This window comes from Uloborus diversus, chromosome 4, assembly GCF_026930045.1.
Source record: "Uloborus diversus isolate 005 chromosome 4, Udiv.v.3.1, whole genome shotgun sequence".
In the NCBI taxonomy this organism is placed as follows: domain Eukaryota; kingdom Metazoa; phylum Arthropoda; class Arachnida; order Araneae; family Uloboridae; genus Uloborus; species Uloborus diversus.
In genome coordinates this window covers 154971884-155043972 of record NC_072734.1, presented here as the reverse complement: position 1 = coordinate 155043972, position 72089 = coordinate 154971884, and the positions used below count along the sequence as shown (strand labels likewise).

At 32.3% G+C, this 72089-nt stretch overlaps 2 protein-coding genes across 2 annotated transcripts in view; one reads left to right on the top strand and one right to left on the bottom strand.

Annotated features, from left to right (window-relative positions):
• Window positions 1-14873, bottom strand: part of LOC129221261 (sodium/hydrogen exchanger 9B1-like) — a 34022-nt gene extending 19149 nt beyond the window's left edge. Inside the window, exons 1-4 of the mRNA XM_054855717.1 lie at window positions 14758-14873; window positions 11399-11614; window positions 8968-9055; window positions 7463-7645 (exon numbers count right to left, since the gene is read on the bottom strand). Coding sequence (XP_054711692.1) covers window positions 7463-7645; window positions 8968-9055; window positions 11399-11614; window positions 14758-14824 — 554 coding nt within the window. The 5' untranslated portion in view covers window positions 14825-14873. The remainder of the gene's footprint in view (window positions 1-7462; window positions 7646-8967; window positions 9056-11398; window positions 11615-14757) is intronic.
• Window positions 14874-39618: 24745 nt separating this feature from the next.
• LOC129221184 (prefoldin subunit 1-like) lies at window positions 39619-57646 on the top strand. Its single transcript, XM_054855637.1, has 4 exons — window positions 39619-39675; window positions 42344-42510; window positions 44704-44788; window positions 57376-57646. The coding sequence occupies exons 1-4, from the start codon at window positions 39640-39642 to the stop codon at window positions 57460-57462; spliced, it is 375 nt and encodes a 124-aa protein (XP_054711612.1). The 5' UTR covers window positions 39619-39639; the 3' UTR covers window positions 57463-57646.
• Window positions 57647-72089: the final 14443 nt, after the last annotated feature.

The following is a 72089-nucleotide window of genomic DNA, read 5'->3' as shown; positions in this document are numbered from 1 at the left end:
GTAAATAGTTTTAAAAATTTCACTGCAATAACGTAACTAGATGAGGCGGGAGAGGAAGGGCATACTCATTGAACTGGTCCAACTGTTCCGCTGCATCTAACCCGCACTAAAACTTTTAATTAAAAATTCCTTACCGGATTAAATATACATATGTATTGTCACATAATAATTCACTTCTCCTGCAAGTGCGAACTTCTGCCGTCTAGCGGCAAGAATCAGAACGACTACTCGATTTTTCCCCGCCATCAAGCTGTAACTTTGGATTGCAGTTCGCCTAGCTCGTTTCTTTCCAGTGCTGCTGTTCTCAGCAATAATTAATTCCATAGTGATATGTTTATTACTCAGATATAATTTTCAATAACTGAATACTTGACTGGTTAATACTGTAGCAAATAATATCAAATAAAGATCAGTCATATAATTCTATTACGGTTTGAAATCGATAACTTCAATTATTGGTTCTAAGGCCCCTATATATACGAGCCAGCGCATCAGCTTAAGATCAGCCTTTTTGGATCGGAGCGCGAGTTTGATTGGTTGTCTTTTCTGGCGATTGTTCGCGTTTGGTGATTGTTCTATGCGAGCTATTATTAGCGGCAGGTGAATTGTTTACTAAATAAAGTATTATTTTCGGCAAATTTGGCGAAACCCGAAACTCTACTGTGGTAACCCAAGCAGTGCAACAATGAAAAATCCGATCCAAAATGGCTAAACTTAAGCTGATGCGTCGGCCTGTCTATATAGCGGCTCTAGTTGGTTCCATCTAGCATTAAAATTATCATACGGCTTGTATTCATTCCTTTACGTCCTTTTCAATAAACAAAACGCATTTAAAACTCGCAAGATTTTTTAGACTATATTTTTCTCCTTCATTTGGTCCATGTGACCTCAAAATACTAACATAGCTCGCAATCATTTCTTTCATATGCTTTTGGAAAAGTAAAATATTTAATGAATTGAGTGTTTATAATCTGGGTCCCATCTACGACCTGCTAAAATCTATTCAGTGGGCTATTCTGAATGAGTATGGCGAAGATATAATGTTGGTCATGTCAGGTGGTCTCCACATAGAAATGGCTGTTTCATCTTCAATGGGTACATGGCTTGAAGGAAGTGGATGAACTTAGTAGAAACTCATGTAACAACATCGGGAAGAGCAGAAGGAACACTGAAAGTTTCGCATGTGAAAGAAAGTCGATACGCTCACGATTTTGCAGTAACTACTCTTCAAGTTCTGTTAGAGAAAGCGTATCAAAATCGAAAAGATATAGGCGAAACATTTACAAACTGTGTTAAGCGAAGATGAGAAGAATTGCCTCAGTTTAAGTACTGGAAGACCACCATGGAGCTAGAATTTATACTTTACTTCTGGTGCGTGCTATTCGTCAAGGAAATTTCTCAGATTTTACTGTCACTCTTGAGAACATATGTCCATGGATGCATGCTCTTGATCATACAAATTATGCCCGATGGCCTTCAATATTTCTCTTCAAATTGAAGCAGTTACCAGAGATGCATCCAGCAACTTTTCAGGAGTTTCATAAGGGAAATATATCTGGCTCCAAAACTGAGGGGAAAATTTCCAGGATGGCACACGACCATTTCCATGAGCAAAACAACAAATTAATTTAAAAAACATCAACTAATCTATCACGTTTACGTCATGAAGCGTCATTAATACAATAGATGGTTGCTGGACCGGAAGTTGTGCGCATGATTGGGGAGCTTGAAGAAAATCAGAGCCTGAAGTCTGACGTCACTACTGAAAAACTAGATACTAGATACAAGATACTAGAAGCTTTTGTATTCTGTATGAAACTCATGTTTCCATCCTAGTTGAAACATTTGAAGAACACGGAAGTCCAGGAATCCTTTCGAAGAAGACGATTTAACTACAGTAAACAGCAACAAAATTATTTTCTTGGAAAAAGTGCCATTTCTGTGATTTCAGAGCAAGTCAATTCAATACATTTGTAGAAGATCGCTTAGCGTTAAGAAAATTATCCATACATGATGTTATTAAAAGAAACAATCTCCTTTTGATGAGCAAAAAAATATTTCTGTTCAGTCCAAAGGAAAGCAAAACATTGTTGATTTGAGGAGGGGAAGCACTCTTTTTGCTAAGCTATATGTTGCCTGCCAAGCAATTCAAATGAATGTAAAAGAATTTTTTCCCATGAAAACAGCTCGTGTACACCTTCTATATCCTACCTTGGCAAATTTAGGAAACCATGAAAAAAGTCCGACGTAGTTTCTTGTATCGTCCAATCAACTGGACTGGTTTTGACAGCTATTCCGGAACCAAATTGTTCATTAATGGGGCTGCACTGATTCACATGGTTATTCCTCAGTCTACTTGAACTGTCCAACAAAACTGCGATCAGATTGTGAAGTCGTACATATTAATGAAACTAAAAAGCGTTCATAGAGTAGATTTAGTTTTTGACCGGTATTCAAAAGGAAGTTTGGAAAGCGAGACGATACAATTGAGAGGATCTGGACCAAGAATAAGTATTAAATCCAATGTTTTGATACCAAAGTCATTTGGTAAATTTCTTGCGAAAGATGAAAATAAAGAGGAGCTTTACGAATTTTTGGCAAAAAATCTCATAAAGATGGATCTACCAGATGGGAAGCAGGTTGTATGCTCCTACAAAGACACTGTAATTACTTCAGGAAAGAAAAAATTTTGAAACCATGTCTCTTGTATCCCACGAAGAAGCCGATACGAGGCTATTCCTTTATGTGCAGTATGCAATAGAATACTCGGGTCATGCAAAGATCACCGTGAAAATTGTTGACAGTGATGATGTAGTGATTGCTATGTTCCGTGTTCCGAAACTGCAAGAGCTATGGGTGGAGTATGGAAGTGGAAAATATCTGCGATATCTTCCCATCTACGTTTTGCACTGTAAAGTTCCACGAGCTGTTCCAGATCTTCTGCCTTTTTCCCATGCCTTTACATGAGCACACGGTGTCTAGTTTTGCCAGCATTGGTATAGCTAGGTACTGTATGGAAAATGTGGATGGCAATTAGAGATGTTGACAAAGTTTTTTGTACTATATTAAAGTACCCGAGAGCATCAATGAAGACGATGAGCATTTCCTACTTATTCAGCGCTTCGTAGTCCTGACGTATTATTTATCAAGCTCAGTGGAAAACGTAAATGAGGCTAGGATTATTTTCTTCACCCAGCAAAACAGACCAGTTGATTGTATTCCGCCATCTAGCAACGTTCTTCTGCATCACCTTAAGAATGCAGTGTTTACTACGGACAAAATGGCTTCAGCAAAATTTTCAGCTCTTGGATCCATATCAGTGGGAATGGGTAAAAATCGGTAAAGAGTTTGAACCTCTTTGGTATGCACACCCCGAAATAACAATGGAGAATTTACAGGAACTTATATCATGCAAGTGTAAAGCGATGTCTACACGCTGTCGATGCGTCAGATCAGGTCTGACGCATCGACGGTTCTTTGTAGTTGTGAGCGCCAGTGCAATACGTAAAACGTTCTTTAAAAAAACTTAGTACTGTTTTTGTTATAACAGGTACTTTTTCTTTGCATTAAAACATGAAATTTTCGTCAATTTCTCTTATATGTTTAAAATGTAAACATTTTAACAAAATTGTTTTGTTATACGATAGCATTAATAATTAAGTTCTCGATCCATTTGGGGTGGTGACTTTGAATATTTCTGCATTTTAACCTTTCTTTCATTCAATATAAAAGCAAAATACTGAGAAAAAGTGTTAAAACATGAAGTACAAATTTAAATTTAATGAAACTGGAAAGGTTCTTTTATAATGCAGGTATAACAGTAAAATTTTACTCCAATATCGCAGAATACACGAAAGTCATTGTTTTCTTATCAATTTTCACGTTGATATTGTAATAATTATTAAACTATTTGTCTTCTTTACTAATAATAAAGCTCTAAGGTTGTCGGGATATCTTTCCGGATGTCTCTCTGTGACGAGCATAGCACCTAAACCGTTCGGCCTATTTTCACGAAACTTGGCACACAATTAATTTGTAGCATGGGAGTGTGCACCTCGAAGCGAGAAAATTCGATTTTGACCTTTTTCTATTTCAATTTTAAGAACATTTTACCGAACAAATTATCATAACGTGAACGAGTAAATTACAAAATTATCATGCCGTGGAACCGTAACATAAAAAAATTGTCGAGAAGGCCAGAGTCCACACAGGGCTGTCGTGCACCTGAGGAAGGAAGGAATGAACCGTAAAATGGCCGTGCAAATTAACATAGCAAATTCGGGAAAAATTCATCATCCATTGTTTATAAATATACAGGCGAATCAAATGACCTTTTAATTTTTCTACTACGAGCAAAGCCGTGCGGGTACCGCTAGTAGAAAATAAAACTAAGCACTGTTGAAGAGCGTTTTTAAACGACTTTTAGACAATGTATTTGAATTTTACAAAATTAGGACCTATTATGTAGTTCTAAGCAGTTAAACCAACGTACTAACCGATACATGGCGGCCATTTTGATGACGTCACCACAGGGGGGGTCTTTACCTCCAATCAATTGCCTCCCGGCGTTTTTTTGCTCTCTTATATGAACATAAGTACTGTACAAAATTTCATACTGGTATCCGGAAATGAAATGTTTTTGCACAAACTCCATCGACTATAAGTGAAATTATAGCACTGTCTAAAGTAAAATTTTGAAAACTCATCTCTTTGATTTTGTACAGAGCTAAGCCAAGAACCTCGGCTTGAATTAAAGTAGCATCTTACTAGAGTAGCAGCTCACACTGCTCACTTTGTGAAAAAAAAATTTAAATTATAGGGGAAGTTGCTGTACCACGGACAAAATTTACTTTCAAATTTTTCTCGTCTATGGGAATAGATATTCGATCGGAAAATTTTTCTGGCAGAATCTACAACTTATCATCTTATTTAGCAATTTTTATCAGGTGAAAATCTCAAAGCTTTCAACTTCAAAAAAATTTTCTTAAAAACCATCTTTTTTGTCCGTGGGTGCAACACTGCGTTCACCACGCGGACAGGTGTCTTTGTACCCATGGACATACAAAAAAATAATATATAAATAGGTCTGAGGAACTCAATTATACTGAATACATTTTCATAAGCTATTTTATATTGTAATACTTCAAACATCCATTGAAAATAACATTAAATAAAATATCCAATAAAAATTAAAATTTGAAAATTAATCAAAGGATTTTTTTCCCCTTTTTTTTCATTTTCCTTAATTTTTAGCATCAGTGAACTCTTTAAAAAAGTTATTATATACTCTTAAGAGAGTTAATGATGTTATGAATAGAGAGAGAGTTAATATGTTTTTTTTTATATTACTCGATTCATGATATTATGGGTCTCTTAAGTACCTACTTAAAAAATTAAAATTATTTGCAAATTGAAACTTTTAACCAAAATTAATCCTTTACAAAAAAAAAAAAAAAAAAAACTCAGTTTAGATTAAGCCAACAAAAATCTAGAAAAGTCGACTTCAAATGAAAACAAGTGGGATTGACGGTCTGTAGATCCTACAACAGGTGGAGGCTTCTTCAACACTATATCTTAGACCCTACTTCAAACTCATCATCATTGTTGAAAGCAAATTTTGGACGTTGATGATAAGGCACCATTTTGCGGTACTTCACATTGTAAGAAGACTCAAGTGTGACCCAAGGAGACTAAAAATTGCCGTCCGTGGGTACATATGGTTATGTGTCCTTGGGTACAAAGGTTTGGTTTTGCAAGCCAGTCACATCAACATGACCACAATTTTACAACATTAAAAATCAGAAACAGAACTTTCAAAATATAGGGAATCATGATACCTACAACAAAAATGAATAATACAATCTACGGCGGACAAAAAAAAAAAAAGAAAAGAAATTGCTCATGTTTTTTTTTACTTAGATCCTACTAAAACCGAAAAAAATGTGATAGAATCTTAAATGTTCGTTTGATGGCGTTGAAACTTCCTGGAGTACTGGAGAGGGTTGTGACATACACGTTGAACCCCGAATAGGATCTCTCTCGACGATACCCGGAATTTCCCGACCAACGTCCGTAGGTACAACCGTCCGTGGGTACAGCAGCTTCCCCTAATAATAAATGAAAATACTTAAAATTCAAATGTGTAATCGCATTGTAATTTTCATAGTTACTCTATGATGAACCAATTCCATTTGCTTTTACACTTATAAAATCCACGCATAATCGTTTTCCATTCATTACTGTTAGAAACCTAATTTTTGGGCAATTGGCCACAGGTAGAGGGATATTTTGTACCTACGACTCTTAAACTTTTCTGTTTGACAAAATTTATTACTTTCATAACTATTCTAATCTGGATGGAATGTTGATTTACATAACATTGCATGGATACCAGCTTCGTACCAATTAAAAAAATCACTGACTCTGTTCTAAAGAAAGGGGAAAAGGCAGCCTTATTCAGTCTCCCCTATGCTGAATACATATTTAAAGATCCAAAATTAAAATTTAAGAAAATCTATATGATCTCATCCAAGAGTTCCACATTCGAAAATCCCTTTCGTAAACATATCTGGTTTTACAAGAAATACACCGCCAGTTCAGTCATTCCAGCCGAGGACTGCAGTTTTGTGCTTATTAGCACTCATCAGCCCGGCTTAGAAAGTGACTGAGCTGGAGTTGGAAAACCTCTTAAGGAAGCCAAGAGTGCTAAACAAACTAGTAGCTAATATAGAGTTAGCACTGACCAGACGAGTGACTGAAGCAATGATTCGGTTGTCCAGATTGAAGACAAGGCATGATATATTCAGTAAGTTATCGTCCTATAGCCAGGGCTAAGGCAGAAATACAAGAAATACACCGCCAGCTCAGTCATTCAGTCATAATAACTGAGCTGGCGGTGTATTTCTTGTATTTTTGCCTTAGCCCTTGCTATGGAGCGGTAACTTACTGAAAATAACTGGTTTTAGTATTGCAAAATATAGAATGTCTAACACCTTTGAAAAATTCTACAAATATTTTTTATAAGTTGGAAATTGTCCAACTGAAAAATCCCTTTACCCTACCGGAAAATCCCTTCCCAAAATTTCTCGTTAGTGTTTAGCCATAGGTTTTAGTTACTATTGTGGTACACAGTAAACTGTCGATGATGGATTTTCGACAATATGAAACTTTATCATCGTCAGAAAGCTTAAAAACTTCAAGCTATTTTAAGTAATTTTTAATATTTTCTATAAAATACAATGTTACTTAAAACGGAAGTAAATGATTGTACCTACTTAATTATTATAACTTGAAAATAAGCATAACTAAAAATGTTCCTTGATGCGTTCTTTTCATCCCTCCTAGCCGAACATTCAGTGGTTCAGTGGTTTTTGCGCATTTCAAACCATTTGAAATGAGGTCTATGACCTGATACCATCATCTGCTGAAAGAATTTATGCAATCATAGGAACTAAATGTTTACCCCAACATACAGGACCATAACCAGGGAAGTCCGAGCAAATAATGAGCAAACACTGAAGAGCCCAGTGTTTCCAGCAAACATGGGATGAATGAAAGCTTTATCACAGCCATCTTCAATCGCTTTAGCTTTTCAGGATCTAGTCCTAGTCCAGCTTTCAACAGAATTATGACAAGGGATGTATCTCTAGAAAGAAAAAAGCACATTCAAAGGATGAAATGAGAGTAAGTAACCACCTTCCTTTCAGAAAACCCTTTTTGTATGAAAATAATTTATTCGTATATTCAGTAACCGCATAGATGCACATCTCTCAAAATCTGTACACAAATTTTGTAGTATTACACAGTTTTTCGAATGAGGTTGTTTCCTTCAATCAAAAGTACTACTTTTAGTCACTAAAGTTAATAGAACGAGCAAAAAAAAAAAAAAAAAAAAAAAAACCACGGACCCAGAAAATACTTTTATTTATACTTTTAATATTTATTATTACGACAACGTTTAATTTTTAATTGCTTTTTTAAATGTCCAATTTTTCAAACGAAGCGTGGTCTTTATGATGTCACAAGTGATGCACTTTGGCGCGTAATCCACTGGCGATGAATGCTTGCGCTTGCTGTCTACCGCGTTTCCACGTTATGATGATTCAGAAGCGAATTAAATATTGCGCTCTACGCTTGCTATGAACCGTACCGTTGCAACTGCATGTGAGTAAAAACGCAAATTAAATATTGCGCTCTGCGCTTAAGGCATCAGTGAAATGCAGTTCATTTGTGATGCCATGCGCAGAAGCGTAAAAATAAATTTGAGTCTGCGCACCGAATTAAATATTTTTTAAATAAAATAATAGTTTAAAAAACTAAAAAAAACACGCTTTCGTAGCAAAATGAGCTAAAAAGTGTGAATTAATCTTTGAATGATAGTAGTTGACTAATCACTTAATTTTAATGTAATACAGGTTTTTGTAGATACTTTTAAATAATTTTTGCGAGCATTTTTAAATGTATTTTTTTAAAATTTTCCTTTTTCACATTGTTGAATTTATGCCAAAATATTGATTAAAATTAGAGGAAACTAACAATTAAAAGAGTTAATTAATTAATTTGATTATAGAATATTGCATTGTCATCGGGTCTGAGGTCGCGTGCCAAACCTCATTAGAATCCGATCGCAGGAAGTGGACGAAATTTGAGCTGCAAGATTCCGTTACAAGATACATACATACATACAGGTGAAGCTAATAAAAGCGTGTTAAAAATAGTAAACTTTGTCAAATTATTTTTTAAATGGTCAAATCCTATGTTTTTAAGCATGCTCTTTCAGAAAAAAAATACTTTTAAAATTTCGGAAATGACCCCATTATGCACGTGCAAAAATCAATTCATCTTATATAAACTACCAGAATTCTAGTGATAATATATACTATATCGTTACTGAAAACTTATCAATTTCTGCGTATATGCGCGACAGATTTATAAAAACAGGGTTTACAAAAGAAAAATTTCACTAACCGAAATGTTGACGCCCACATGATTGAAATGTTTTCATGAAAAGTCATAAATGGTAGATTTCTGAAAAGAATTCCTGATACTAACATACCTGAAAAAATTGAAACATATATTAACAGTTGATGATCTTAGACAAAATCAAATGAATTCGCAAAACCTTGTTACTCTTAACTTTTCCAGCTTTAAATATATATATATATATATATATATATATATATATATATATATATATATATATATATATATTTCCTATTGACAAATGACCATTAAGCATTATATTTAGATGAAATATGTGACAAAGAATCACCTGGTGACCGTAACTCAATTTTGATAAAAAGTGCAGGCACGACTTTTTAGCTCTGTTCTTAGCACGGCAGCATAAATAATGTCACACTTTTTTCGACATTTTCAACCTTTTCCCTTTTTGTCAAAATACATAATTTGTGGGCGAACCTTCTTTAAAAAATAATGAAAAGGCGTTAAGACCCTACATCCAGATTCACTTTCTCTTAGGATAAGAGTGAAAAAAAAAATACTAGCCGAAATAATTGATTGGGGGGGGGGGCGCGCATTAAAGGTGATGATGGGGAGGTAGCTTTGAGAAATTGAACCCTCTTGTTCTTTCTCTCAATTTCTCACGGAGTTGTGTATTGGTTCCCGCGTAATTTGTAGCCACAGTGTGTCGTCCCATTTCTTCATATGGCACCACTACCTATAGATTGTCATGACCACTTGAAAATATTGACGTTCAGTTTTATACCAAATAATTGCACCTAGTATCTCGCAATGGAATTTAATTTTGTCGAGAGTGCTCAAGCGCAGCAAACACTCAAGGACTCAAAGGATCATTATTCATGCGGCAAGAACACTGATGATTTTATGCGTCTTAAAAATTCTCGTACTGGAGCCGTGTTTGAACCTGTGGTCGTGTATATAAAAGGTCAATTCTTTACCACTACAGCACTTTGCCGTCTCTTCTTTAATTGGCATAATGTACTAAAAACGCACTAGATAATTGGAATTATTTTTTCACATCAAGATATTAAACTTGAAGCATTTAAATCCCGAATGAGTCAAGAATATTTTTTGTGTGTTTCTGAGGGCTAAATGTTTGCTTAACAAAAAAGAAAGACATGAACAAAGATGTAAAGATTTTAGAACATAACTTAAAAATTTGACGAAATTTAGGAAATTTTAAAGCTTTTTGAACTTAAAATCCCTTTTCAAAAATGTAAGAATATGTAATAAATTTTCACAATTTCAAACGCTCTCAATCTTTGGTCTTAAATAATTAATGCGAATGTTTCTTTGTTTGTGTAAACCTTATATATATGAAAAAATTGCATCATGAGATAAAACCAGAAGTTTTTAAAAATAAGAGATGCGACAAAATTTACAAATATATAAACACTTGAATGAGATAATACCGCTACTGTTACATGGATATTCAATATAAAATTCCCTTTTCGTAAAAATATGCAACGTTTTAAGTCATGAGACATTTTTGTTTTATGAAATAGGACTTTTGGGCGATTTCACGATAACAGAAGTATTATTTTTGCACAACCCCCCCCCCCCCTTCAAATACATCAAATATCGTCGCCTCAGAGCAACAATAAGATATTCAACTAAATATATAACACTACGTTGCCCTGAGGCGACGATATGTTAGAATCTTGTTTTCATTGAATGAATTTTAAGTAGAAAATTCACTCAACACCTATATTATGCAGTTAAATTTTAAAACTTTCCTGAAACAATATCGAAAAACTTTTTTTTTTTTTTTGAGCAATAACGATTGCTTATTGTTCTCACTCGAGGGTTTTGAATTCCTATCATTTTATTTTCCCGACAGCACCCTCTGCCAGCACCACCGTCGCGTCGACCGGCCTCACGATGCTGCTCCTCTTGCGAAAACCGTCTCCGGGTTGCGTCCATATCCTACACACACGCATACACATACACGCCTATACACACATACACACACTCATGCCTGCGCACAGACACAAACACACACTCCTACACACACACATACACATACACACACTCATGCATGCACACAGACACAAACACATATGCCTGCATACACACACACACGAACGCCTACACACGCGCGCGCGCGTACACACACAGCACTGCATACACAACACGCACACACATGCATACATACATAGACACACGCACCCACACACATGCACCTACACAAACACACGCACATACGTTTATACAAACACACACGCGCATTCATACACACACACGCTCGTGATTGCGAAAAACATAATTAGAATTCAAGATGCCAAAAATTCAAATTAATATATATATATATATATTTGAATTCGTAACGGACGTATCTCACGTGCTTTACACTTGAAAACAGATTTGGGTGTATATTTATTCAACCAAACTTGTCAGGAAAAAGAAGCGTTTTGATCACCTAATAATGGGGGTAGTTTGAAATAGCCAACTAGCACGCCTCCAGCATAGGCAGAAATGGCTAATGAAAATAATGCAAATATTTCACTTCCAGGTAGAGAATTTTCTCCAATGATACCATACAAAGCTCCAGCGAAGAAAAGCAAAACAACAGTATGTGTCGCAGCAAGAAGAATACTCTGCTTTGAAGGCAGCAATCTCGTGCACACCTTTTTACCTGAAACATTAAACCATTGTACACTTTGTAGAACAATAAAAATGTATAGACAGGAAACATTAATGAGAATCAGAAGCAGGGGTTATCAATTTTATTTTTTAATTTTAACCTTCTACTGCCCGTCGTAACTCTGGTGTCACATCAAGTTTCTTCGCTATATTTCCCTACAGGAGCGTTATTCCTTTGTTGACCAGCGTGACTAAAGTAGTGACATATTGCTGACTTACATTTAGGTTGTTGGTACTGACACAAGTTGTCACAGAGTCACACGCCTAATTTAAAAATATGAAAACTTTGAAAACAAAAATCCACCTGATTTGTGTTAATTACGTTATTCTTTAGGATTCTGTACATACATTTTTTTTTGAAGAAAATAATAGTTTGAGCAGTAGAGCATTAAAAACAAAATTAACAACCTCCATTAAAAATAGCGCGTAGCTGCATTGTTGTAATATAGCTTTTTAACTAAGGAATGTAATTGTTTCTTAATTAATAAGCTAAATTAAAACAATGCAGCTACGTGCATTCTACATGCCCATTACACGGATTTAAAGTAAATGTGGATACAATTTAATTTTGCATTTTATGATGTTCATGCAGATCTGTTATATAAAATCATCTTACAAGCATGAATTGGGAATAATATACTTGTATATTTCAGTAGAGGGTTCAAAATAAAATTAACTCAGTTAAAAGTAGCGCGTAGCTGCATTGTTTCAATTTAGCTTTTTAACTGCGAAATTTAATTTTTTTTTCATTAATAAGCAAAGTTAAAGCAATGCAGCTACGTGCATCCTACGTACACATGACGCGGATTTAAAATAAATATGGATATAATTTAATTTTGCATCTCATAATTTACGTACAGATCTGTTATAAAAACTCATTTTACAACCATGAATTGGGAATACATTTTTATGTTTCAGTTCGGGTAACTGCATTGTTTTAACTTTGCTTTTTAACTCAGAAATTAAATGGTTTTCTTAATTAAAAAGCAAAATTTGACAATGCAGCACGTATTGCGCGAATTTAAGATGAAATAAATGTGGATAAACTGTAATTTTGCATTTCGTAATATTCATGAAGACCTGTAATAAAAAATCAGGCAAAAATTTGGAATATATTAGTATATTTCAGTAGAGGATAGCACAAAACGAAAGCAATGCAGCTACGTGCGTTTTACGTGCACATTACGCGAATTTAAAATGAAATAAATGTGGATGAAATTTAATTTTGCATTGCATAACGTGCGTGTAGATCTGTAATAAAAATAATTTTACAGGGAGGAATTGGGAATTTATTTGCGTATTTCAGAAAATCCTTTGCTTATATAACGTTTTTTCAAGGTGCACGAAATAATAATGAAAGGTAAAACTACATTTTCATATCTAGGCAACTCACGCGTAACGTTTACATGTTTATGTAACGAAGTGTACTATCTGACCTACCTGTTTACACAAAAAAATGCACGTAGTTCGCAGTAAGAGAGGGCTTGGTTATCCTCCCTTTAAAAATATTATTTTTTGTTATTCAGAAAAGTATTATGAAGATTATATTCGACGTTTAATACCAAAACCAGCTCAATCTATGAATTTGAAAAGTTTCTATTATATTATGCAGATGTTTTACTATATTATGCGATTATTTTATGCAGATCATTTTTGGCAATCAGAACCAAAACCAGCTCAATCCATGAATTTTCAAAAGTTTCTATTTTACGAGCATTATGCAGATGTTTTATTATATTACGCTATTATATTATTCATGTAATATTAGGCGATCAATACCAAAAACAGCTCAATCTATAAATTTTCAAAGGTTTCTATTTTATAATGCAGACATTTTATATATGCGATTATATTATGCAGATTATATTAGGCGATCAGTATCAAAACCAACTCACTCTATGAGTTTTCAAAAGTTTTTTATTTCATAATTTAATACTTCTAGGTGGATAGTTACTTGGAAGGCATTCAGCTGATTTTGGTCGAAAACTGTTATCAGAAATCGATTTCCTTTGTTCATTTTGTGAATATGTTGGGGTCTTCTGTAAAATATTGAAAAAAAAAAAAAGGAGCTGGTTTTGGTATTTTACGCCTCATAGATATCATGTTTATTTCTCGGTATTATTTTTATACTTAAATTGACTTGCTAACGTTATTCAGAGAACTAAAAGTTATAAGCACTCTTTTCCTGTAGCAGCACTTTGCGCTTTAAATTGAATTTTAAAAAGAAATTGATGTATGACATGTAAATAAAATGGATTCTTCAGGGGTCTAAAGACCTTTAACCTTTCTTTAAATTTTCGATTTTCCAGAAAAAATATATGTTACACATGATTTAGTTCTGAACAATTAGATAAATTATTCATTACCACACACAAAATACTTTTCTAGTTATCGTTAAAAAAAAATGTAAACACGCCTCGATGAATTCTATCAACAGCAGCATTTTAAAAGTCCTTTTCTCCAAAATATGCTTTTCGTTTCGCGCATATCGCAAAGGTTTTTTTTATATATATTTTCACAAAAATTTGTCTGGCCTAGCGTTATGACCTGAACTTCATTTTTAGTTCCTTTTTTTTAATCCCAAAATTTTGGTAAAATTTGACATTTATTTTGAAAACTTCAAAAAGAAATTCATGTGAAATGTTGTTTTAAATTTAAATTGAGGTTCAGATCTTGGGACAAGCGTGTAGCAATACTTTAGAAATAATACTACTTTACTGTAAGAGATGCTGTTACATGCCCTTTCTCGAACTTGATAAAAAAGGTAAATTTTGTTATAATATTTTCAACAAAAAAAAAAAAAACTGTGATGCTTAAATACATGTTACATCACGTACTTTTCCCAGATTTTCAGCTTTCATTTAAAACTAAAATTTTAATCATAGCTCGAGTGGAAATTTCGTTACAAGCTTTTAAATAATGGGTATTTGTCGTGTCGCGTTGACATTTTAAAAGTTATGAGACACATTAAAGCTACAATTTATACTAGTTCAGAAAATTGAATGCGATTCGTAATGATAAATGAAATACGTGATTACCTTTGCTCTAAACCGTGTACAGCGCTTAAAATTACTCGTATTTCCTCAAAATAAATATTACAAAATAAAATTTGAAAGAACTTATAGAGCAGCTTACCTCTGTTAAAAATAATAGAATCATCTTTTACTGTAGTAACCACTGATATTTCTGCGTATGGAACCATTTTTTAAAATAATTCATGAAAGTATGAAAGGGTAAAATATCCTTCCGAGAAAAGATGGTGCCATTAACACTTTACAGTTCAACAATACACAACTTCAAATAAAAATCAGAGAATAGTTCAATAAATAAAACTTTTGCTAAATTAATTATTTACATCGAGGAAGACAACAAACGTGAATCCAAACTAAAAAGAGCGATACAACTAACAGATTGCAATAAGGCGCTGAAGACTCCAAATGCGGGTGAGTAATTTTTATCGAAGAAATCTAGATTAGAAACTTAATCTCCTTCCATTCATGGAGCTCTCCTAGTTATGCTTGCCTTTTGAGCCATTCCACCGAAAAAAAGAAAATTTTGTTCCGCGGGTGACATTTTAATAAAAATAATAATTGAAAAGAGTGAACAAAATCTTGTCGCTTCCATTAAAAAATTAAATCCTGCAAAAATTTCCACTTTTTTTTTTCTTTTTTTGAAAGTACAAATTTACTGCCAAATAAATAAATAAATAAAACTTCATTACAAGTTGCAGTATAAAATACATTTTTTCTTTCTTACGTGCTATAATTTTCAAAACAAATTTTTAATTTGTTTATTTTTTAAAAGTTAAGTTATAACACACACTTTTTCATTTTAGTCATTTCTCTTACCTGCACGCACTTCGTAGTCCACGCCGCAGGGTAAAGTCGCCATGTTTCGTCCCCCCTAAGCTTTTTGGCCTCTGATTAGCATATGCTACGTTTAATTTCATATGATAAGTTTGTTTTATTGTACATTTATTATTACTGTTATTTATGGTTATTGTATTACTAGAAAATAGCCCGTCATGGTATGACGGGTGAAAATTGTTTCTACATTTAAACGAAGCCATTTCTTGTTTGGTGATATTTTGTTAGTTGAAATTTTAATCTTAACTCGAGTGGATTAACCCTAAACTCCCAGTAGATAGAGTTATGCTGTTGACCACTTTTTCGTTTCTTCATTCCCCTAAAATGGCAAATCCACCAGTAAAACAGTTAAGTTACCGAATCCAGTTCAGCCTTGTCAAAATAAAGCATTTCTCTGCATGTCAAACATTTCCGAAAAATATTGTAAAATTATGATGACGTGGCGCGAGTTTCATTGTTGGTGACGTCAGCGTTACTCGATCGCTCGATCATTGACTATTATATATATGAGGCTTTATTGTTATGATTAATATGTTACGTTTAATTAATCCAAAAAAAAAAAAAAAATCCTACAACACCACCAACTAAGCATGTACATGGTATTTAAGCTTAAATACAAGATACGTAATTTGCTGTCCGTTAAAAAAGTTTTGAAAAAATGCACTTTTACCAGAATTAAAAAAAATGTTGTCCTATTTTCGTTTGTTCTATTTATTTCAATACACATGCTAAAAGAGGTAATAATAGGTAAAAAAAAATCTGGTAATAGTAATAAATACGGATTAAAAATTGTATTAATGAAAAACATTACATATTTTGCATTTTTTTGCAAAATACTTAATTAACAAATGAAAGAATGATTTTTCAAGCCTCTAAACAATCGTCACAGCTCATTTTCTGCCACGAGAGGCATTGAGTGCAACGTTCCTACATTTCTCTATGTTTGTCGTCATAAAAATGTTTTTGTCACATTGGATGCTCTGAATCTACGTTTTTATTCCAATTTTGGTAGGGGACGAAGATAGCAACATCATATTCGCTAATATGGCGACTTCCTACTTGTCATGAAGTAAACCTAGACATAGCAAAAAGCTCTCAAATAATTCAGTTCACAGTTTACCCTAGAAGAATATACCAAATACAGCTAAATAAGCACATCTTTAAAAATCCAAAAGAGCATTTATATATAGTATTACGTTAAATCAAGTTTTAAAAATCAGAAAAAGTGCTGTCGAGAGGCAGAGCAATGGACTAGACTCATGAAATTTCCACAAATGAATAGTATTCTTGACTGCAACCAGAAAAAAATATCATCAGTGGCGACAACTAGTGTCAGATCAGAGAAACTTAGGGGGACGTAATTGCGCACGGGGACGAAACATTGCTGCTTTATCCTATTTGCGCAGAAACGGCCCAAAAAGTTTAAAAACTCAAGTTTAGTCTGCTATGTAAATTATTTTTCCTTCTTTCGAAATATTTTTTAAAGGTTTTTTGCTTAGAAATTCACTGTAAAAAAGCCCCTTTGGTGGTTTATTTTACAAGGAGTGTACTATGAAATTGAAGGAACAAATAATACCGCTATCACAATATGCAGGATTCAAGTGTTAAGACCTTATCTGACACTTCGAAAACATGAAGAGGTGTAAACAGCAAGATTTTTGAAACTAAGTCTTATCAGCATACCTAGTACTCCAGCGGTTTATGACAAAAGAAAAAAAGAAATTGGTTAAGTTGTTGGGAAAATATTACGAGAAGGAGAGAAATGTCTCTGATCAAACTCCATTTGATTAAATTTTGTTTTTTAATTTGACTGAAAAAGTTGTCTGAGTTTTGAAAATTTAGATTTAGAAACCTAAATTTTTCTTACAAAGATGTCGTTATGCAATAAGTTTAGTGAGAAGCATTAATTGCTAGTAATAAAGAAAAAGTTTGTTTGATCCTCCCCGGAACATTTTTAGATTGTTGAACCTTAAAAATGTCATTTTGCATATTTTCTGGTGCGTATAATTTACACAAACCAGTAATATGTGACCCAACGTTTTCAAGGTAAAATAATCTATAAATATATATCCTGATGATAATATAGATCGGATGACTGCATATTGGCATTAACTTTTCAGCATAAGAAAAAAAGAACAACACTTGTGTGAAATTAAAAATTTAAAGATAAATTATGAAAATTAAACGCAAGTAACAAACCTGTAGAGGTTGAATCGTAAATGCTAGGGATTTTTTTTTTTTTTTTAAATCTCTTTCTTTCTTCTATTTTATTTTCCCTCACTCTATTTTTCTTCCAACAAAATTTTCTTTTCTTTTCTTCTTTTTTTCACGACATCTCTGTGGTGACCTTATTTGGATTGATGTCCTTCGTAAAAGATTAATCACAGAAAACCAAAAAGTGAACTGAAGACGCAGTTTTTTTAACCCGTTAAAAGCCTTTTTTGGGCGATTCAAAGAAAAAAAAAGATTTTTTTTTTTTGTTTAAAAGCCAATGGACAGAAAAGATACGTTTTGTTCAAAAAAAAAATATTCCTATAATATTCCAATTCAGTAGCCGAAACAAATAACTATTCCTCGGTGGGCGAATCACAGAGCTACTTTTTGTTTCCCATGATCCTTTGCCACCACCCGTGTCAATATAGTAATTTTTGCAGTTGCAGTTGTGAGAACAAAGAGTGTATGTAAGATTAACTTGTTTTGTGTTTCAGTTTAGTACTTACAGTAGTCGGTAAATATAAAAGGTTGTTATGCAGACTCCTGATCTACATCGTCTTCAGGTAATCTTTTTTATCGTGATAAATGCAAATTATATTTACACATACAGGCTACATTACAGTTTTGAAAACGAAAGTGCATATGAGTGCACGCTGTAAAAGCATTTATTTTCGCTATGCTTTAAATTTCGCGATTTTTATTTTTCGCTACGCGGTCCGTTGTTATCACGAAAATTTAATCCTTGCGAAATATATGTTTTTAAAATTTTTTGGAATTTTTTTTTGAGTGATTGCGTATATCCTCGTAAAGGGCGCTCATATGCAAAATTTCAAGGGGGGGGGGGGGGGGGGGGTCAGATATTTTTCCCATGGAAACCGATTTCAGTGCAGATTAGAGAAATTTCATTTTCAATGACTTAATCATTAATGGCTGGAGAAGAAATGTTTTTACTTTTTTGCAAAGAAAAAACTACTAAAAGCAAGGAAGTTTTAATTTCTAAGGGAAGGGGGGGGGGGGCTTTAGCCCCCACTTGCCCATTAACTACAATTCAGTTTTTTCCATATGACATGAGGTAAACTCAACAAATTAATTTTGTGTGTGTGTGTGTGTGCTTTTTTTTTTTTTTTTTTTGCCAATTTTAGAAGGAGGATTTTAAAATAAATTGTAGATTTTCATCATTTAAAAGAATGTTGAAATTCCCTTATTTTCAGTCTTATTTACTCTTTTATTCACTCATTTATTTTTCTCACATATTAATTAACTAGAAAATCGCCCGAGAAGGTATGACGGTGAAAATTGTTTCTACATTTGAACGAAGCAGGGCAATTCCATGGTGTCGGACGTAAAAAATGAAGAAAAATTTCTCAGTTTTAATTCCATTTACCAAATATAAACTGTTCTAAAATGATCAAATTTATTTACAAGATACTCACTACATCCCACTGAATAAAAAATCATGTTAGTCTTTCAAAATAGATCCCTAAAGTATGAATTAAAAAACTTTAAAGAGTTGGTGTCGGACGTAAACACACAAATAGTAAAATTGATGGTTCACTTAAATTAAATGATTAAAAGTCTGTGAATTGGCTTACATTTTAATTTTAAAAACAGCATAATTCTAAAGTGCACTTATGATTGTAGCATATATTACCGTTTTCAAATGATATTATAAGGAATAAAATTATTTTAAAAAATATTTTTAACTTGGTGTGGGACGTAAATTGTTCATATTGGACGTAAACTATTGCTCTTAAATGTAAATACATAACAATGATTACAGTTATAAATATGTAAATTATAGGTTACATATACTGAAACAAAATTTACCAAGTAAATTCAAAAGTAGGGTTGATTGGGGGAAGTGGGACACTGGGGTAAGTGGGTCACTCCCCAAAAACTGAAATATCCATATGATTTCTCTACTTTTTTACATTGATCATGTCATGGTTCATCATAGTGATTAGTTTTGCATACATTTTGTTTAAGTGGAATTTTTTTCTAGGTCAAAGAACTTAGTCCAAAGAAAAAGAAAGAAAAATCTGAACAATATTTTTTGGCGAGTTTAAGCAGCATTTTTCAAAGCAGTGCTTCCCTGTTAGCATTTATTTTTTTATGATCATTAAACATTCATGTACAGTTTAACCTAAAGTGCATACTGAAGTCAGAATTTTTGAGTAAAATATTATTAAAAACTGTTTTAGAGGAGGGGCCCCACTTACCCCGTAAAATTTTGCTATAAGACGTCCTCACACTATGGGTTAAGTAGTCCCCCCCCCCTCTAACAGTGAGGATTTGAAAATCAAAAGCAACTTTGATGAAATATTTGTATTACTGAAATACAAGACAACTATGATGACTTAGTAGGAATTGATAGTTCAGCTACAAAAGCTGGTGATTAGTTATTTGTGAAACTTACCTCAAAGAAAACCATCAAGATTTATATGGGTTGAATGTTGATAATGGTTCTCCCTTAGCCAACTTTACATAGACGCAGTCATTTAGTGTTTCTAATTTCTTTTTACACTTATAGTTTTGGCAAATTTGTCAAAATTGTTCTTAATCAACTGTATTACGTTCATTCAACACACCTTTTCTCAAAAGGGGTCCTACTTACCCCTATTAACCCTAAATGTATATACAATAAATTCACTAAGTTGTTTTTTATGCATGTTTCACTTTAACTTTGAAATTAAAGGCAAAAAAAGGAGAAGCACAGTTGAAAACATATGCTATTTAAAGGAATGTAACAGTGTCGGACGTAAATGGTGTCGGCCTACTAAATGGTGTCCGACACCTAGATTTTAGTAAAAAATATTCACTTGTTACAAAATGAAAATAGGTTACATCAAAGAGATTGAAATTCTCACTTTGTACCCAAAAATACATGTATGTAGCTTTAAAATTATTGGCTCAGCATAATTAACTGCCCATTTTGGTGTCGGATGTAAAACACTTAATGTACCCCAGAGGAATTCTTTTACAAATCAAAATGAATTATATTTTGACGCATTTTTGCAACATCACCAGCCACACTCTGTATCTTTAAATGGTTATTCATCTCAATTCATAATATTAGCATGAATGTTTTGGAAAAAACAGAATTTCTTCGAGAGTCTCAATTATGGTTTGAAAATACTCAAGATGTTGACCTTGGTTTAACCTGCTGTAACTTATTTATAACTGAAGTGATCAAATTTTAGACAGGCATTTCAAAATATACAACGCTTTACCTTTAAAATGACACCTAATTTGTTTACATATTATAATTTTGAAAATTTGATCATCTGGTTGACCTTATCATGGAATTGCCCAGCAGCTGCCTGTTTGGTGACATTTTGATAGTTGAAATTTTAACCCTCACTCTAGTGATTAACCTTAAACTCCAGTGGATTAACCTTAAACTCCAGTAGATAGCTTTACTTGTTAACCACTTTTTCGTTTCTTCATTCTCCTAAAATTAGTCTTACCAGTAAAACAGTTAAGTTCCCGAATCCAGTTAAGCCTTGGCAAAATAAAACATTTCCCTGCATGTCAAGCATTACAAAAATTTATTATCAAATTATCATGCTTTGGCGCGAGTTTCATTGTTGATGACGTCAGAGCGTTACTCGATCAGTGAATTCGCTACGATAATCGTATGTACATGAGGATTAAAGAACCAATTAAATCATTTTTGTTTCAAAATCTATTCATTTTTCTTTTTATGAATACTCATTCCATTTTGCCCCAAGAAAAAAAAATTCCACTTTTTTTTTTTTTTTGAAGGTATAGAACTGTTTCGCTTTACCGGTATTGCTTCTACAGTGGCTCCCAAAAGTGTTCGTACACCTTGAAGTTTTGTAGTAAAACCAAAATAACGCAAAACTGAATTCGAATACGAAGTCTAATTTTTTTTTCACACCATTCCTATGCCGTTCCGAATAAAAACCAGTAGTTTTTTTCAAAATATTGCCAGATTTTATTTTCGAAATTTGTCAAAAAGCGAAGAGACAGAGAAAACATACGCCACAAAAGTCATCGTACACTGAAATCTTTTCGAATAAATTCATAATTAAAATTACCATATGTGGTTTTTTATTATTTTTGCATTGTAATGACACTGTAAAGTCATTTGCCTTTATTTTTTTGTTTATTTATTCCCCAATATTCTGCTAATTATTTTTAAATGTCAAGTATGCGTAGAAAACAACAAACACGATTCGAAATTTGATTTTTTCCCCTCACAGTAGCCGTAAATTGGTTTGAAATGTCTCTAAATTAGTTAAGTTATACCATTCTATAGTGAAGTACTTGATAAAAGGATTTAAAGACAAGAATCGGATCAAAAATTAGGTAAGAAAAGATCAACTGGCAAAGTTAACAAAGCGTGATCGGAGGTTTACAGTTTAAAAAAATATGAAAAATACATATTTCAGAACTGAAAAAGTTTCTGCAGAATTCAATGAAACATTTTGCGTTTAATTTTCACCTAAAATTGTTCGCCAAGTTCTCTGATGAGCTGGATTAAATGGGACCTCTTCCCGCAGAAATTTTCTTGTTCGTGCGGAAAACAGTAAGCTTACGCTTTCCGTCATAAAATCAATAATAAATAAGCTCAAAACGTTTTGGAACAACGTCTTACTTATAAATGAAAATAAATTTAACAATTTGGGTTAAATTGTGTTAAATTGTTGTATAGTTGTAAATGGAAGAAAAAAATGAGGAATTTAATCTTAAGAACTTAATTGGATCAACTAATCAGGACGGTGAAGGTGTTTTAAATGGAAGAAAAAAATGAGGAATTTAATCTTAAGAACTTAATTGGATCAACTAATCAGGACGGTGAAGGTGTTTTTGTGTGAGGGTGTATATCAGCATCAGAACTTGGAAATTTGGAATTTTTTGATGAAATAATGAATTATGCTGTTCATTTAAATATTTTAAAAAATAATTTTAAACTATCAGCCCAAAATTTGGCAATTGGGAACAACTTTGTTTTTTTTTTTTTTTTTTTTTTTTATCAAGATAACGACAAAAAGCACACGTTTGCGTTTGACGCCTCAAAAATTGTCCTTAAGCTTAAAAATAATATCTCCTCAATCGCCAGATTTAAATTTAATGGAACATATTTTTAGATATCTGGTGGCTAGATTACGAAAATACATCATTGAAACGAAAAGCGAACTAGAAACAGTAAGGTTCGAAGTGCGGCTGAACGCTTACTCAGAAATCGCACAAAAAAAGAAAGAAAAAACAATGAAATCTATTCCCAGACGTTTAAAAGCTGTAGTTGCTACTGCATGATATTCTACTAAATAATAACTTAGTAAAAATTTAGGTTATTTACTAATTTTTTGACATTTTTTTCAAAGTGTACGAAGACTTTTGTGAAATAAAATTTCCGGCACTTTTTGGTTTTTGATTTTAAAAAAATTAATTTTTAATGTTTTATTAAAAATTTTCATGTGGTTTTGTTAAAAATAGATCATAGATCTTATAATAAAATACATATTCCGAAATATTAATTCTAACCAATGGATAAGGGTCTATTTCATTGAAAGTCGTAGGTGTACGAACACTTTTGGGAGCCACTGTATATAGCTGCCCAATGGCCGTACTTCTCATAAAACTTTTGGACTGAAAGTGCCCCTAACACCTGACTCGGTATTGAGTATTAAACTTAAAACACTTTAAATACCAGAAAATTAGCAGAAATTGAAGTTTTTCTTATGGATGAAGCTCCTATGCTTTCAAAATATGGATTACAGAACATCGCTTTGTACCTTTTGTGATCCATTGAAAATTAGAACCATTTTTGGTGGTAAAGTGGTGGTGCTTGGAGGCGAATTTCGCCATGTCTGCCACAGACGAGAAATAAATTTACGACCAAAAATTACAAATAATGTTTCAGTGCAAGTTTTATTATACAATACATATTCTTTCTTCATGCATTGTAATTTTCAAAAGATTTTTTCTTTGAAAATTTGTTCATTTAAAAAGATACGTTATCTTTTTAAATGTAAATTTATACATCTTTTTCAATTTGTTCATTTAAAAAGATACGTTATCTTAACTATTTCACTTTGCCCGACTATCCCCTACTTATGCGTTTACTAGGTTTAATGAGATTCGCTGAATTAATGGATGTTTTTGCAATTGCAAAAACTGCGTTTTAAATATTTGTTTTTTTTTTTTTTTTGACATTGTTTGACAAATTTTAGCGGAATTTCAACAAAAAGAAGAACGTCATCATTTTTCAGGGATACTTGATGAAGTTAAGGTTGACTGTTAAACAATACCTCTACTCTATTGTAAATTTTTAATGTTTCCTACTAAAGCAATGACTACAAATGTTAAGGCATTGCTTTAAGCTTAAAGAAGTGTGATAAAAAAAAACTCTTAGACCCTTCCAACAGTGGCGCACCCACGGAGAAGGCTAAGGGGCTAAGCCATACGCAGAGGCTTAACCCTCCCCCCATAAGGCCTAAAAATGCAGAATTTTATATCTATTTTTCAATAATTTTCTCCCGGACCCATAAACTTGCGTACATGTTACACCCCACTTGAAGGAGGTCCCTGTATCGCAATCCATACTCCCCCCTCATCTGCTGTGTCAATCGAAAAAAAAGAAAAAAATATTCAATTCAGAGAACAATATGATAAAAACAAACGCACCTTTATTAGATTAAAAGAGAATGAAATTTCGTTCTGATAAGGAGTAAGTCAAGAAAAGCTTCAAACACATGCAATTTATATACATAAAAATGTAACTTTAGTATTTAGTTACCGAACAAGCTCCTCCCCCCCTCCCGGAAAAAGGAAAAATGCAGTTTGTGAGCAAATGATGTTTAAACATTTTCGGGTATAGAACCCCCGGCCCCCCTCCCCCAGGGAGGTCCCTTTCCAGTACCTAGCCGACCAACCCTAGAGTCCCTATATGAAAACGTAGTTTTCAGAGTTGCGACAACAGCTACGCTCGGAAAACGCAACCGGTTACAGGGGGAAGATAGGGTTGCCGCCGAGCTGCAAGATTGGCTCCTTGTTCGCTTTCGAGTTTCGTTACAAAAAATAGTCACACGCGGGAGCGGGAAGAGTGGCTGAAATGGGTTCTGAAGGATGTAAAAGCACGCGGATTCGAAAATGCATGCAGTCAATAAATGAAACGCTCGATTTTGATTCAAACATTAAAAAAAGACAAAATGGCCCTGTGTTAGCAAAATTAAGAGCAGATTTTTTTTCTTAAACCTTATTCTCTTAATACGATCAATTTTAAATTAATCAAAAGATTCCGAGACAACGAAAATTATATTATAATTTTAATTGATTCAAAATTAATGAAAGAACAAAAACTGATTAAGAAAATTAAAATAAATAAATAAGCAACAAATAACGAACATAAAAAATTGCTTGTTTTTGCTACATTAAATTAAGCTTTATAAAGATTTTTGAACATAGAAATATTTCTTGTATTTATATCAAAAGCATTACTTATTCTTTTTCTATAAAAGGAAAAATATACACTTTTTTGATTTAAATGGAACAAAGTTTAGCATTAGCTTAAAAATTCCGAAAGGAAATATATGCCTAGGATGCCCACCTACGAGGGGGGGGGTGCTGTTAGGGGTGTGGCACCTATGTATATGCAAAGGAAAGTTTGAAAGAGTAATAAAAGAAATATGTAGAAGCTTAAAACAAGGTATCCTATCCAGGCCAGGATCTATACATTTTAGGCCTCCCTGCAACAAAATCTGTATAGCCCCTCCCCAGAGGCCATCAGTGTATATTTGTAACGTTAAAATAAGTCTTAGTGCTAGGTTTTTTCAATTTATTTCTTTAATTTCATAGGCCGTTGGACCCCTTAAGACGTGGGGCAACCCACACTGCGGGGATCCTATCTCGCCCCAACCCACTCCAAAAAAAAAAAAAAAAAAAGAGATTAAGAACCTCTGAATATTTTAATGGTTTAGTGGGCACACCTAGTTAATAGATTAATTTGTATAAAGTTTAAAACTGAAATTATATTAATCAGAGGTCATTTTTATTTGAAACTAGATGCAGATAGAAATATTCAGAAATAAATTGGGAAGTTAAGGAGGGGGGGGGGTGTATTTTGACATATTTTTTCAACATTCTTATATGCATAAGAAACAGATGTCTCCATTATTTTATATTTATTTCTTGAAAGTACACTATCTATTATTTAAAATTTTCACCAACATTTTTATACCAAAACAATACTAGAATGAAAGGTAGTTAGATAGTAGACATTTTTTTAATGAAACAAAATTAAAACAATTCAGAGCACCGAAAAAGGACTTGTACTTATTTTGAATTTTTATGACAAAGCAAAAACTAAAAATTGAAAACAATTTAGCATGAGGAAAACTCATTTATTTCATGCAAGTTTTCAGATCAATAGCATGATCTTATTGTTGTAATTTTGTTGTTGTTGTAAACAACATAGATCTCTGTTGTTCAATTTACTTTTTGGTGTTATTGTATCTATAAACTTTATTTAAAACACAAAATTTTCAGCATTTTCATTCGAAAACGAAAACATTAGTTTAATTAAAAACTTCAGTCACTAATGGGCTAATCTTCAAAAAGTGCAACTTTGCTGTCACATGCCTTTTACAGTTAAAACAAAGGAATAATTTATTATTTTTTAATTTCAGCAAAAATATATCCATTTAAATCAGAAGACAGTTTTTTTTTTTGTAATAGTTTTTCTTTTTTTTTTTTTTTTTTCTTTTTGGTTCGCAGCATGTGAATTCTCACCTCCATGTGTAAGAAAATGAAAATAAATAAATGAACGACAGATAATGCACATTAGAAATTGCTTGTTTTTGTTTCGGAAAGGCAAACGTTGTAAAGAGTTTTAAATCTAAAAATATTTCCTGTAACCATCTAAAAAGCAATATCACTAATTAAAATGGTTTGCTATTAAAAAAAATGCTAACTAAAATTGCATGTTTAAGTTTACGCTGTACAATTTTGATTTAAATGTGATTAAGTTAAACATTAAATTAAAAATTTGAAAGAAAAATATGCAAAGGACAATTTGAAAGTTCAATACTAGAAATAGGTAGATGGTCAAAACGAGGTAACAGCTCCCCCCCTCCCCCCCCAAAAAAAGAAAGAATACCAAGAACCTCTACATATTTTAGTGGTTCAGTAGGCACTCTTGGTTAAAATATTAATTTGAATAAAGTTGAAAATTATTACTTTAATTTGATGTAGATAGAAATATTCAGAAATAAATTGAGGAGTTGAGGGGGTGTAATTTGAAACATGACTTATTTTCAACTCATATGAATAAGAAACAAATGTATCTATTGTTATTTATTTATTTCTCTGCATCACATCATGCATCTATTACTTACATTTTGAACAATATTTTCAAATCAAAACAATATTATAAAGAAAAGAAAGTAGACAGTTTCTTAGTGAAACAAAGAAAAAAATCATTCCCAGCACCAGTAGAGGACTTGTACTTATTTTCAATGTTTGTGGAAAAGCAATGTTTACATTTAATTTTGACAGAGATTTTAAATACAACTTAGCATGAAGAAAACTCATTCATTCCATACTAACAGTTCAGGTCATTACCACATAAAGATTACAACCAAAGTCTAATGCTCAATTTATTTTTTGATGTGGTTACATCTGTAAACTTTATTACAAATATAGAATTTCTAACATTTTTACACACACACACACACAAAAAAAAAAAAAAAAGAGAAAACAACGACAATTTTCTCAATGGAGGCAATTAAAATCAAATTCAGGGTACCAAAACAGAATTTATAGTTTTTATAGATTTTGGGGCAAACTATTATTGTCAATAACTGCTTAAGTAACAAAATAAGCAAAGATTAATCTTTGTGTTTTCTGAAATGCAACGTAACTTTCAAATATTCACATGTTCAAAATGTGGTTATTATTATCAAATTTTTTAAAATTCTTTACTCCAAAGTATCATTTCCTAAAACTAATAACTATGGACAAAACACTAGTTTAATCAAAAATTTCAGTCACTTATAAGCATAAAGAAAATAAATTTTGTTATAGGCTTTACTCCCATTTACTCAATTAGGGAGTTTCGATTAGACAGGGCAAAATATACTGATGCTTGTAATTTATTTTCTTTTGTACTATTTGTGAAGTGAATGTTTGTGTGTGTGGGGGGGGGGGGACCCTTGATTGAAATAAACTGAATTTTTGTTCAGATTTTTTCATAGATTGCAATTTCATTCATTACCCTGTATCATGGATGGATGAACATGACCTATATTCCAGCATCCTGAAAAATGCTTCCAGAATTTAGTCAGAAACAGAGAAGGTGCATTGACAGTCGGAAGTAGACTAAGATAACAGTTGCTCCTATCCCTTCCAAAATTGGAGTTATTTGCAGTTATTCAAATCCTGTCCTGTAGTTTAAGTGGGGAGAAAAATCTCTTCTTGAGAGGGGGGGGGGGATTTCTGGATAACTACACTAAGAGAATAAGCATCAATGAACTGTTCATTTAATGCTGAAATAAACGAACCTAAATATATCTTTCATAATTTTATGTACACCTAAATTTTTTAGCTTTGCATTCAATACCGAAAAATTTATTAAAAATCTAAATTGAAAACAATATTTTTACATGACAAACAAGCATAAACCTTAAAGCATTTGTTTTACAAAACAAAATTCAAAACTCTAAATTTAGAGAATCAAAACAGAATTCCAGCTATTTCTCAATTTCTGTTGCAAAATTATTGTTTGTTTTACCTCTTTACATTTCAATATTAATATACAAATGAATAATAAATATGATAATAAGCGTGACAAATCAGAAATACAGCACTGTTTGTATGAAGAAGATCAAAATTTCATTTAATTACACTATTTAGCATTTAAACACAGAATTTTTTTTGGTTTTGTATGTCATTGTTGAAAGTCCAAAGACCATTTCGGCAACAAATTTCCTGAAGTCATCAGCATAATAAGAAGCATAACAAACATGAATGGCATATTATGTATGGAAGTTTATTATTTTTTTAAAGAACTTCATTAGTTTTGATAAAGCTGTCAAGCTAAGAAAACTTGGAAAATGTTTTCTGGACATCCTTGTAAACTAAATATTGGAGATCATTCTATTATACAATTCTTTAAGCGAACAGTACAATACTATCATGAGTTTTCTAGAACATCTGCATCAGGGAAATACTTCAGCAAGTAGTTGAGCTTTCTTCAAGTTGCAGAATATCTGGAAAAAACTTAAAAAACATTAAGCGCAAATAAATTTAAAAGCAGAAGTAAAACTCTTCAAATGTGCTAAATCATCAATACGGCTGAACACAATTGGCAGGAATGTTTTTTTTAAACTAGTTCATAAAATTATAAATGAAAAATAAATAAACACACTTTAATTGAAATAGAGCTGTATTTCAACTACTTTGCATTAAGTGTGTTGTAAAATTTAATTTCAAATAACAGGGTGTGTTTTAAAAACACTTGAAAAAGTAAAACACATATTACAGGGGAATATTTTACCTAATTCATCAATCTCTTTTGACTAGCATAGATTGTTTTTCATTAAATTATGTACATAAAATTATGTACATGTTTGTTACTGTGCATCATCTTTGCTCTTAAGAAGAGAAATCATCAGTTTATGATGACTAAAATAACTAATGAACGTTCGTGATTCTAAATTTTTTAGGAACCGCGAGAAAACTTGCTTGTTTTTTCTGCACCTCTCTTAGGAATATCTACAACAAAATTGTAGGGGGAGGTGGGGCACGTTGGACAGTGGGGCATGTTGTACAGGTTCCAATTATTTGAATAATATTAATATTTTTTATTTTATTTTTTGACCAACAAATAGCTCCTATGGTCCTGCAAATCCTATAATGAAATCACATGGCACCAGTTATATTGAACAAATTTTATTCCAGAAAGTTACTTCAGCAGTCCTGAGTACTTTTCAGAAAACTAGGAATTAATTTTTTAAATGGTTTAAGTCAAGATTGTGGAAAAAAAAATTGAACTCCTGTCTTAAACTTTTACATGAATGCCACTACCTCATCAAAGTGCTTACTTGTGATTGTGATTGAAAAAATGTGAGTGCATACTAAAGAAATTAATTATAAACTGTTTTTGTTTGTTTTTAATATATAAATTTAAGTGAAGTAAAAATATAGAGAATGCAATATACTGATGCTTGAATTTAAATTCTTTAAAATAAAGTCACATTTTTTAGTAAATTCATTTATCTATACCTGATATTTCAGCTGGCCACATGAATCAGTTTTGAAAGCCGTATGCACCACTGTTTTAGAGCATTTGAATTCCCCTTTATTTCAATGTTCTATTTCCTGACAAAAGTATTGATTTTCTAAAGACTTCAACAAATTAAGATAAGCTCTGATAAATTGAACATTTATTTATTTATATATTTATTTTTATGAGTGGCAGAAATGAACTCGGATGCAATTGAACTACTTTTTGAGTGGGTGAGGCAAAATCATGAACATGTAATAAATGAATATAAATAAGGAAAGAAAAATTACTTTTAAAGTTGATGCATTATAATATAATAATATTATAAGAAAATAAATAACTCTGATTTAAGGAAGCAGTTACTAAACACTTTATTTTGCATTGGTTGAAAACATCGGATAAATTTTAAAATTTCCTATATACAGTCGACTCCCGCTACAAAGCGATCCGACTTACGCGAAATGGCTATAACGCGATTTTTTCAACAGTAAAGAATTTTTGAGCCAGCGCGAATTCCTCGCCCGCAACATGAAAATTTTCGGAAAGGAATCGCGATGTGTAAGTTGTTTTTGTGAACGGACCTTCATCCCTTCAGAATCACTGAGAGCAGAAGTACCCACACTGTACTAGTCTTTTATCGCTTATATAAATAACTACTTCTCATTTTCCATTATTTTTTTTTTCATTCTAAATGCGAAAGTTAACGAAATATAACAACACCTAGGAGTGCTGCTTTATCTAAAGTTGGTGAAGATAGAAAGAAAAATAGAACGTGTCTGACAATTAAAGAAAAGGTAAAGCTTCTTGAAAAGCTGAAGCTGAACCAAAAAATGCTTCGAAGGGTAGCACAACAATTAGGTATGACGGTATGAGTGAATCTTCCATTCGTACAATTAAAAGTCAAGAAAAGGAAATCCATAAAAGTTCACCGAGTAATAGTATCCAAGCAAAATGCAAAAATTATGAAAATGAAAGCTGTTTTTTATTGTAAATTAAAGAAACCAGGAAGAGGGGTAATGACATAGATGGAAACTTTATAAAAGAACCAATGAAGCAACTGTATTTAAAAATATATTAGAATAACTGCAGTATAAATCATCATTTTCACTTTTTCAAGCTACAAATATCATTACTGAATCAACTGTACAGTACAACTATAGGGCATTTGTTCTCCTTACTACATGCCGTACGTACAGTACTGGTTTATTTTATGTTTTTCTTTCCCATTGATCATTGTTTTTGTGCATCATAGCAGCATTTTATGTTGAATAAAATGGCTTTTTTTTAAATACAAATAAAAATTCAGTTCTTTATGTAAGAAACAGTAAGGTATGGTTAGGAAAAGGTTTTTAACTGTTTAAGGTTGTGTTTACACGTGTCTAAAATGATTGGTTATGTTTATAAAAGTTTTTACACATACCTTTTTCCACAATGCGAAATTTCGACTTACGCGAGGGGTCTTGAAATGCATCACTCGCGTAAGTCGGGACTCGACTGTATATCAAAATATCGGATATTTTCGAACCCTGATCTTTACAGATAATCTCAAAACCCCACGATGACAGCCTTTAGTTTAAAATGCAATTCCACACTAGTTAAAATTTAACTCCACATTAATCGAGATCGGATTATTTAAAAATCATTTTCCCACCAAATATCGAAATTTTGATGTGAGGTGAGAGCTTCATGTACTTTATTTTTCTGCTGATCTAGAAGGGTAGAATTCTTCTAAAGTTTGATTCCAAGAAACAGGTTGTGTCATAATGACACACGATAGACGTGAAACATTTTAACTATTCATCAAACACTTTTGATCAAACAGATTGTGTTTCTTATTCATATTTTTACATAAAATTATATACATGTGTCCACTGATAATGATCATCTTCTTCCTTCTTAAGAACAGAAATGATCTGTTTACGATAACTAAAGTAAGTAATTACAAATGTACATATTGATCTCCACGCTGCCTGAACGCAGTACATGCAACCATACAGAATGAGAAAGGAAGCGAGAAGAGTGTAATGTCTCACTTTTCTCTGATACCTGAAGGCAAGCAAGAAACTGCTTTCCTTCTAACCGACATTGCTTATCCCCACCACTTTTCGTCACACAAAAAGGTTGGATCATAACTTCAAAGCCCTCGCATAAAAAGTTTCACTGAAAAAAATCTTTGATTCAGCATTTTATCATAAAAGTATTGATATTTCAACCCGCAAAACTTTAAATGTACCTAATTTCTGACAAACAAGAGTTGTGGCTGGGAGGACTTTTACAATCTCAAAAACCCATGATAACGGTCCTGATCTCAAAGGTAATTCAACACTTGTGAAAACTTAATTATGTATCAATCATGGCCATAATTATTAAAAATCATTTTCTCAATAAAAAGAGAAATTTTTACTAACCTGAAGTGGGGTGATAGCATGCACTTTATTCTTCAGGTGATAAAGAAAGAGTAGCATATAACTAGGAAATAACTAGGCAACCTAAAAATTAGTAAACCCTAATTAGAGCATAATAAAAAGTACCAACACACTACTTGAAATGAACTTAGAAGATCTCAGTTTTCTGTTTATGATGGAACACACAGCGACTGACATGCTTGTTGAATAAAAAAAGAGTAAATTACCAAAAAAAAAAAAAAAATTACCTACAGTTCATTAAATTTTTAATAAAATAGTACATTTTAAATTGGCTCGCTCAACCTAAAAAATTTATAAAAACTGTGCCGTGTGTCAAGCAAGTGTTGTACTTCATATCCACCTCAAACGCTTTGGCAAATTCATGTGGTTACATTAATTTCATAATCGAATTGACATTTCTTTTACAAATTTCAACTACAGTAGACCATTATAACACACACATTGGGACCAAAGCTTTTGCATTATACAGGTTTTGGCATTATATGGGTCGTTTCACAAATTTTGGAACTAATATTCAGAATATATCTATATTAGCACTTCAGAATGGGTTTTATCTGCAATGAGTAGTAAAGCACTAATTATAGAATTAGTTATTCACAAATAAATATGTTTCACAATCAAAAGAAAGTGAATTATCTTGCATTTCTTGTAGCTTCCTGGCTTGCATAACAGCTGCATTTTCAAGAGCCATCTGGTATTTTCTTTTTACTGTGAATAATAGCTTACATTTAAATGCTTTGAATTATGATGGGAAGATGAAAAACTGTTTCAAAATTTAATTTGCCTAACAATTTTTATGTGTACAAAGCAAAACAGAGGGATTTTTTAAACTTTAAAACCTATTGTTTACTTCTGAAAAGTTGTGCGGTGGTTCATAGAGAATTGCGTTATATAGGTCGGTGAAATAAATATTTGGCAGAAAATCATAACAAATCGTTTTTCCTTAAATCTAAATGGTATTAAAAAATACTGCCAGCCAGCATTGAAAGTTCTATAATTTATAAGCATTTTATTTCCTCAGCATCTCCTTTCAAAAAACAAAAATTTGACACTGTAAATACTTACGTTGCATAAAGAGAAGATTTGACTTGGAGTTTAATAGCTTGAAGGAACATTAAAAACGATACATAAGTCAATTATTGTCGAAGAAATGATCAGGAAAAATAAAAATCTTAACATTACAACATAAGTTAAAATGGGTTTTAATATCAAGTCACATTCATTTAAAATAAATTTTTCTGCAACATACAGCAGTTATAATACAAATCACAAGTTAAGTTGATCTCCTCGCATCACAAGTGTATGTTTTGTTTACTTTCACTCGTCGCCAAGCACGAAATTGATCGCGCCAAACCGAATACAGAGATCTATCGTTAAAAAAATTTAATTTACACAATTTAAACTTTTGCCTTATCTTAAAGTGTTGTTTTTCAATAACGTTGTGATTGGAATAATTGATTTAACAGGAAAACTAACTATAAAAGACCCAAATAGTGTATCAGAATGGAATTTTAGCACACCGGAACACATGTTCTTGATATAATTACGCGATAGTTAAAGAAATAGGAATGGACTCACTCAAGTAAAGCTACACACGTATAATTTGAACATTGTAGAACAGTAATATGAGCATTAAAATCTTGGACTCACCTTTAATTTTCCAGATTCTGGGTTTTTCCACAGCACTGTCATACGCTCCATGTTAATCCTACGGGAGAAGAAGAAACACTGCCTCAGGCGGTCTTCGACCAATAGGAAAATGATGCCGCGTTGTCGCAACTCTGAAAACTACGTTTTCATATAGGGACTCTAACCAACCCAGAAGGAGCCAGTATCCGGGCCTACCACTGAAAGACTGAAATTAAATAAATTCTTTTTGAACAAAACTATTACTTTTTATCTGAGTGATTTAAAGAAAATGTTATTTTGGTTCATGGTGTGTTCATTCTAATTTCTGTTTAAGAGAAAGTTAAAAATAGTAGTAGTAGTAGCCAGTGGCGTACCAAGACAGATGGGGGCCTGGGGCGCTACTCGAAATGGGGGCCTACCTGGTATTAAAACTGAAGTTTCTCAAACTATGTGTACGTACCATATATTACAATAATTATTTTAAGTGGTACATTTTTACATATTTCAGTAGTGTTGGTTTGATTTCGGACACTGTTGTAAATACCACGGCAAAACACATGGTTTTAAGTAAAATTAAGTAAATACTATATCTATACATATAATAAAATAAGATGTTTGTGTGTGTGTGTGTGTGTGTGTGTGTGTTTGTGGCGCGCATCCCGGGAAAACGGTAAGGCCTAGAAAGATGAAATTTGGTATACAGGTGTAGTTTTTGCTGAAGTTGTGCACCTCGGGCTTCGATTTTTGATATTTTAATTAGAAAAAAAGTTATTTAATGTTTTATGTGATTTTTAGCACTTTTTAGTACTTTTAACCTCACAGACCCCGAACCATTCGCGCCAGACAAATATTTTTTGCACTATAGTGTCCGAAATTTAATTTTAAATATGATGAACAAAAAAATTTTGAAGATAGAGCAATTTTTGTATTTTTTATGAATTTTTGAAAAAAACTTTATTTTGCTTTCTTTTCTGGGTTTAATTTTTTTCTAAACGCATCCCGTGAAAAATATAATAACCGCTTTTCTACAATTTTACTATGTAGTAGCCAGAACATTTCGCCCTCTACAGAAAAATTTTTTTTTCAAAAATATTCAAAAGTTTTTTTTTACAATTTTTTAAAGGCGAACGAAGATAGGCGCTATCGCTTCCAAAGATCTTGTCCGCTGACCGCTGCGAATATGACGTCACGCAACCACTGATCTAACTGGAAGTGCGTAACTTGCTTTTTTCTTTTCTTCCTTTCGAAGGATTCATTCGCTTTTTTTTTTCTTTCCAGGTATTTCATTTGTTTCCCCCCCCCCCCCCCCGATGTTTTGCTAAACATTCGATTTCGGTCAATCAGACGGACCACATCGGATCGTTTTGGTCCCAGTCACTTTTTTTTTTGAATTTTTATAAAAACAATGATTTTTATATCTTGGCAAACTCCGGGTACCACAAAGACATCAATTTTTTGTGCATTTTAATAAATAAGTAAGCGCGCTTTTTTTGCATGATTTTCTTTTTGTTAGGGAATAAGATTGGAGGTTAAATCAAAATAAATAGAGATAGATGAGAAAATTTAGAGATGGATCGAATAGGTAGATAGATATACATTGAGTGTACAAAAAATGTTTTTTTTTTTAAATTTTGTTCTCGAATTAATACTTTTTTTCTTTGAAAAAAGATTGTTAATTACTATCAGAGGTAAATTTCCATGGATCTAGAGAAAGATAAATCTACAGGTCGATGTACAGTGAGAGATAGACAGACCCCGTTATTTAAAGAACAACACGGGGGTTGGGGGGGGGGGGGCACGCTGCGATTTGAAAACATTGTTAATTACTGTCAGAGGTAGATACGCATAGATCGTATAGATAGATAGATAGACAAATGCAGAGGTCGATATAGTAGATGGAGAGCAAGAAAGAGACATGCCCGTTATTTAAGGAACTTCAACGGGGTGTCAATGCCCCCCCCCCCCCCCCACACACACACCATGACTTTGAAAAAACAATGCTTTCAAGTAAAAGTGGAAGTGTTTTTTGTTATTTTTCGACAAAATTTGCATGAAGTGCAAGCAGTTTGTGTCTCCCCTCCCCCTCCTTTAAAAATATTCCAAACGACGGAACTGGAGATAGATCTAGAAAATATTTTATTTAAATTAATAATGATATAGATATAGATCGATTGATAACGCCACGAAACTTATTTAAGCAACCGCCGAAGGCGGCAACATTGGCGTAAAAAGGCAGATGATAATATTGATATATAGAGAAAAACATTGATTAATACCGTCGCTACCCAGTAAGCAAAATATCTTGCCTCAGTATTGCATAAAGGTTGACATGCAAGAAAAATCATCTTGCATTAATGCTGCCTCAATGTTGTTATGTTACTCCCTTTATGCTGTCAGCAGGCTGCCACAATATTGGCTGACAAGGTGTATGCAACATAATATCAGGAAAATATCAAGGTAGGCTGCTTTTGTAATATTGCATACGTATTGATATGACAGGATAATATCAAGATGTTGTCATGACAGCATAAAATCAAGGTCTAGGCAAGATGATCTTGCTTTTGTAATCTTGCATACGTATTGATATGACAGGATAATATCAAGATGTTGTCATGACAGCATGAAATCAAGGTCTAGGCAAGATGATCTTGCTTTTGTAATATTGCATACGTATTGATATGACAGGAAAATGTCAGGATACATTGACATGACAGTATGAAATCAGCACGTTTGCAAGGTGTTTTATCTATTTATTTCTTTGTATTATTTTCACTTGAAACTCGAGAATTAAATTTCATTCTGTAATTATTTCTGTTATTCTTCAAGATAGTTTTCTAGCCTAAGAATATTTCCTTAAAGCTGACATCTGATCGGAAATTCATATAAAGGTATTAATAGTACTCGCAATTTAATTTAAAAAATGAAAGTTTCTTCGTTTTGCGTAATACTCGACTTATTTTTTAAATTCATGCTTCTAATTGTATTATAAAGACATAAAATGCCTAGTTAGGAATAATTGCGGAAGTTTTTATAGCATATTTAAGAGTAAAGATAGCAAAATAATAAATAAATAAATACAATAAAGTACATTTTCAAATGGATGTCAGCATTGAAAATATCCCATGGACAAAACATATGAATTTATCTTAAAGAATAACATAAATAACCATTGAATAAAATTAATCTTACGTGAGATTGAAGTGATAATACGAAATTCTGGGCTTCATGTCCTTTGTTTCAAAGTCTAGGGACGAAAAAAGTTATTTTCGGCCATTTCTAACATTGATTGCGCATCGTTTGCGATATGACTTGTTTAGTACTATATTAATAAACAAATGCAGTTATGAGTCATTCATAAGTTTTTCCTAAAACAATATTATTCCCCACTAATAACTAAGCAACCAACTTAACGAAGCCTAAAAGAATGCAACGCCACGTGCAACTCTTCTGAACCGACTGAATCAAAGGTCGAAGCAAGAAGATGTGCCAGCAATGCAAGGGACGCTGGGTAGAAAGAACTGTGCGCATGCGCAAGTATCAACGAAGGTCCACCTGTTCTATTGTGTACTAATTACCTTGACGGCGACAGCATGAAATCAATACATCTTGACGGCGTCAATATGTATGCAATGTTGTTATTGTAAGGTAATATCAATATTGATATTTTAAGCTGAATGCAATGTTGCATACGTGTTGTTATTGTAATATTGCTTTTTAATCTTTATGCAAGCTTTATGCAGTATGAAACACGTCAATATTGACGCCGTCAGTATAATATCAAGATCTGTCAAGATTGATGCAAGAAATTTTGCTATTAGGGTAAATTGTCTATGCAGCCGCCGAAGGCGGCAACCCTGGCGTAAAAAGGCGGACCAGCTGGTCGCCGAAGGCGGCTATTTCTAATAAAATTGTACTTTGTCAGAAAATATCAAAAACAGAAAAAAGTCCTAAAATTATATTGTATCTTAAAAATTTATTGCATCTGAACATCCAAGTACAGTGAACAGAAACGTTTAGGCATTCCAGATTTAATTAATTTTTGGATAAAAATTTTCTTTTACAGAAAAAAAACCCTTTACTATTCCTTTGAGTAAGACACACCAGACAAAAAAACTCTGGTGTGACCCTATACTTGCCTGGTGCGTTTGATTGAAGTGGAGAAAACGCTCCGCGCGGCTTTACTGGTAGAATTAAAAATATTTAATGTTCGACAGAAATTAAGACAAAAAAATTTTGCGTATGCGTGGGTTTAACTAACTAATCCGATTTCTAAAGCGAAGAGTGTAATTTCCCCCGATTAGTAGTGTATGAATTAAGACTAGACCATCGTAGTCTTAATACACAAAACAAAACATAAAACAGATATTTTAGCTGTATACTGTAATGATCAAAAATTATAAACGTGCATCTGTTATGCATTAGTTTTTTTTTATGAATTGTTTGAAAAAAAAATGCATAAAACTTTGCTGAAAGCACTTAATAAAATAAAAGCAAATGATTTTTATAGGTTTAGTTAATTTAAAAATAAATTTGGGGCCCCCATTAAATTCGTGGCCCAAGCGCTCATGTACCTTTGTACACTAGGACGAGTCACTGAAAAAAAGTCATATTTAACAAAATTTATGATATATACTCGCATATATAGGTAACTGATTAATATTTCTAATCATGATGTATATGACAGATCTACTGGAAAAAATAAGATACAATTTCAGGGCATATGTCAAAGCGGGGCCTGTGGGACATAATTTGCCCTCTCTTTGTTTAGGCAAGAGTCACTGAGAAAATATTCATTCTACATAAAAAGTCAACTTTTTATTTATCTAAACCATGACATAAGGCACGTCTGGCGAAAAAGAAAACGAATTAAAATTTTGGGGCCTATGTCAAAGCGGGGCCTGGGTATCATAAACCCTCCATTGATCCCGAAGACGTATTGATTGTATCCCTGAACAAATATTTGGTCTTTAAAAAAATTATGATTTATTAAGCCAACTTGTTTAAGCATTCAAACCAAGATATGCGACAATATTGGTGAAAACCAAAAATTGAAATTTGGGGGCCTATGTCAAAGCGGGGCCTGGGGCGGACCGCCCCCTCCGCCCCCCCTTCGGTACGCCACTGGTAGTAGCAGAATTGACCATCAGGAGGGGGAGGGGGGGGATTTAAGAAGTTCCCTGCATGTGAGGCAACGAAAAGTTCGGCGCTATTTGCAGCTATAGCAGCAAACCGATAAGAAGGCTAATATTTTTGGACATTTGAACAGATTTACTCCCAAAACTGGAAAATCCGCTGACGAAAAGAATTTCAAGTTGCAATTGTCGCTGATTTTTAATTTTGGGAACAAAAGTGTTCATGTTTAAATATGTGAGAACTTTTTGTCCCCAATAACTAAAACTATTTTTGTGGACGGAAATAAAGCATGAAAAAATCTAAATTAGATTACTTTTCTCAAAATTAGACCTACAATGCATCCTAGACACGTTGGATGGATATAATTTTTATCACGAAGTTTTAAGGAGCTTTCCCAATGAACATGAAGTCATGCTAAAGCCTCACGTTTAAAAATAGTGAAATTTCAATGTCTGTTTTTAGGGTTGGCAACATTAACACCATTCTCCTTTTAAACAACATGGCCGGCAAAGGTGTTGATTTAGAATTGAAAAAAGTAAATATTGTCTGATACGTCCATTTGTGTATAAAATTGTACATCATAGACTGAATCATTTTAAGTATCATTTATGTTTTAATTTAATCACTGGTGTCATTTGTTCATGGTATAACTAGTGATTTTTTTTTTTTTTGCTATCATTCGTTTGTTGTGAAATTAATTTCGCCTTATGTTTGTCACCATTATTTCATTATTATCCTGGCAGTTCTCATTGTGACTAGAAAATTTAAGTCGTTCTAATCATTTTTCTGTTGTGCTTTTGTAGTACATGTTTATAGATTGCTGACAAGTGGTTAAATGTTTTACATGTGTTGCCTTAGAAATTTTAATTTTATTTTCGTAGAGCTTTCATTTGAATGACGTGTGGAGAAAATTTGGAACTACTTTGATATACCCCCCCAAATCGGAAATGTGGCGACTTTTTTTTGTTTTTGTTGACACAAAACTTTGTTGCCACTAAAATTGTTGCCACAAAACTTTAAAAAAAACTCAAAAAATGGTACAAAATACAAGAAAATCCTTAATTTGGCAACAGCAAAAACCTAAAAGCTGAAAAAACCTAAATTGGCAACACCAAAATAAGAAACAGCAACCCTAAAAAGTCGGTAGGAAATGCCAGATTTGGCGCGTAATTTTTGGGGGTGTATATCAAAGTTATACCGAAAATTTTAAGTGAAAGTATTATTTCTTAAAAAAAAAAAAAATGCTATTGCCTGTAAAGTTAATTGTTCTTGAAAACATAAATGTTACTGTGATGTTCAAGAAATGTGCAATCGTAATGGGGATAGTAGGCGCAGGTGCGCCATTTCTAGTTAGTTTTAGATCGCGTGAATTTTTTCCCCATTGTGTTCGTTGAAGTTTTTACTAAGTCCAAAGACCAAAAGTGTTTTGTTAACAATTAGATTCCATGGCCTACCATGTTATCACTGGAGGCATTGCCTTATGAGCGGAGAGGTTGTTGACACTAATTCTCAACAAATTTGCTAATACAGTGAAACCTGTGTAAGTTGACCACTTGTGTTGCACTTAAGCAAGGACATATCCAGAAATTTTTCAAGGAGGGTGCGGTTGATATTTTAAAATTACCTCTTACTATGTACTTTATTTACGCATGCTTGGGAGGGGGAGGGGATCTGCTGAATCATTTTGATCTAAATTGTAAAACAACTAGAATATATAAAGATTTATCGAAGGAAGTTTTCAAATCTATTCTTTCTCTTTTCCCATAAAAGAGGTATTCTAAAATTGCAATATAGAACTTGAATTTCGTAATAACTTTGGCGTATTATTCTCGAAACCTCCTTTCCCTTATAACATCAAGGATCGTCAGTAAATTGCGTTTTTTGAAACTTCAGTTTCGCAAAATTGCTGGACCAAATTCGCTAAAATTATTACTTCCCCCAACTCTACCAGAGATGTCTGCTATGGCATATTTAAGATTTGCATTTTGCAAAATGCCTGGGGGAAAGCTTCTAGACTCTTCCTCTTAACACGACCAAAGATTGCCTGAAATTTCAGTTCTAAAAACTCACAGGATTTAAAGTCGAACCAAATTCCTTTAATTAACTTCATAAAATATATCCTACACCTGCATTTTAGGAATTCAGTTCAGAAAAATTGCCAATGTAGGGGCCCTGAAGGGAGGGGCAATCACCCCTGCCTTGTTGTTTGTATCTTTGCACTTAAACGGTGAACTTAATAGAGGTTGATTTTTTAACATGGGAATAATTTTTGGTACTTGAGGTACCTGGAACAAGCAGTCAACCTCAAAGGTTTCGCTGTATGAGTTCTTTTGGAACTTGAAAATTTAATACTGTCGGAACGCGATTTAACGAACCCCTATTAAACAAATTTCGCAATTTAGCGAATTTTTCTTTTTTCCCTACTACAATGAAGGCCAAAACCCCTATTTACCGATAATAAACCCCGAAATAACGAATTATTTTAATAGCCAAAAATTTTTTTTTCGGAATTTGAGTTAGGAAATATTGGATTGTTTTCCAAATATTACATCCATATTGTCCGAAGCAGAATTCTTTTTTCTTGGAATCAAAAAATTTTAACGGGTGAGGACGAATGAATAATGCTTTCTGATGCAGAAAGCGATAATGAAACTCCCATTAAAACTTACTTTTCAAATGCTAACATATTCTAGAAACTGTTAAAACATGTATCATACAGCAGGCTGCAAAAGGCACAGTATTTTCTTCTCTCCATAAAGCCGAAAAAAACTATTTTGAGTCAAGTATCAAGGAAATTGTCAAATGTCTGTTACTCTAGTTTAAAATTTCAAATTAACTAGAGTGTAATGAGTCATGGAATGCTGAATAAAAAGTGTACACTTTCTAATTATGGATATTTTTGCACAGTTGCTTATTAGGAGTTTTAGGCAAGAAAAAAATCACATCCCGATATTACGAATAACCCCCATTTAACGTATAAAAGTTTCAGTCCCGGTGAAATCGTTAAATTGGGGTCCGACTGTACATATTTTGTGGCTATAAGTTTTGCATGTAAATTACTTCCTTCTCCATATTTATTACAGCTGCAGAAAAATATTTTCTGAATTATTTTTATTCTGATTTATTTCTGAATTCTGATTATTTTTCTAATATTAAGCAATCATAATTTTGGAATATTATTATTTGTTGATTTTTATTTTTAGGCTTTTCAAGAACTTCAAGCAAAAGTGCTAGATACTACTCAGAAGCTGAAATTAGCTGACATACAAATTGATGTCTTTACAAAAGCCATCCAACATGCTCAACTTACCCAAAAAGAACTGAAGTCATTTCCAGATGATGCTAGGATGTATAATGGTATTGGCAGAATGTAAGTTAATTTAAAATAAACTGTCATATTCTTAATTTGATACAGTCTACTCCAAAAAATTAAATTGATTATATATTATTTTGTTGGCATTTTTACATGGCCATTCCACGGAAAACGGTAATTTTGTCCCGCACGTGATGCTTCATATATTTCAAAAAAAAAAAAAAATAATAATAATTTAAAAGGATGATTAACAAAATTTTGTTGTTTAAGAAATCACAAACGCATGTGACTTCTTAAGCTAAAATTTTCTTCAAAAATTATTTCTTTTTTACGAAATATGAGCACTGTCACGTGCGGGACAAAATGACCATTTTCAATGGAATGGGCATATAAATATTTTTTTTTTTCAATGGTTTAAATAATTATTTCTTAACTAATGAGACATGTTTCCTTTACGTTGGAACCATAGCTTTCAAAATCTACAATTTGTTTCATCATTGCTGTATTAATAGAGCAAAAATATTAGCTTTTTCATAAGCAAGTTACCAGAGGTTGACTTTGGATGTCCCGCACGTGACATATGTAAATAAATCTTATTTTAAATTACAAAATTGTTTAATGAAAATATAATTGTGTCAGGAGTATCTTTGTATCAAATGTGAAGATTTTTAAAAAATGTTTACCCCTGTTTCATTAAAATATTAAGAGATATGACGAAATGTTAATAAAATTTAAGCGTATTTTTGTCCCGCACATGACGGCTGAATGGCCCACATATAAAAATTAATGTCCTGAGATAATATACATACATATATATATATACATATATCAATGCACAGCCAATACCGCTGATACTTCAGACTTGAAATTTGGCAGGCATGTCTGTATGATTACGAAGTATCAACTAAGAAATTATTTTTCGAAATATCATTTAGTTTGGTAGAAATTAATTAAAACCTCTTCATTTCTGTGAAATTAAAACCTGAAATTGAGTTTTAAATCCCTTATTTTCGAAGGCTTTCCTCCATTCAAATCATTATTCAATACTTCATCTCAACTTTTAGTCGATGGCGAATTTTCAATTTGATATTGTTTTTGTTTCTCACATGATTCATCAAAGCTTTTCTCAAGTCAAATAATAATGTTTCTGGCTTTCGCTTGAACTTTTTCAAAACTAGAAACGAAATTTTTAAGAACATCATCACAGATAAAATACATAAGGCATTAAAGTTTTATTTCACATTGCAAAAGTAAATGATAAAAAACAATGTCCTGAGATAACATATATATACTAGCATTCCTGTACTCGGCATTGCTCTGGTAAAGAAAATCAAATGGATCGTTAATGACAGTTACGGATTGGTTAAGGACAACAACATAATATATAAGGAGTCCAGGGGCCCCGGGACCCTCCCAAAATTAGAAAAAAAAAGGTAACTAGTAATTATGTTACAGGGCTGAAGTTTAGCACTGGAAACAGGACAAGGGGTCATTGTTTTAAGCTATTTAAATCGCAGGCTAAAATGGATATTAGAAAAAATTATTATTTTTGCTGGGTAGTGGAACCTTGGAACAGCTTACCCGAAGAGGTGGTAATGAGCAAGGGAGTAGATAGTTTTAAGAGGGTCATTGATCTTCACTGGGGATCGTTAATTGACTAGGACCAGTCTAGCTGGGCCCAGAGCCTGTTGCTGGTCGTCACTTTTGTATCTGTAATTTACTGAAAGTGCAAGGAACTCATATTGTTCATATCAAATTTTCTTTTTCCTTGCTGCACTTAATCGATTGTTCAATTAGGGATCTTGATGCTTCAACGTTTTCTTTTTTTTCAATGTTGTTAACACAATTATTGTCATGACATTATCACATTGTTTGAAGTTACCTACCTTTGCAAATAAAATCTCATCAAAAAGTTTTGCTAACTTGCTGCCTTTAATTAGGTATTGTAGCAAAAAGTAACAGTATCCAGAATTTTGCACAAAGATTATTTGTTAAGTCGATCAGATTGCTATGGAAACTTTAGGAATTTCGATCTCTATTTGAGTTTAAATAATTGTGAAAATTGTTTATATAAATAGGATAAGTTTTTAATTTGTCATATATTTTTATATATGTAATTTTCTAGTAACCATTATCCTATGACCTTATTTTTCTACTTATTAAAATAAAGTAAATTGTACCCTTTCCTGTGTTGTATTATCTTTTATATTCATTTTCTATGTAATGAAATATATCTTTTTTACTCTTCAGGTTTTTATTAACGAGCCCTGAAGATATAAATAGTATGCTTTCAAAGAAAATAAGTACATCTCAAGATAAAATTAAAGAATTAGAGGTAAATTATATTTTTATTGCTTAATGTGGATGTATTGTGTTTGTTTCGACCCAGGCGTGCCCTGAACTTAAATTTTTGGGGAAGAGGAATTCTTGCCATATATATATATATATATATATATATATATAAAGTTTCCCGAATAATAAAATATGAGCATACACACATACCTAAATCTAATAATTTCATGCTGTAAATAAGCCTTCACTTTTTCTGGTTTGTGCAAGAAAAATTTCTGAAGTATCTATCCTGCCTGACAGACCAACATTTCTTATAAACTGAATATTGCATTATTTGGTAGCCCATTGAAACCTCAAGTTGGCGAGGGTAAAGAACTAACAATTCATGAAAAGATAGACGTTGTAAATATGTTGCAAAACAGTTCAGTTTTAAATTTACATATTTATTTTTCCCCATTTTACTTACTCACGGTTGTTAAGAATAACTTAATACAAATTTGAATTTTTGGCAATTCCTATTAACAGGGTTCAACTATTTTACAGGGTGGCGACAGATCAGGGAAAAAGTCAGAACTATATTAATCCGGGAAATATCGGGGAATTTCGAAAAAATAACAAAAATTCAGGGAAAATGGATTAAGTGAAGAAAACAATTTTTTTTTGCTTTGCAAAATTTCTACCCCCTAATTTCCTATGCATCTTTCGCCCTTTTTCTGTTGAGAAAAAAGTAAAATTAATGAGGTGCAATTATACACTGCCGCATATTTGTTCATTTTTTTTTCTCAGCATCTAATTATTGAATCTTTACTTATTAAACACAGGATAAACTTTCTATGATTGCTTCTGTGTCTGTAAGTTGTTTATTTTGCGTAGCTCGAATTTACCTTTCACGAACTCCATGCTACATAAAATAAACAACCCTACAGGCAAAGAGGAAACCATCATTAATGCCTTAGCTCCCTTGTGATCACTCATTGTCTTGAAGTAATTAGCATACTGTAATCATGATTTCAAGAAAAATTCTTTGTTTTTAATTTAATTGCTAAAATTGAATATTGAATGAAAATCAACTTGGATTTTTTCCATCATATTAGTTGTTGTCGCTTCAAATTATCCGAAGGTTTTTTTTTGACTTTAAAATTCTTTTATTTTAAAACCAAGTTATACATGGGGCATTCCAAGGTATTTGTGACATAGGGGTGTCCGTAACAAAACTTGTCAAAAGTTAAATTTTTTTACATATATTGAAAAGGCACATCCCAAAGGATATGAATATCATATTTTTTTCGTAATTTACTACATATTATGTATGTAATTGCACTGGAAACATCAAAAATTCAATTTTCACTGTTACGGACTCTACATTGAATTTTTGTTCAAATCTTACATAAAAACTGATTTTAAGCCCAAACTGGTGTTTGAGACAGATAAAGTGAAGGCTCATCTGTAATATAGTTAATAATTTTAATCAAAAAGTATGTTCTATAAAAAATTGCGGGTTGTGAAAACGATGACTGTAGAGTCCGTAACAATAATTGGAAGAAAAGTTTAGTTATTTTTGTTATTTATGTATTTTATTTCACTAAATTGAATATTTTCTAATCTCACCTATAGTGTTACAACATTCTAAAATAAATTTCATGATTGTTGCAATTGGTTAATTTTTATTAATTTTCAAAATTTGTTACGGACTCTACATTTGGCATCAGTTTCAACACAGCTATTATTCCTTAATCAAATTACTTGAACTGCTACACAGGGAGGAAAAATAAACTACAACTTCAACCCTGAAAGGAAACTACAACTTATACTGCAAAAAATTACTTTAACTTTGACTTTTAGAATAATTTTGACTCCACATGTGTTCTGAGAACATTGGTTACCCATCACCTTGTTTGAATTCAACTGGAAAAATCAACTTCTTTCAACTCTATTAATAGGTAAGCAAGTTAATTTTACATCAAATTGAAATGCAAAAGTTTTAAAGTTACTAACAAAAACTAACTATGCATAAAAATATTAGTATCTTGTAATCTAATACATAAATAAAAAACCATAAGACTTTTGCTGTATATTAGCATTTTAGTTGATGATTTTTTTTTTCTTTTGAACTATGGCTTATATAAGAACAATTTTCATTTTAAATCATTAGATTTATTTTAAATACAACTTTATTTTTAAAACTCTGTTCTTTTTTAAAAAATCAATGAGCTTGTATATAAACATAAACTGCATTTTCAGTTTTTGTTTCTTCTTTCTTTTCTTTTTATTTAATTATATATTAGAACTTAAGTGTTTAACTTTTATTTTAAATTTTAAAGTAAATAAGCAATTTTTACGAAGATTATTTATATAATCTATCATTGTACGTTATTTTTAAATTTCTTTCTTTCATCGAAAGTATAAGATATTAAATATTTAACATTTATTTCCAGTGAACATCAGCCTGTGATGCCTAGTGACTCTAGAGATCGTGTAAGAGCACACAGAGAATGGCTTTATGATGATGAAGATGCACATGAAGAGATGAAAAAGAAAGACACAGAAAGAAAGCGCTTGAAGCGTTTGGAAATAAAAAGAAACAAGCAACAAGTTATTAAATAGCAAAGGAAAAATGCTTCTTATCAGAAAGCTTGGAGAGCAAAGAAAAAAAGACAAGTTCCCTTAGTTCCATCTCCATGTAAATACGCTTCTCCTCAAACTTTAGGAAAAGCCGTTTGTAGAGCCATGAAAACTATGCCCAAGTCTCCCAACAAAGCTGCAGCTGTTATGGATTGCATTTTAAAGAAAATGTCACCAACAAAGAGAGTTCCTTTGCTGCTGAAGCACTTGAAACCTAAAAGCGTACAAAATTTAGAAAGAAAAAAGAGGTATGATGCTTTTTCTGATAAGGAATTAGAAGTTGTAACAAATTTTTACGAAAGAAATGACATAAGTCGTTTACTTCCTGGCAAAAAAGACTACAAGTCTATAAAAAATGCTAATGGGAAAAGGCTTCGTGTTCAAAAAAGGGTTTTACTCTACAGCCTCAAAGAAGTGCATGCTCTGTATAAAACTGATGAAAAAGAAAACAACATTGGTTTGGCCACATTTTCATCTTTGCGCCCTCAACACGTAATGCTATCTGGTGAACGTGACCAAGAAGTGTGCATATGTGAATATCATGAAAATCTGCACTTGTGTATTCAAGGATTGAAAAAATGTCTAAATACATTACCAGACAGTATTACAGAGTTGTTACTCAAAACTGTGTGATTTTGAGAATGAAAATTGTATTGATAGATTATGCAAACTTTGTGGTGTCAATGCCTTGGATGATTATCTAGATTCTGTTGATGAAGACACACCTGTCAGCTACTAACAATGGATCACCCGAGATGGGCAGGTGAGGAAGGAAATAATTGAAACTGATCTAGCCGAAGGAAAACAAGTTCTAAAAGAACAACTGAGCTCTTTCGCAAGACATGCTTACAATGTGAAATGGCAACATGAAAACTTAAGATATTTAAAAGCAAACTTAACCAAAGGCGAAATAATCCTTCAAGAAGACTTTGCTGAAAACTACAGCTTGAAGCAGCGGAACGAAATTATGAAAGCTCACTGGTCACCCGAGCAAGTGACAGTGTTCACTGCAATAGCATATCATAAGAGTGGAGAAGAACTAAACCACATCTCATATGCAATTGTCTCTGACAGCATTACTCATAGCAAAAGAGAAGTTTTTGCTTTTAATAAAGTAATTTTAAAAGATGTTAAAGAAAAACTTAAAAAACCAATTGTGCATGTACACTATTGGTCAGATGGCTGTGGAAGTCAATTCAAGAACAAATACAACCTAGGAAGCAATTTGATTCACCACAAAGAAGATCATGACTGTACAGCCTCTTGGAACTTTTTCGCTACAGCTCATGGCAAAGGGCCAGTGGACGGTATAGGTGCAGAAGTTAAAAGAAGTGTGTGGTTCTGTACCATGCAAAAAAAAAAAGATGTGCCTTCAAATGCTTTCGATTTCTACAAAATTGCAAAACGAGAGGCTAAACTAATAAATATTCTATATGTAACTGAAAAAGAAGTGTCAACTATCGTTAAAGAGTTTCAGCTAGAAGTTAGATGGCATGAAACAAAAGCAATACCTGGAACACGAAGAATGCACAGTTTTTCTGTTCTTAATGGAAAAGTTAAAGAAGAAGTTAATTCTATTTACATTGAAAACAGAGGCATCAGAAAAGGAGAAGAAAGAGCAGTGGCATCTACGAGCACAGCTCAAAGCAGTTCCAAGCCTGACTTAGATGTAGGAACATGGATAGCTGTTCTTTATAGCGATGACTGGTGGCCTGGACAGATCCTCAAATTGACTCAAAAAGAAAAATTGCTTGTAAAATTTGAACTGAAACCTGTGTCCAGAAACAAGTTCAAGACAATGCAAAAAGCAGAGTACGAAGAAATCGACGTTGGCAGCTACTTGATGGTTCTACCAGGAGATCCTCCTCCAATTGACTCTTCTGCACGTTTTTTCGCAGATAATGAAAAAACAGCTGAAACAATTGAGTCTGTAATTAAAAATGTTGAGCAATAAGGTAGCATTATAGTTTCTGTTGTCAACAATTTTAACCATACTGAAACGGGACAAACATGTAGAGTCCGTAACATGCTCATAAATTGACCATTGTTAAGTAAATAATTCATTAAAAAATATTTTATGCTTTTTAAATTATTATTTTGAAGTGTAAATGCAAAATAGATAAACTGAAGCATACTAAAAAAGCTTCATTAGGTAAGAATGGTTGCTACATTCACAGAAAATCGGAACTTAGTTAGCGCAAAAATTTCCATGTCTTTTGTGCGTAGAGTCCGTAACTGGCAATATATATTTCTATATTTTTACAAATTCAAAACAAATTTTAACTTTTTTTATTGTTATGACATAATTAGACATAGGACTATATATTTACAAAAAAATTAACATGAATATTTGCAATGATGAAGAGTAGGAGGTTAAGTTATGCCTATGAAGTGTAGAGTCCGTAACAGCTAAATACCTTGGAATGCCCCACATACATATACTAGAGAACCTGACACACGTTGTTCTGTTTAAACTTAGTAAATTGAAAAGTTAAAAAATGTCAATAAACTATTAAGTGTTTGAGCAGTTTTGTTGAAAAAAATAAGTAAAAAGAAAATGTTTTAAGCTGCTTAATGTCTAAATGCTTATATTATTTACAACTTGATTTACCTAATGGCCACTGAGCAGTTGTTTTATTAACTATTTTTTCTCCCGTACTTGATGGTTTGTTCCTTCAGCCATACTCAAAGGATTAAAAGTGTCCTCAGATATTAAGTGTAAAAAACTAACTACCCATCTAGAACAAACGAGAAATCCCGCTACAACATCCCCCATGTGAAAAAGAATAAAACAATTGAAAGGATATTGTTTAAAAAAATGATAAAGATAAAAACAATTCTCTGAATTAGTGAAAATAACTCATCCCCCGCCCCTCCTAATGTAAAATAAACATTCTTCAACTAAAATGACTAAAAACTCTTAAAAACTAAAATCAAAAGCAATTCTTTGCAATTTGAAATATATCACCAAATAAACAAAAGTACAATAAATTACATTAATAGTAGCTTCAAAATGTAAACAAATGATCATGCAACTCTATCGTTTATAGCCAATGTCGCCAGGCCACTACGTTACTGTAATCCAGCCAATCAGTGAGTGAAGCCAACTCCAACCGATTAGCAGTCCGATCTTTTGAACGAAAACTTTTAAAACTTCAAATAATGCATAATTTGTTTTTTTCTACCAAAGATTAAGACCTTCCACTGCACTTATCTTTTGTGTACAGAACTACCCTGTTGAAATTTATCTGGACAAAAATAAAATTTGTTTCATCTTTAAATTCCATCATCTTTTCCTTTAATAATGTACTGATTAGTTAGACAATCCTTAAAGTATTCTTGACATTGGTGCTAAAACTCATATGGATTTCAGCGGAGAAACAAATATCATTAGGTACAGTACTTTCTGATCATTTGGTTTAGAAAACCTAAAGCACTGATTCGATCACATGGTTCAACTACGACGACAGAACACACTTTTTGTGTGAACCTTCCAGTGCTTTACTTTAAAATATATCTCTTGACCTAAAATTGTTGCTTTTAAGAAATGAAGGCTTCAATCTCTCCCTTTACGTTTCATCTATTCTCAGTTAATATATCACAGTAGGAAATTTCATTACAAAAAGCAGAGCTGGCTTTCTTAATGTCCTTTGGCAATGGATTAAATATTTATTTCAGTTCTCGCTCAACAATAGGTTAAAATAAATATTAATCATTTGGGAGATATAACGATCCTATGCTTAACTTAATTAACAAAAATGTTTCCGATTCGATCCATCGCGCTTTGAAACCATTCTTGCCACAACTTAATTACACACAAAAAATTTGATCAAAAGTCCAGCCGTTTAAAAGCCTTATGGTGACAAACGTACGCACAGAAGATTTTTATATATTAAACTTTTTTGAAATTAATTGATTGTTTTTTTGCATTTCAATGTTGTTTGTTACAAAAGTTATCTAAGTTTTTTTTCCCAACAAATAAAGAAATCATTCGAAATTGAGTAACCTTGTGTACATCAGTAAACTTTTTTGTCATTCTTGCAGCAATAACAATACTGCTTGAAAGTTTAGTTCAAACCCTTTTCTATATAAACTTTTTAGTTTTATCATGGTTAGATATTTCTTTAAGAGTGTTTAATAATTTCTTAGAGTTCTTGTGTTGACTGGTTACTGGAAGTAAAGAGTACTTGTTTTAGATTTCCTATAATATTTCCCTGTAGATAATTTAATGTACTATTTTCTAAAAAAGAAGCATCTTTTTAAAATATATTTTTAATTAACAGTTGAAAATGTTTTCAGCACTGCATTTTATTTAATATGCAATGGTTTTCAAGTAGGGCAAAGCAAAGAAACCATTATCACTGATAATATAAATCATGTAAATTTGTTGAACTTAATCAGGGAAAAGTCGGAAATTTTTTTTTCATTTTCGGTTGCCATCCTGTAATATGTTCAAGGTAAAAAAACAAATTCCAATTTGCTTTTCTTGGAAGTAAATCCTTTTTTAAATTGAAACAATTTATGTAATACTTAATGTATAATATTAAATGTTTTGCTGTGAGACATGGTACTATATGGCTCAATCAGTGATTACGTGAGTGCATTATTTAGGAAAAAAATGACTGACTTGTGCATAATTTGAAACCTATTATGTACTGCAGTAGAGGTGTTGGAGTTCGAAAATTTGTTGAAAGCAGCCATAAAATACTATCATGTCAAATTAAGCAAGCGAGAAAATTAATGTTTTCTATCATCATCCCACGCACTGTTAAACTTTCGCATGTTTTCAAATGTTTTAGCCATGCTCAGCGTATTATTTTAGGTGACCCACATGTACACTATATTGTTTGTAACTTTTTATATATGATGTTTTTCTCTTTTAAACAGTAGGGGGCTCTGCCCAGTGCTCACTAACGCTCACCAACCCCCGAAGATTGCTTCACAATCTTATTTGATTTTCAAAGATTTAAAAACTTAATTCGAAAGAAACAGATTGAAAATGCATTATGTTCTCCGTTTGGTACAAAATGCACCACTTCCCTGGGTTTAAAAAAACTTGTACCAATTTGCAGAGCCGTAACGGCTCATGAGCATTGAAAAACTGCAGTTTTATACGTTTGAAAAATCACTTTCATATTTACAGTCTTGAGTAGTATATTTTGCTCTTTAGCTCGGAATTGAATTGAGTTGAGTCTAAGATTTTCCTTTAAAAGCGAAACCCTTCAAGTTTGAATAAAAAGAAGAAACATGCGAATCAAAAAGACGTAACTATGGCAACGCCAAATAGAACATCAATAATTTTAATGAAGATGAGATTATTCAAACCTTATTTTTAACGGCTTGTAACTTTTTTCCCTTTAGAGGTAGAACCTCAGTTTTTCGACCGTTGGTCGAGTTAGATCTGGAGTAAAAAAAGCCACTCTTTTCAGTGGTGTCAAAAAGAAAACTGTGTTACAATTCCTGCACTTTTTACTGATAGATTTAATGAAGAAAGTAATGCCTAAATTTTAGCTAAGCCTAAAAAAGTCTGAACTAAAAACGCAAATAACTCCTGCTGTTTTTAAGTTAGAACATTAAAACAAATTGTGTAGAACTCCAAAAATTCTACCCTTTCCAATGTTGTATAATATTAATACATGCAAGTAATTTTTCACCCCTTTAATAGGCAATAATAGGCAATTTACACGTAATTTGAGCTTAAAAAATTAGTTACAAAAAACGAATTCAAATTTTAAAAAATAAAACCCCAAGGGCGCAAAGTAATTTTGTACAAAATTTCAAGGCTGTAGGTGCTATGGGGTCTCCTGGACGCACGTCCTCCACAGATTTCCTTCCAGAATTTCTTTGAAACCTTACTTTTATTTACTATAAAGAGATAAGAAAATAAAAGTCCAGATGATTGCTATTTGTACTTTGAACTCCTGTTGGAATGATAAAATATTTTTTTTCGTTTGATACTGTTCTATTGATTTAGTGTGCATTTCTTTAAAACATTTAATTTGTGACATTTTATGCTCAGATTTCCTAAACCGCATCTCAAATTATGCCATGTCTTTCACAGGGCTCATATTTCCTTTAAAAAATCCTTAAGAAACCCTTAATTTCATCAAGCAAACCCCCCCCCCCCCAAAAAAAAAAAAAAAATCTTAATTTTCTAAAAATATCCTTAATTTTTAAAAAAATTGTATTAAGTGCGATTCCCATTTTCTTATTTTTCTCCCCCCCCCCCCCTAAAATCTTCATCCTCCGCAATATCTGCCAAATACGTATGTTTGGGAAACATGCCAACAACGTCAATATGTGTTTTGCCAAAAATTGCATGCCTTGTTTTAGATTTCTATCTTTTTGCATCATGCAAATATTTCAATCATTTTTATTGTTGGAAGGTTTTTTTACCATGTGCTACTTTATATCAGCTTATTTTACTTGTTATTTCAATAATGTTTTTTTTTTCTTAAATTTATTTCTAAAAAAATGTGTAAGTCAAAAAAAAAAAAAAAAATGTGGCCTTACTCACAGTCTTGTATTGAAATTTTGCATGATTACTTTGTTTTATGTATTTCAAGAAGCGTTCAAAATATTTATTATGTGTCTTTAATGGTTTAGGCTTTATGGCCTATAGAGTTATTTGGAAATTCATGATTAAATGAAGCAACTTCAAGTTCTTTCCATTCTGAAACAGTATTATGAAGTTTTTCTTACCAAATTTTGAGTTCTAATTCAAGGAAAAAGGATAACCAATTATTTATACATACTGTCAGCCTCGCTTAATCTGGTAACGGATAAACAAATACCCTGCTTATACGAATAAAACCCCAGAACCGACTATTTCCCAATAGACGCAATGTTAAAGATTCCAACTTTATTGAATAATTTCCCCTGGATAATCGAATAATACTGATCGTCATTAGCAAATATTTTTGCGGAAATTTTTTTACAAAAATTAAGAAAGAACATTTATTGATGTAAAAATATAAAGTAATATTTTTCACCGACAACGGGCGAGAGAAACAGCATTCATATTTCATCAAAACGTTCCTACTGTTCAATAGTTTCTTTTATATTTGCCAATAAAAAAAAAAGAAAAAGGTAGCGCAGTTGATAATTGAAGTAAATAACACAAAGGAACGTACACATTTTATACGATAATAAATTGATAAATATTAAATGTGAAGCACGGCAGACAAAGGGGGGGGGGGGAGGATAAGAAATATGTTCCCAAAAGACCTTGAGCAAGGAATCCACTGTTAAATTTTTCAAAAAATAATGTACTGAAAAAAGGTGCCAGAACAAAGATTTCATAATGGAAGTTGTAAGTTACTTTTTATAATTTTCATATGTATGTACTTGTAATATATATGTTACGGTAAATGTGATAAATCCGGTGACTTTGTACAATTCCCAATAAAACTGGTAAATTTCATAAATTATTGAATATTTAGCAATATTTATCACATTTACTGGTTAATTTATTACAATCGCCGACTCGTAATGGGGAATGTAATAAAAGTCGATACTCAGCTAAAATTTTTTCAGTTTGCTCAGCTACTTGACTTTTTCTATGACATATAGTATCTCTACGCAACAAGGGCTTTATGTCGGATGCACTTGTTTCCATCTGTGCATTTATTGATCATGTTAGTAGGATTTAAATTTCAATTCAATACATTTACCCCTCACTAATTCAAACCCTATTAAACTGGATTTTGGTTAATCCGAATAGCTATTTAAATGTACACTATATAAATAAAATGTGATTTAGTGTAATAATGAATTTTTGTAGGCAATTTTCTCTTCAGTTTTATGTTTTATTCTCTTTAAATCAAAACACAATTTTTACTGCATCGAGTAGTTTGTAACATTGGCTCAATTTTTCTGTTATTTTGTTTAAACCGTACTTTCATTAATTCGTATAACCTGGATCCCATCCTTGTTCAACTGTATTTCTGATGTCGTGCTGGTAAGACGGTTTTTTTTTGTTGAGATGTTTGCTTTCTCTCTTTGATAGAGTTTCTAATAATGGCCGATATATGCTTTAGCGTTTCAATTTCAAGTTTTAGTACTTGTTATGAATTCAAGAAAAAAAGTACACAGGTCTTTGTTGACAGAAGAAAAGTATGAAATTTGTTAAAAATGGTGAATTGTAGTAAAAACAAAATTAGTGGGGATAAAAATAGTGGAAAAAATTCTGAAGGGTATCTTTGACTAAAAAGATATGACGTAATGACAGTTTTGTCATTAAGTCATATCTTTTATGTCATGAAAAACTAATCTAACCCATAAATAAGACAGCTACAATGTTAGATTTTACTTGTATTTTAAAGAAATGTTTACCGTAATTCATGAAGCATTTATCAGTAGGTCATGGTGGTAAAAACAAAATATTAAGTAAGCCCTTAAGAAAAGGTACATAAGTAATATTACCAAAGCAGTTTATGTAATTTAATTTTATTTGCAATATATATTGTACGCATATAAAGTTTTATAAAATACCTAATGAAAATAAAGTAAAAGAGTTTTACTTTTACTCATTTATTTAGTTTGAAATACTGTGAAACCTGTGTATAATGATACTGTCTATGACAATAAACCTGTCTATAACTATTTTCTTTGGTCCCAGCAAAATGTTAGCATGAATAATCAAACTGTCTATAACGATAACATGTCTGTAACAATATTTTTTTAGGTCCCAACTGTATCGTTGTAGACAACATGTCTGTAACAATGTTTTTTTAGGTCCCAACTGTATCGTTGTAGACAGGTTTTACTGTATTTTTTAACAGCCATCACGATGTTTTTCTAATTCGTAATTACGCATTTTCAGAGAAGTTTTAAAATATTTCCCTTCTTTGGAATTAAGACCTTATTCAGAAAAATTATCCAAATTTATTACATTTCCTATTATAAGTAGGCAATTGTAGAGAATAAAAATGAAAAAAAAAGTAAAAAATTGTTAAATTGGAACATTTTTACTTAGTTTAATGATGATTATGGCATCCCGGGCGGCAGTTTGTAATTCACCCGCACCCCCACCTGAATGCTCAAAAAAAAAAGTTTATGCAAACACGAAGTTCATATGATTGTCAGAAATTAATTTCAATTTTTGTGGTAAATCAAAAATTTACATTAATAGACATGTAAAATTAAAGCATTCTATAAAATTGCCCCCACAATAATGAAATCAGTTTTCTTTAAAATTCCATAAATTAATCAATTTAAGATTTATTTAGAGAAATTTATCAGGAGTAATCTGGAGTGGACCGCTCCATGCTTCCCCTCCCATAGTGGTGCTTTCAATTACATTATTTATTACATTATTATCTAATTTCTTTGTTCTAAGATATTTAATTAAAGTAAAGCAAAGCAAAGCCAGTTTTATTACTTTTTTTTATTGAAATATTTTTGTAAGCTTTGATAGATATCAAATCTTGTTTTAATTGTAAAAGTAATTTTTAGTGTTGAAAATATTGTTTTTTCGGAACTAAACCCTCCTTACTCTAGAGCAGCGTTTCTTAATTTCTTTGATCAGTGGAATCCTTTTAAATGCTCACTTTTTTTTGTGGAACCCTTAGTTTTTTGTCAATAGTTTGCAGTGGCGTTTCTAAGGTTCTGTTTTAGAGGGAGCCCAGGTTCTTATCTCAAGGAGACTATCGCATTAACTATTTGCCGTTAAATAATAATTATATATCATGCCGTATATGAAGTAAGATTTCTGTACCAAAAAGAAATTCATTACATTACAAAGCAGTTCTAAAAGTGCAAGTTACTGAAAAATATAGAAGACAATAGTTTTGAGATTACAATGAGCCTTGTTTTTTCAAAACAAAAAGATGTAAGTAAATGGACTCTAAGTCATGCATTCCATTCAAAAGCTCACATATTCTTGCATTAATATAAAGGTGACATTTAAAGAGGATTATTTAGTATGCAAAAATTGTTTATTCCCTAAATAATTTTATAATATCACTTTTGGATAGAAAAACAGCATGATTTTTTTTTTCTTTGCAGACAAGTAAAGCTTATTTGGAGAGAAGCATGAAAGAAAGTGAGGAAAATCTTAGAGAACTTGTAGCAAGTAAACAAAGAGACCGTTGACGCAACTTGTTGACTTTGTGTTTTGCTGTTTTTTTTTTCATTCAAAAGTTAAAACTTCTTTCATTTTACTAATGGCACTTGATCATTAATGAAATGAGAATTGTTCAAAATTACATTTGTTTATTTATACCATTTTGTATTGCACTTGAATAACCATCTTGTAATAAATGTTTTATAAAGTTTATGGAGCTATGTGTAGTATTCATTCATATTTATTTCAGATAGTACCAGTATGCTGCTGTGCTAAGCACACAAGTGGTATCTGCTGCCAGACTGAGAGAGTTCAAACTTAGAAATAGCATTTTACACCTCCATACATTTAATTCAAATGCAAATTTTTTAGAAAATATTTCCTATTCTTTTAAATTGCCATAGAGCATTGAATTTAGGTAAAATATGTTACAAAGAACCACCTGGTGACAATAACTCAACTTTGTTAAAAAATGCATATAGAACTTAACTTTTGCGCTTCATATGGCAGTATGAATTCTTTCGTTAACAATAAAAAGACATTTTGTTTAATTTTACAATCCATGCCAAAGTGTTTTCTATGCCTGATGTATGGATGCCTCATTTGCCTGATTATAATCCATAATGAAAAGTGATGACGAAGATAGTGTTATCCTAAGGAGTGAATAGGCCCTCGTGTTACATTTTCTGCCGTCACATGGTCAGAAATGTACTGAGCCAAAACTTTAATATAAATTCACATGCTAAGCATTGATAAAGCACTATTAAAGCTGAAATGAGGATTTTTTTTAAAGAGTTGACCGATTTGGCAATTGAGGCATCCATATAATGTTACTGTAAAAGTCTGAAATATGGTAAATGTTGACATTAGCTGGTCGGATAACAAAGACATCGGTGGAGTACCAAATATTTCTGGTGAATTACAGCAGGGTTCGTACGCTCCTTCAAAACTCCTCCAATACTCCTTCATTCAGGAAAATGTTTTGAAGGGCCCTTCAAACTCCTTCATTTTGATTTAAACTCCTTCAAAACTCCTTCTTTTTTAGTTCAAGACTACATAATTTTTCTCTGTGACAGTGACTTAAAATACTTCAATCGACAACTTATCACTGTCACAAGGGCAAAGGTATAAGGACTATTTTGATGTAGTAATTTCATATAATTATTTTTTTCATAAAGATGTGATTAACAAATTGAGCATAGAAGTTGTAAAAGTTGAAGGTGAAAATATTATTAGATGACTAAGACATTTCATAAATGAAGTAAAACATGCTTACATGGTGCTTGGCTATTTTTTCAAGTTTTATTATTATTGCTTTTCCTCCACCACACTCAGCAGCAAAAGTCAGTTTGTCTAATAGTTATTTAACTTTAACTATTTAAAAATACATAAGTACTGTATTAAGTGATTGCATTAAAAAAGCAATTGTCTAGTAAATCGCAGTTGCCATTTTGTAAAACGGGTCATCCACATCCATATGACAAGAGGAGTAGTAAGGTGAAGTGAAGAGTGTAAGGTGACATTTTGTGACAAAGGGGGTCAAATATGATGAAAAAAGGTGCGGCATCATTTAAGGACAGTACTCCTTCAAAACTGCTTCATTTTATTTCTGAAATTGAGTACGAATCCTGTACTGGTGAAAATCGACATTCTCCAATTTCAGTCTTTCAGCGCTCATTTTCATTCTGAGTCAGAAGAGTTGTACTTTTTAGCAAAATTTTCTATTCTTTAGCTTGGTTTTCCTTTAAATGACATCAAAGTTTGATGTAATGTTAAGAAATTTGCACTTAGAAAATTAAAGTTTGACCATTTTATAGGTTCAAATTTTCATAAAGATATTATAAAAGGACAATGTACTGGAAGAAAGCAAATGTCTGGGTCATAAGAAGAGGGTTGAATCATGGTCTGTCATGTCTATAAAGCTGTTGGCTAATGCTGTTTCACTAACTCCACCACACAGGCTTGACTGGATTGTTGATGAATGGAAAGTAATTCAATCTCTCTCTATCTCTGAAGAAATTCATGGTGATCAGTTTTACTATGAAAATGATCAAGGGAAAAGGGAACTGATCATTATTGGGGAAAGAGCTTGACTTTAAAAGATGTTGATAAGGCTTAATATCCCAAATTGGCGAGGCTTGTCAAAAGCTTTTCTTATTTTACTTTATGGTAATGCAGATTTAGTACGAGGATTCTTTCCAACACCAAGCTGGGTCTGTCTTTCTAAAGAATTTATAGATGGTATGCAGTTTACCAAAGATGGTCTTAAACAATATAACTATCACATGTTACAAGGTAAGAAATATGTGGCTTTGAATTCATCTCTCTAACAATGTTTTTTGTTGCAGTTGGAATGCTGTCAAATGTGTCCAAAATCTGATATAAAATTGTTTTTATCCCAACATTGGATACTGAAAGAAGGTTGCCAGGATTGGCTAATATTAAAGCTAATTTGGCCAGTTTTGATGGCACTTGGCTAGAAAAAATTCAGATGGATTAGTCAACCCTTGATTTGACTTTCTTAGCAAGTACATTTTTTTGTCAAATAACTTTATATATTTTTAAAGCATGCATGTGCATTTTACTTAATATTCATTGTACATAGAAAAAATAATGTCCTAAAATTATGTAAAAATAGACAAATTAAAGGTACAAATTTTTTAGTCACCCATTTTAAGGGTTCCCTGATTTTCAGAATGTACACGTGGATGTTTAGGGTACCATATTTAATTGCTTACTGCCACATTTTAAGGCAAGATTCTGAATATTGGGACACAACTCTGAAATTAAAAGTATTTCGCACAACTAATATCAAACTTGATAGATTTCATTCTTCGTTTTTGTTCCTTTATGCTGTTGTGAGTAATTACTAAGATTAGTAATGTGGGAAAATGGATCCCCTTCTAAAGATTTCCATATTGTTTAAAAGAGAGGACAATTTTGTACAGGTTGGCTAATTTGGCAAAGTCGTTTGGCTATTTTCCTGAATTTTCACCTAATAACCCTGTTCTGAAATTTAAAACAACACATCTTTTATTCTATAAATAAGATTTGTTTTACTTTATGTGAAAGAAATACTTCAGTATCCCAGGACCACTTTTCGTGGAATTGCCCAGAATTAGCTGTTGAGGTTCGCTGATTTCAATCGAAGTTGATTGAATCCATTGTTTTAAGAAAAGAAAAATATCACTAATATAAATCAAAAATTAAGTTTTTAAATTAAGGAAGAAAATGTCAAAAAATATAATTACATTTTAAGTACAAGTAATGTTAGATGTATATTTTTAAAACCTAATAACAGATACATCACTCAAAAATCAAGTTATTATTGAAGAAGATTGCTTGTTTTCTTGAGATGCAACTTACCCCATTTACTGTTCCAACATGCCCGAGGGGCATTTTGGAACAGTTTGTTGACTGTTGCATTGTGTTGAATATTTTCTTACATTTTTCTTTTTTTTTTTTTGATTTTAAATTTTAGCTGACCTTCATAGCTATATAACCCCAATAGCAGAAATTCTTTCAATAGTCTGCGACGAAGATTGAAAAATCCAAAAATAGTCTGCAAGGTAAATTCATTGTAGCCACTCGTGTCTAGAAAGGCGACTAAAGCTACTATTTTAAAGCTAGTGACTAATTTTGACAAAGTATGGACAAAACGACTATTTTGCAATCAATTGTAAAAAACCAATATTATTTTAGTAAAAAAGCTACTAAGATACATAAAACCCTCAGGTTTTATTTATTTATTTTTTTATTTCCTAGGTCGAAGAAAAAGGTAGAAAAAGACGAAAACTCGCGTATAAATAAACCTGCGTTCCGAAAAGAAAAAAAAAACGAACGCTTTAACTTGTTCTTTTTTTTTTTTTGAAAATAAGCGTTTTAAATAGTAGGAAAATGAAATATAATAAAGCTATTCATGATCATAAATGTGGCGATGTTCATATTTTTGTACGATAAGCCGTTTTGTTATCACTATTTTTGTGAAAGGATTGTTTTGTGATCACTATTTTTCCAAAAAGTTTGTTTCCACAACTACTATTTGCATTCTGAATGAATCACTAAAATTTTAATTATTAATTTGTTGTATTTCTTTCATTTTTTGAAAAAGAAAGCTAATTTCCACATTCAATCGGAAATTTGAATGCGGCGTTTCTAGCGCTTTTTATGCAGTTGGTCTTTTACTGTTGTCGTTGATTAACAGTCAAACAATGAAATTACATGAAATACACCGCCAGCTCAGTCAATTCCAGCCGAGGACTGCAGTTTCGTGCTTATTAGCACTCATCAGCCGGGCATAAAAGTGATTGAGCTGGAGGTGGAAAACCTCTTAAGGAAGCCAAGAGTGCCAAACAAACTGGTAGCTAATACAAAATTAGCACTGACCAGCCAAGTGACCAAAGCAATGGTTCGGTTCAACTCGAATATTGAAGGCAAGGCAGGTATATTCAGTAAGTTTCCGTATACACCGCCAGCTCAGGCGGTGTATTTCATGTATTTCTCCCTTAGCCTGGCTATAGGACGGTAACGTACTGAATAATGTGAAATTATTCTAGAATAGGATCGTACTTGTTTCATTTGTGTTCTTTAGGAGCTAGACTAATCTTTTTCCACTTTTTTTTTCAAGAGTTGTTTGGGCAACATTCTTGGAAAAGTTACCACTCATATAGGAAGAGGGGTTTCACTTATATACCGCGCAACCAAGATATCCCTATTTATCTAACTGTCATTTCTTCATTATGACTTTATTACTAAATTCTTTTTTTATTCTTTAAAACAGAGGACTACTTCAACAAATATTTTTTTTCTTTACTTCTGGCAACTATTTTAGTGGCCATTTTTCATAGTCCAGGCTACTAAAGCAATGATGTCCACCTGAAGGGGGGGGGAGTGTCATGGCGCATTCTGCGACAGTGAAATTTTTAGGGGAGGAGGTGTTTTGGAGGGGGGCTGTTGTTCTCGGCGGGTCTTTGCGATATTTGGGGGGGGGGGGGCGCCACTGACGTTGTATTCAAACTCGGTGACAGACCTGCAAATCTCACTTAGATTAGTTATAAAAAAAAATTTTTTTCAATCAGCAGCGAATATGTTGCTTTAAAATACAAGTTGTATAGTAAGCTTAAAAAATGCAATTAAAGTGTAAGATAGTATTTTCAAAATGAAAAGGAAAGCTTTGGTAAGCTTCTATAGTTTTTTATTTAAAGTACGGTAAAACGTTATAGAATTTTTTTTCGCCTTTTCTTTTTATTTTGCTCTGAATTTTACTTTTTCACATTAAATTGGTGCCCTCTCCCTGAAACAGTGAATCGAGTATTTTCCTAAGTTTAAATCTGGAAATAAATATAGCTGAAAATGTTTCACATTTTGAGGTTCATATTACTCATTGCAACAATTTTACTTTTCAATAAACTTTCTAGGGAAGCAAAGTAACGTAACGCACGAGTTTTCAATAAATACTTGTTTTTGTGAGAAATAAGACAGCACACTTCGGAATAGAAAATATTTTTTTTTTTCAAAACAGCAAAAATGTTGAGCTGCCTTTAGATGCAAGCGAGCAAATTCTTAAATAAATCGAATTCAAAAGTTATTCTTAAACTTTTACTGTGAAAAATAAAACTTTTATTATTATTCAATTATACGAGGACTGTTAGAAAAGTATCCGATCTGTTTATTTATTTGTTATTTTTTTTTTGATGAGGACTTGTTGGGTGTGAATCAATCGCGGTTGCCTGAGCTGACCTTAAATCTTTGCGCATGTGTGAATTTTTCTAGTCTCAATAACGTCAGTCGTCGGCAAACGGAGTTTACCTGAGTTAATGTGTAGGGTTATTGTAAAATTATTTAAAATCAAGAAAAATGACGGAACGTCTGGAGCAGCGCTAATGCATCAAGTTTTGCCAGAAACTAGCAGACAAGTGAAAACTATTCGAAAGATACATACGGCTTTCGGTGACGATTTCTCAGCACATTTCTTGCACTTGATTTCAACGTAACTTTCTCTCCTGATACGGCCCCACGCTCCATTTGGCTGTTCCCCAAACTTAACAGAAAATTAAAATGTTGGTGCTGTTTCAGTTGTTTCGTCATATTACCTGAAATTAAAACATACGTCGAGGGCACTACACTTTACATCAGTCAAACTCTGTTTGCCAGTGACTGACGCTGTTGACAGGCGGGAAAAAAATTCAAGTATGCGTAAAAAGGTTCAAAGCCTGCTCATTTAAGCGCGGTTGATTCATGTCCATCCCGTTCTTACGCAAAAATAGAAAAAAAAAGCGAGGCAAAAAAAAAAAAAAAAAAAAAAAATTGCATTTTGTTTTAATTTTTTCTTTCGTTTGTGTGAATTCGTAGTTTTTCCTAGATATACTTTTATAATACTTATTGCAGTGGAAAATATTGAACCACTTGAAAAAAATTGATTTCTGTGGTTTTTTTTTATAATTAAAAATGTAATTGAACTTTCGTGTCTTACTATAACCACTCTTCCCCTGCACCTGTTAAATAAACGGTTTTTTTTTTTAAATAGTTGTAAAAAATATGTGCGGGGTTTTGTTATAGGATTTGTTGAACTGTAATTTCTATTTGTTGGTCATTAATTAAGAGAAAAAAAATATTAACAGTATTAAATTTATTGAGACCGGTCTAGCGTGGACCACTGTCCAACGAGCTCAATGTCTCATGAATTTTGTATGCTCTTTTTTATGCTAAGACGAACCGTTTATAAAATATTTACAAAATAAATAAATAAATAAATACTTTGCGTACATTTTTTTAAGCTCTTGTGAAATGTATGGTGATTTTTTATATCTCATTTAAAATGACACATTCAAGGTTTGTACCCGTTTTTAGCTCCATGCTGAATGTTTCAATTTTTCAAACTTTTTTTTTCTATATTGACCTTTTATCATGCATACAGTTTTAGTTCAAATGGGAGCGACGAGGCCATTTTATATATAAAATGTAATAATGTATTTAAGCTCTGTGCCAGTTTTTGCCTCTATGCTAAGATTCTTATTTTTCAAAATTTTATTCATTTTGACCTTTGATCTTGCATAAAAATTTCAGTTCCACTGGGATCGATGGGGATTTTGTCATTTTATTTATGATGATGTATTTAAGGTCTGTACCAATTTTCAGCTCCATGCGAATTTTTCCGAACTTCCGCGTTTTTTCTTCTATTTCGACCAGGCTATGAGGTTAAAAAGCAAAACCTCTCGATTCCCCTGACCCATACTTCCTTATTCATTGCCAAGTGTAAAATAATAACGTTCGAACTAAAATATATATTTCATTCTAATGTTTCTTCGCTTTTATATTTAACGCTTCTTTTTAATTAGCAGTATCATACGTTAGTTTGAGAATGGGAAAAAATACCTCTCTTCCCCCAAGTGTACTAGCATGTAAAACAAGTTTCTCTGCACCAATAGGCACTTGGTAAAAACGCTAGCTTTAAGTGAATCCGAGATAATTCTGCGTTATATTGTAAATAAGACAAGTATTTTCAACTTTCGAGTTGACGGTTAGAGAAATTGACACCGAAACTCTCGGGAATATGCAGTTCATCTTCTTCTCTACATAGTATAAAATGAAGTCCCCAAAAAGCGTCTGTGTGTTTGAACTCGCAAAACTCAGCCGATTGCGCTGAGATTTTCACAGTTTGTTCCTTTAAGTCTTGAAAAGGTTTGCAGACCAGTTCGAAAAAAATTCGATGAATAGTTCTTTTTTTATTCCAATTTACGTCCAATTTTCACATAAATTCTCAAATATGGGGGTGAAAAATTACTTGCACATATTAATATTACGTATCGTTTGAAAAGATAGAATTTTCCGCGTTCTACGCAATTTGTTTCAATGCTCTAACTTTATTACGGCGGGAGTTATTTGCGTTATTAGCTCGAATTTTTTAGGCTTAGCTGAAATTTAGGCACTACATTCTTCATTAAATAAATCAATAAAAAGTGAAGGAATTGTCCCACAGCTTTCTTTTTGACGCCATTGGAAAAAGCGACCTTTTTCACTCCAGATCTAACTCGACCTATGGTCGAAAAAATATGCTTTTATCTCAAAAAAAAAAAAAAAAAGTTACAATCCTTTTTAAATAAAGTTTAAGAAATCTCAATTCCGTTCAAATTGTGAACCATTTTCTTTCGCATTTTAATTCCTTAAACTTATTTTATTTCGTGTTTCCATTGTTTTCGCATTTTAAATCCATCTTTCTGGATTTAATTTTTTAAAAGTATTTTAATATCTGTCGTCATTGTTTGGAGGGGAAATCATGATGTTTTTTATTTATTTTTTGCGCCTGATTGTTGAATATACGTCACTTTACACAATTTTTATTTTCAAGGTAGACCGAGCAAAGCCGGGCAATGCAGCTAGTTAAGTATAAATACTGAATACTGCATAAATTTTGGTTCTATGAAAATATCTAAGGGCAAACTTGGCATTTACAGAGTTGGAGTTAAAGGTCATAACAGTTGAAATAGTTAAGTCATTTCGTGGTACAAACATTCAGATGGAACGTAAAATATTTAATGAACAAGTCTGCAGTCATTTCAGATACGGATTTCAATTAATATGCATAGCACGTCCTGCTCTCAAGTGCTCAGAAGTTATTTCATATTATCTGTTAGTTCAAAAGATAAAAGCTAGACTAGAATATGAAGGATCAGGCAGGTGTAAGAATAGTTCGAAATATAAAACATTTTAAAAAGTGTTTTCTGACAAACTATACGTAAATATGTTCTTGCGTGATTTTTCTCGTTATAATATGAATTGTAATAAGTGTTCTAAATTTAGTGAAATGTTTCGCAAAATGCTTCAGCTTCATGTTATTGTTAATCAGGGAAGTTTGGTTTACATTTTGGATGGGGTAAAGCAAGCATGCACTCATTTTCAAAAATTAATAACTATTTGAAGAAAGAGGTGAAGGTACAAATAATAAAATAAAAAAGGGAAATTATAAATAAATTTATTTGAGCTAAGTTTTTTTGCAATTTTCTTTTATCAAATGAACTGAGTGACTTCTTACCCATCATTGCATAATCAAAATATCGTTTGTTTTTTCAGCAAGCGATATTACGGAACGTTATGACGGAATATTGGAACTAGAATAAACATTGCTGTGAAAATGACAAAATGCCACTACAAGAGGAGCTTTGGACTTTTTATACAACCAATACACGATTTTATAAATAGAAATATCGAAAACGTAAGTATGTCAACAAAACAATGTAGTGCTCATTAGTGCCCCAAACGCTGAAACTATGGGTACTACTATGCATTATTGCACTTTAGTAAAACTCTTGTTTGTTCTAGTGCACCAAAAAAGTATGAGTTTAAAAATGTTCTTAGCAAGCCGTGTTTTATGCATAGATGGGGAAAATTTAACCTTGCAACTTCTCGTAAAAATTATGTGATTCGTATCTGCTTAACCTTCAAAATGCTGCCAGGTTAGGTTTGCCCCAACTATAGACACGTTTCGAAATTTTGATTCAACTGAACCTTTTGAGGTTATAACTATACAAGAAGTAAGACATTTGTTTGCTGTTTGTCGCATTTTTTTGCTACTGGGCGATTCTCGAAAAAATGTCCCGTGCGTAACGCGGAGGTTTTTACTTTTTCCTGCTAACCACAGTGTTGCCAGATTGGGGGAAATTTTCCCATTTTGGGGAAATCTGGTGCTCTCTGTGGAAATTTTGGGGAAATGGGTTTAGAGGGAAATTCTTTGGGGAAAAGTTTTTTCTTGGGGAAAACCTGGGGGAAAAAAACTTTGAAGGAAAAAGAATTTTTTTCGTATTTATAGATTCGCGTCAAGAAGTAGAAGTTACATTGTTTGCATTAAACAGCGTTGGTTTAGCTTTGCTCAACTTTATGGAACTCGCATTAAAGTTCTGCGTGAGTAACTAGTTGATACGTGAAACAGGTAAAAATAAGTATGATGAAGAATGTTCTTGGTTAATTATATACAAAAATCATAATTTAAATGTACATACAGAAGCAGAGTAGTAAATGCAAGTAAAAAAAAACATTTGGCTATTTCTTATCTTTCGGTCAGGCACTTATGACTAATGGCGCCCGCACGGCTTTGCCTGTAGTAGAAAATTAAAAGGTCTTTTGTTCCCCTGTATATTTACAAATAATGCATGATGAATTTCTCGCCAATTGGCTTGCGCACGTTACGGTTCCACGTTAGGATAGCTTGGTAATTTACTCGTCCATCTTATGATAGTTTTGCTCGGGAAAATGTTCTTAAAATTGGAATAGAAAAAGAACAAAATCGAATTTTCGAAAAATCGCTTAAAGGTGCACACCCCCATGGTACGAACTAATTCTTTGCCAAATTTCATGAAAATCGGCCGAACGGTCTAGGCGCTAATGCGCGTCACAGAGATCCTAACAGACAGAGAGATATCCAGACAGAGAGACTTTGAGCTTTATTATTAGTAAAGATAAAGAAAGATAAAGATAAAGAAGAGATAAAAAGCGAAAATGGGAAGAAAAAAAGTTGGGGAATTATATAAGAAAATTTGGCTATTTGGGGAGAAAATTTTTTTTTTTCCAACAGACAAAAATATTAGAGAAAGTCGATTCATTTTATGAAAATACTAGTGGAAAAATAATTTTTGAATTTGGGGAATTTTGATAGAAAGCATCGTTTTTTGGGGAAAAGTTGGAAGGGAATCGGGGAAATCTGGATTTGACCATCTGGCAACACTGGCTAAATAAAGCCTTCAAAAAATAATGCTGTCGGGGAATAATACATGCTTTAATATACAGTTGAAGCATAAAGTTAATCCAATATTTAATGAATAGTTACTTGAATAAAATAAAAAACTTGGCGTTACGCACGGGACATTTTTTTTTTTTTTGAGAATCGCCTGTCTGCGTCGATCTCACACTTAATTTGAAGGAACCTTCATTTAAAGCGGAAAAGACCATAGCTCTACTGCGCGATAAATACTTTTAAACAAAATTTTTGTTTGAGCACAGCAAAAAAGTAAAAAAGATGAAGAAAATACAGATAAATATGAACTTCTTTTACAATGAGAGTTATTTATTACTTTTTTTAAAATGAAACATAAACAAATGTTTGAAAACTTTTTTATTCTAAAACTGAACGTCAAGCAGTTTTTAGGCAGATTTTTATAGGATTGTTCATTTCGGCTATTCTTTTTCTTCTTCCTACATTAAGAAGAATATGAGAAAGTTTTTGAATCCTCAAATATGTAACAGCACTGAGCTTTTTATATTTATAACCTTTTTTTAAACGAAACATAAATACATTTTTAAAAAATTCTTTGCTCTAAAATTTGACTTCAAGCAGTTTTTAAACAAACCATTATATGATGTTCATTTCGGCTATTTTTTTTTCTGCTTCCTACATTTAAAAAGAATATGAGAAATTTTTAGAATGATGAAATACGTAACAGCATATCTCTTTTTACCTGTTTGACAACCTATTGGGAAAAAAAGGGGGGGGGGGATACATACACGCACACAAAAAAAAAATTGTGGTTTTTTTAACCCAAGCAGTAGTTACAAGTGAAAGAAGATTGATATGGTGTTACACACATATATTAATGCATCATTTGTCTAATAATATCCAAATTCTTGCCCATCAGAATTGGAAAATATTTTTCAACGTCCAATCAATCACATTTTTCATCTCCTTTCTTATTATTACTCACTTCATTTGATAGAATAATAAATTAAATTGAAGGGCAAAACATTACATACAGCCAATCATGTCTCTTCCAATCTCCTGCTAAAACTGATCGTTTTTAATTGAAAACTTATTTTTTACAAGGCCTCATGCATATGTGCAACAAAGGATTCTTTACTAAGATAAAACTTTAATCTGGAAGAAAGACAAAATTTTCTGCCTCACGGTGACAGAAATTAAAGCTTGGAACTTATTATAAAGCAGAAAAATGTCCGAACTCGAATGACAGCGGAAATTTCTTCAACACGAAGTTAAAAATATTCTTTTCCGCTATCTATATGATTTCCGAGAAACTCGTAATCCTTCGAAAAAGCTATCAAATTCTTGCTCGAAGAAGAAAACTTTCTGCCGAAATTCCAAACTTCACAGAACTAACCCCGCCAAAGATGGCAACACATCACCAATACCGTCACGGTTGCTTTAATCCAGCCGATCAATATTGTTTTTCGCTATATCGACCATGGGACTGCTGCTGCCATCTCGCGGCGATACGGGACATTGATCACCCCCCCCCCCCCCCAGCGTCCTGGAGCAGGCGTAGAGAATCGCGAGAGATGAAGAGCTTATTTTAGTCACAAACCTTGTTAGGTGTGGACCGCCAAAAGCTAAATTTTGCTCGAGGCGGCGTGATTCTCTTCCTTTTTATCAGTGGACAGTTTGATAGGTGATATTGTGAATGAGAATTGTATCACAAGGTTAATTATTTTTTTACAATTACCGAGAAAGAGGATTTCTTGCTCCAAGGTAGGAGATTTTTCTTGATATATAGTAAAATATTGAACTATGCGTTCAATGAATATGCTAGAGAGACGAGAATACATAAAATGCATTTGTTTTAAATTGACTTTGTGCATTATTTTGGTCTGGATTTATTGAATTTCCTTTTACTGCATTGTAAGGCGAACTTTACGAATACTGTTATGAGCTGTAATATAAGGTGTAAAATCTGATGTAATCGTACTTAAAATTGTTTGGGTGTGTTGCTCGGTTTTTGTTCTTATTTATTAAGGTTTTTATAAATGATGCCAAACCCCATAACTTAAAATTATGCACCACTGTGATTATTTTTAAAGTCATTTTTGCCATTTATATTGTTCGAATATAAATTTTAAAGTTGTACTATGCTTTGAGGTTCAAAAGACAGCTCTTAAAGATTTCTCTGACTAAATTAAACATTTTCCTTTTTTTTTTTTTTTTGAAAAATGTTGCATTACGTTGTGTTTTGAATATTTTTGAAATAAATAAATAAACACTCATAATCTGTGCCAGATTCTGACGTTTTTCAAATGTTTGAAGAAGGCATTCTTATTTTTTAAACACATTGTGGTGGGTTTTATATCAGTCGTAGTTTAAAGTCATTTTTAACAAACTAGCGGAATTATAGGCATTTGCATATGAAAAATATACATAACTAGATCTCAAACCATGTTGCAAAACCAGAAGTTTCATGAATCTTCGAAACAAGCACTTTTTTTTTCTTTTTTAAATATCCGTACGTTTTTTCGCCTACTGTTTAAAACATCATCTATAAATTTATAATATGCTAATTTTTCTAGCAAACTAAACATTACGTTGATATTGCATAACTAATATCGAAATGTAATTGTTTAAATATTGAATAAATACCATTTTGATTGAAAAATAAAAGAATATAAATCAACGTTTAAAAGCACAAATTAGTAGGAATGCTGCATATACACGTTTTGGAGTTACAAGGAACCCCTTATTTCCATGCAAAAGTGAGCTTATGCATTGAAAGTCGGATGTCTTTTCATCCATAAACTCACTACTTAGTGCTTTTCAACTTTGATTTATATTCTTTTATTGTAATTGTCTGGTTAAAATTAAGAAAGTAATCCAATAAAGCATATTCAATATCTATGTGTATACAACTTGTAAAGAACAGTGAGTTAAGAAGGAAAAGTACTTTCAGAAACTGAAAAGCACGCGTGCAATTTTATGTTCTGAATTCGTGTTTCAATTGATTGCTTTTCACTGTACTTGTGTTCGGCACGGTAGTCATATATTTTGTACCGTTTCCATTAGTTTCATAAAACATTGTAAAGCTTGTGCTCCTGGCATAAAATAAGGTATTCTTTCTGCAATTATCATTTTAATATCACTCAAAAAGCCATTGTTTGTCATACAAATACCTCACCTATTTTTTTATTTTTATTATTGTGCATATATTTATAAGTTTTACATGATGCTTAAAATATTTCTGCTTCAATGTGTTTTACATACTCAATTATTATCTAAAGCGTGTATTACAAATCAATTATATCCATTGGCAACACGAAGAATATTTTTGGGGAAGAGTCTTGTTATCATTTACTTAGTTAATTTTATTAGCTCGTGTTATAGTGATACATTTCCGGTTTTATAATTATTCATGATTTAAACTCATTGGTCTGAAATTATGCAATGGTGAGTAATACCAATATAAAACATTTTTCTCATTGTGTTTGAGACATATTTATGCTTTGGAATGTAGCAACTATTGAAGCTAATGTCATTGTTTTAGCAACACCAACAAAAAACGGAAACCTTTTCCGTCCTACGTTAGGGGCTGTCTATAAATGTCCTGCTTTTTTTCAGCATTTTTGACACAACTGACTCTGTCACATGTCACGCTATTTTTCTTAAACATATTCTTATTAAATAAATGAATGAATAAAACTCACACTTCTCGTTGCCACCTCCTTTCCCCTTGCCACAATCTCACAATTTCATGCACCCTCTCCCCTCTCAAAGCGTGACATCATTTGTAGACCGCTTCTTATAGTATTTTTAAAAAACTGTTTACCATTTGCACAAGGAGCACAGCACATTAGGAGAGTAATCTTTATTAATAATAAAGCTGAAAGTCTCTCTGTCCAGAGGATGTCTGAATGTCTGTAGGATGTCTGGATGTCTGGATCTCTGTGACGC

What these genes read in the sequence shown, in the direction of transcription:
- LOC129221184 (XM_054855637.1), top strand. Translation starts at nt 39,640, where the DNA reads ATGGCCGGCAAAGGTGTTGATTTAGAATTGAAAAAA. An exon ending in TTGATTTAGAATTGAAAAAA is followed by an intron (nt 39,676 to 42,343) that starts GTAAATATTGTC and finishes TTTTATTTTTAG; the next exon opens with GCTTTTCAAGAACTTCAAGC. An exon ending in TATAATGGTATTGGCAGAAT is followed by an intron (nt 42,511 to 44,703) that starts GTAAGTTAATTT and finishes TTTACTCTTCAG; the next exon opens with GTTTTTATTAACGAGCCCTG.